Source organism: Punica granatum, unplaced genomic scaffold (assembly GCF_007655135.1).
Source record: "Punica granatum isolate Tunisia-2019 unplaced genomic scaffold, ASM765513v2 Contig00650, whole genome shotgun sequence".
Lineage (NCBI taxonomy): Eukaryota > Viridiplantae > Streptophyta > Magnoliopsida > Myrtales > Lythraceae > Punica > Punica granatum.
The window spans coordinates 22,904-93,025 of record NW_022204492.1 but is presented as its reverse complement, the minus strand read 5'-3'; the positions used below and the strand labels follow the sequence as shown (position 1 = coordinate 93,025).

The window sequence follows — 70,122 nt, the reverse complement described above, 5'->3', positions numbered from 1 at the left end:
AATAGTAATCTTTCTTTGGGCCGATCATTATCAGCATGAAATTCAAAAACACATACATCTTATATTCCAAACAGATTAATTTACATAAAAGAGCTCTCTTTGGTGATATGTTGCTTCAATTAATCCATTTTAGAACATTAGACACTCTAGAAAAATTGTAATTATTTAATTCAGACTAAAATTGGTCAAAATTAGATCTGAAATGTCCAGAATCGGGACTAGAACACCCAATAATGGGCATAAAAACAAATTTATTCCATTCAGTCAAATTTGAGAGTGAACCGTTGGAAAATTTGAATAAACCAGACTGAATTGGCCTGAACTGGCTTAAAATAACATGAACCGGATAAATTGGCCATAAACCGGACTGAACTGTCGTCGAACCGGTCAGACTGGTCAAAGATCGACTGAACCGGTCAGACCAAGTCAAACTATGACAGATTTGGTCAAAGTGTTGACAAAAGGAGCTGTTGAGCGCAATTTGTCCTGAATCGGGCTGGGCCGAGCTAACTGAATGGGCTTAGGCCCAAATGAGCCCAGATTGCTCTAAATGGGTCGGGCAGAACTGAAATCGAGTCGGGCCAAGGTCCAAACCCAAAAATGAAACGGGTCGGTCCGGGTGTCATCACTTTCACCCGACTCTTCCCTGAACCCCGAAAGCAATGCCCTTCTACTTCGCAACCCAGATCACGGCCGTCGCTTCAGTGACGGCGTCGACTGCGCCGCCACCGGCCGTGACCATGACATGCACGGGCTGGAGAGATGGCTTGAGAGAGGACGGAATCGAGTCACCGAGAGCAACTGCAAGCCACGAGATTCGGACTCAGATGAGTCAGTAATCGATGATTCCGACGACGTGACGTAACTCGACTTCGATTCCGACTCACCGGCGACCGCAATCGACGACTTACGGCAACAACCGTGCAAGCGGGCTGCTTCCTTCGATTGCCCAGAGGGCTACCGCAGCCATTGATGCCCAACCTTTCAGCCACCACAATCCGACCCGTTAAATCCAAACTTAATTAAACTTCAATCACAGCAGCGAAGGAATAGAAAAACCAAAGTGCGTCATACAAACCGAATTTGCAGAGGTTAGAGCTTCATCAACCTTAATCAACGTTTTTATGACAGTAAACCAAACCAAATTGCAGCAAACAAACTTTAATGGCAACATCTTGCATGCATCCATCACCAGTAATGGAAAAATAGATTGCCAGAACAATAAACCCAATTGAAACAATCACAATCCGATTTCGAAGCCTAAACCATAATTTCCTAATCGACCCAATCAATTGACATGTAACTGGCTCTACCAATTGTTAGCCCAATGATCTTACATGTTGATGTCATCGGATCGAGAGCATACCTGAAGTGATTGTCGGAAGTCGAAGTCGAAAATCGGGATATCGGCCTTCCGGGCCTTTTACGTTTGTTTGACGCACCTTCCCTTTTCCTCTCTTCTACCGCCTACAGAGAGAGATGAGTATATATGCGTATGCACATGCAAGGGGATGCGGCTTTTAATAATTATGATCATGCATAACGGGTCCCCGGATACCATAACTCTCTCGATTGCGTTTAAGCAATCGTGATTATTGTAATATCTAATTCTGCTATTTATAGAATAAGAAAACACTCGCGGTATCTGCACATTAGGTCCCACGCTCTAACAAGACGTCCTTAGACCTAGGGGTGATAATTCGTGTCATATCATATTTATACATGTCGTGTCTAAACGGATTCGTGTTATCCAAGTCATATAACCCATACACAACACGATTATTAAACGGATCAGGTTTTGAAAACACGAATACGACATGTTTATATCTGTGTCAACCCGTACACGACACGTTTAAACCTGTTTATTGAAACGTGTCATAATAGATATACATATACACGACACGATTATAATCGATACCCGGACATGATAACCCGACGTGTTTATCTTATTAACCCGTTTTCTCGGACGTGTTAACACGACCCGTTTATCCGATCAACCCGTTTACCTGGACACGTTAACATGACTCGTTTATCCATTTAATCCGGTTACCCGGAGGGACACAAGAAAAGGAATGAGAACAATAACCCATTTATTGAAACATCGATACAACAACCCAAAAATTGGAAAGTGACTACAACAGAAACCCTTTAAAGATTCTTGGTGCAGTGATACAACAGCGATAAAAACCCGCATCGGTCTTTTATGGACAAATGACTGGATTAACCTGTAAAAATTGGTGCATAGATACAATGAGATTCCTTTGCTAACGGTTCTCCTCCAAGTATCCTTTCTAGCTTGCTCCTGGTTTCTCTAGTAATCAGCTGAAGGGTGATTGATGATCGCTTCTACTAGTTCGCTACATCGATTGGAAGCTGCATCTCGAAAGAGCTCTAGTCTAGGTGTTTCTTCCTCTTCCTATTTTGGTAGGTACAAAGCCAACTACATGATGGTGCATGAACAACTCCTTTCATTACCGTTCTCCAACTCCTCATCTGATTCACCAGTTTCGCTGCAATCACGTAGATATGATTAGCCAGAGAAATATAGTAAGGGAGTGAAGAAAGAGCAAGGGAGAAACAGAAGAAAGTGGCAATCGAATGCAAACATGGAAAAGTACTACAACAATCTTCTACTTACCTACATTTGGGGATCCAAAGGAAAATGAAAATCGTATGATTGTGATATCGGGGGTTACCAGGACAGTTCATTCCAGTAGCAAGTGAATGCTCTCAAACACAGTTCCAATATCAATAGATAAAATAAAAAAATAAAAATTCTCCCAACAAGTAATTTTCGAGAATGCTAATAGTCTACCATATTGACACATTGCCTTTCACTTATTTCCAAAGAACGAAGGATGTCAGAAGATTTGGGAGGCCCATCATAAATTTCAGCCACCATTGCCTGAATAACTTAAAAGCCCCCCGGTTCAATCTGGTCAAACTATTGCGTTCTCATTGCACTCACCAAATAAAACGTATGAACAGATCACATGCTGCCAATTTAGCTAATGGAAAAGCAATAGCATCGGTTTTATCAAGAGCAACAAGCCACGGACACCATCTTTGAGTTGGAAGCTTTCCCAATTGACTAGAGCCGAAAGGGGGAACAATTATGACCGGGTAAATGATGATGACCATTGTATTATGGGAAGACAAGGGTGGAATTAATCAATAAAAGGACAAAGATTGTATGTTGTAAACTTTCCTAGAGAACTTCCTCAGAAATTTATTATGTTTCATAATATGCCAAAGTGGAAATGCACATTGGTGGGTTTAATAGAGTATATGCAGTCCCTGCAAATAAGTTGAATAATAAAGTTTGAATACCTGGGTTCGAACTCCCTAATCTCCATGAGCTCATTGCCACGGGCACCTGTCCATTGAACTCTTCTCCTTTCCTCATCAAGTTCATCAGCACCGCTGACACCATCATGCATTGTTTGGAGTTTGTTCGTACGCTCAATGGGGACCGGATTACTCTTAGGAGGTTTCTTCAAGCTGCTCTTAAGAGCGACCTTTGTCGAATTTAATTCATCTTCAACGTCTGTTGCAATTGCATGGTTGTTGCCTTTTATCTAAATCAAGAGGATCAGGCAAAGTCTCCCGATGCTGTGCTGGGCCTACTTTAAGTGGGAAGGTGTGTCTGCTCTCGCGAAGACGCGACCAAAGCAAATAAAGGAAGCGCGGAACACGCAACAGTCCGATTCCGTTGGCTTGGGGGGCAAACGACGAGCATTGGACGTACTAACCCTGAGTAAAACACCAAAACACGTAGAAAACAACAATAGGGATGGGATTGGGAGGTACATGTACTCACCAGAAGGCCAACAGATCGAGGATAAGCTGTTCCCGCCAGAAATGGGACCAAACGGCGAACGGAAAAAGGATTCAGGTGGAGATCTAGGTCGCGCGGTGAGGTCGCCTTTGTCTGGATGCTGTCGACCAAAAGGCGGAAGGAGACAGGTGGAGGTCGTTTGAGCGGACGGTCAAAGTCGTCTTCGACTCAGGTGGAGGCTGGATCTGGATGGATTCAACTCAAGGATCCGAATTCCGAAGGAAATAAGGTGGAAGCAGGAAGAAAATCAGATGAATCTTATATGGAAGCAGGAAGACAAAAGAGGCGCACTGGAATAGAAGAAGAAAATTTCGAAGTTTGGAATAGAAATTGCGAAGATTAACTCTGGTCTCCTACTGGAAGTCTAGAATAGCAGAATTGGAATAGAAGGAAGAAATTTCGAAATTAGGGTTAGACTAGTGTAAGGATAGTTCAGTAAATTCAGTTAGATAAACGGGTAAACGGGTTACACGATTAAATAATACAATTGAACACATCTAAATAAACAGGTTTAATCGTGTATAATCAGGTTATACGGGTTCAACCCGTTTAGACCGAATATCAAAAAATCCCAACCCATACTCGTTTAACTCCGTGTCTTGTTATCGTGTCGTGTCAAATATTGCCGGCCCTACTTAGACCCATAATTTAAAACCAATCCATCACTTAATCGGATCGGAGAAATGGGATAGCATGACCAACTAATATATATATGGATAGATGAAAATCTTTTGGAGTGAGAGAGAAGAGAGAGATGACTGTGGATTAGTTCAAGGTTCAGCATTTGCTAAATTTAAATAAAGTCTCGAATTCGAATTTTATGAATGAAGAAAATTCACGTTGAGAGAGTTTTAGCTTTTAATGGATCGACCCGACTTAACTGAATTAGTTGAAACCCACTGAATTTTCAAATATCAAAGTGCACACTTAAAAAAAAAGAAAAGAGAGAAAGAGACAAGTCAGATGAGAGGGCGGAAAGGAGAAAAAATGAATTGAATTACGATACTCAACAATAATTATTTTATTTCAGTATATAAATTTATTTATTTTAAATAACATAATATCATAAATTTGTAATCCTTGTTGATATATTTAATATTAGTTTATTTATAATATGGTAAATAATACCATATATCACAGTTTTTTTATTTTTCACCTCACTTAATAAATCCAAATATTTTCACGATATGTCACAAATTTTGGAATATTTTTCACTGTTAGTCATGCCGTCAACATTCCATCATATTTCATTATTTTACTATTTATTTCCTTCAAAATTCCACCAAACTTTGCATTTAATGAAGGCAAGTATGTTAAATATAGCACTTATCTTCCTTAAAAATTCTTTTTAACTCCAAATATTATTTAGACAAAACCATTTTGACCTTAAGTTAGTTAGCATTTACCTTTATAGTTGTGTCTATTACATGATAGTTAAATATATATTTATATAGATTGTAAACTTTTCCCAAATCTACAAGCGGTTGAGCTCATATAATATGTTGAGTGCAATCAATTTTTGTATATTCAAAAAATTTATTTCAACGCGCGCTCTCATGTGATATAGACTTTGGCACTTATCTATACGTGTCATGTGCACTTAAACATTCACACTCAATAACTGATTACGAGCTCAACTTCTACTTTCGTACTCAGACTTATAACAATGAGATAAGCTTCCTAAATATACTTGGGTTAGGGGAGATAATTGATTAGGAAATAACTAATTATACCAATATTCTAAATAATGAGTAATACACATTTGGATGTTTCTTTCTTCACTTTAAATCAAGATATTCTCAAAGTATGTATAATAGTGGGTGTCTGGTCTTTTGAGTAGAGTTATACTTTATATTACTCCATGAGATAAAGACGAAATAAATGAAAAAAATTATTATTAAAAAATTGATTGTATTCAAGCACAAAAAAGTAATGAAAAGTTAGAAAATTTAAGTTTGGAGAAAGTAATGGTCATTTTTTTTTTAATTTTCCAAAGTATAAGGAAATTGATATATAACATTTCATTTTTACCAAATTTATATATGTTTCAGTTTTTTCGTTTTTTAATGTATTGAATTTTGTTTCATTTTTACCAAATTTATATATGTTTCATTTTTTTCGTTTTATAAATTTATCAAATTTTGGTTATCTCAAATTTAATGTTGCGTTTGGTTTGTAAGTAACATTTTAAAATCAAATTTTGATTTTGAAAAAGAGTGGTATAAATAATTATGTATGGGGCTCACTCTTTGACTTTGTATAAGTTATGTAATTTTGATTTTGAAAAGGAGTTGTATAAATGGATCCACTTTTTGACTTTGTATGAGTTATTTTATTTTGTTGTGGGTAGAATTAAGTTATAGTAAGATTTTAAAATTCAATTATGAATCCAAACAGAGCAGGAACTTGCGTTCCTATTCGTTTGATTCTATGTATCCAAACCTTGGCCTCGTTTGATTCAGTAAGATTTCTTAAATCCTTATCCAATTTGGTGATTATCAGGACTGGATATTTGCAAGAATTGGATGGAATTATTCTTTAATGCCCAAATCCGGCTCAGGAGGTGATTGGGCTCGGATTAGAATATTCTGTAGACCAAAAGGACGAAAATGCCCCGTTCAAGGGTAGTATTTTCCAGATTTACCAAATTGCCATGTAAGTTCTCTGAGGTGGGTTGGTGGCTGACGACAAGTCCCAGCAGCCCTCCTCCAATGCCTACTGGATTTATTTTCAAATTTTATTTATTTAATTGCTAGTAGAAAAAAATTATTTCAAGAAACATTACGCTGCATTTGATTTCAAAATAAAATTTTAAAATCAGATTTTGATTTTAAAAAAATGTGGTATAAATGGAACTCGCCCTTTAACTTTGTATGAGTTATTTTGTTTTGTTGTGAAAAAATGAGATAAATGAGGCTCACTTTTTGACTTTATATGAGTTATTTTGTTTTATTATGGGTAGAATTAAGTTAAAGTTGTGATTTTAAAATTATATTTGCAAACCAAACAAGTCATAAAATATTATTTAAAAAAAAGAGACAAATTTGTCATTTTAATTTCATATCCAACTTATATATTTTGGCACATTGCAATCCCCAGTTTATGATATAAAAATCCCCTAGGATTTTTCAATCCGATCCCATCGCGATTGAACATCCCATCTCATCCTAGCGACCAAATATATAGCCCTCTCGTCCGTCTCTAGATATGCATATATTAATATGTATCTCAATTTCTTTTTCCTTTCCTATTCTATTTCGCTTTGCAGGTCTATTTAATTCGATCTTTAAAAAGTAACATGTACATGGCATGTATCTTACTTATTTTTTCCTTTCGATTTATACTTTGATATTCATAAACTCATTGAGTCTCAACTAATCCAATTTAAATTGAATTTGATCATTAATGGGTAAAACTCTATCCATAATGTTTTTATTTTATTTTATTTTATCATACTTAAATCCAAAACCTTATTTAAGCTAAAAGTATCGAATCACTTCAATCAATCCATATTATTTATTATTGCCTTTTCACATGAGACTAATGATTTTTATTTTCGATAATTTATAGTAAATTGCAATACCGATCTATATATTGGAGCATAAATGAGTGGATCTGAATATCGTATAAACTTCATGACACCTAGAATCTATATAATGAGGTACATAACTACCCCAATTTCAGAATACTCAGAACATATTGTTAGGAAACATAGAAAAAGAATGTAAGTCATTTATGTTCTCCCTCCCTTAAAGGCATGCGTTGTGCTTTGTCATTCCTTTTATCAAGAACAGTGTAAGGCATTTATGGTCACAGTCTCACAGACGACACCTAATTCATTAGGCATTAGCCGAGTAAGTACCAACTGTACGTATATTGATCCACAGGCGGGACATGATATTGACAATTCAATTGCAACATGTTAAACTACTACATTTTTAACGAACCAAATTGTTTTGGATAGGAGATTCGGATGATCTATCACCTGTCGGTTCAGGCATTGGGCAGCACTATCGGATGTTTCTCGTAAGAATTATCTCAAAATTTCAAATGACATCTACTAATATTCAATGAGCTTATAAGAAAAAATAAATTGTAATATCCAGTCTCTTATTATAAACCGATTGGATTTTTTTTTTCATGTGAAGCCTTTAAATTCTAAACATTCGTCCTCTCGCGGTGATGTCTGGTATATTTTCAGCTTCTAGACCTCTCTCGTTGTGATTCTTATATGTTTGATATTTGATAATTAACAATCCATCTTGGGGTGGTCCTCTTGCCTATGTAACCTGGGAACTGCTAAGTTCGATTATATGTTCCTCCCATCTAATTTTCATAATCTGTTCCCATCTTTTTAATAAAGTTTTATTGAGCTTATATATATATATTTAAAAAAAAAAGAGTTTGGGGGATGTAAGAGTGGAGGGGAGGGCGGGGGGATGCCGCCGTGGGCACCTTTTCTTTTAATCGAATATACACGTCTTGCTATGGCGTGATTTTCTTCTTCTTCTTCTTTTTGTGTGGATTTGAAACGATTTGTGCTATAGCATGAATAAAGTCGACAAACCGTGCTATACGGTGTAAGTTTCCCTATATAAATATATTAATTTTTACCAAACTTTTCTGGTGAAATATTATTTTTTTGATAAATTTCAAAATAAGTATCTGTTACAAAATTGTATGAATTATAAAATAGAAAATATATTTCTAGGTACTCAACAATATGATTATAAACTCAAAAGTTATGATTAACTGGCGAAAAATGTCACAAATATTGAATTATGAATTAGTAAAAGTTCACATAAAACACAAGTCAAAGTTCTTATTTTTCAAAATTTTATCCTCGATATCACATCAGTTTCCTCTAGAAGTAAGGTCAAGTCACAGCTATCTTAAACCTTTTTTTTTTTGGTAAAATTCATCTATAAACTCATGCGACTGGGGCTGAGGCTGAGCCAAAGGATCCTAGATCCGAACATGAATATCTTTCTGTCGAGCTAGTACTCTTCAGCTTGTCCTCTTTGTTCTTCAGCCTGCACCTGAATATCTTCCTCTTGAGCCTGCACTCTTGCTTCCTCAGCCTACATTTGTTGAAGATGAAAAAACTACAATGTTGTTGCTCTTGTGTGCGGCTTAAAATCACCAAAGCTGCGCCGATTTTTTTTTTTTTCAGCAACACCACCCAAATGGGCTCTGACACGAATTTGAGATGAGTTGATGTATTTCTGATTGAAAAAATTGCATTTGCTACGGCAGCCTCTGTGACCATCCTGGGGAGGAAGAATGGTGATGTTATTAACAAATGACTGCCACCCATCCCAATTTAAGATATAGGACAACACATTTAAGTTAAACTCAATCGCATTATTATGATCAATGTTATCAGAACTGGACCAGATGATGAACTGGAAGGGGGATGGGTTCATGGGTTTATGGGTCCAACCGGGAGTTCGATGGGTCGGACTGCACGTTTAATTAAAATAAAATAAATATTCATATTATTAAAAAAAATTATGATAATTAAGATATAAGTACGATGATTTCAAAGAAATATAAGAATAGTATAAGAAAATATATATATTTAATATTTCTTACTCCAAAATAAATATTGAATTTTAATAAATACTTAAAAGTAGAGTTTAAAAAATAAGAAAGTAGTGATGGCTTGGTTGGTAATATACTAATATGGGAAGCAAGAAGTTATGAGTTTAAATTCTTACACAATCAGACAATTTTTACACTAAATAAAAAACTCATATAACCCATAAAACCGGCCTGTTCAATGGAATTTTGCTCAAAACCGACCGGTTTAATGGATCCGATGGTTCAAATCTACAATTTGAATTTTTAAGCAAACCAGACCAGACATGGTGCCAGTTCTCGATCTGGCTAGTCGAACCGGGTCCGGTCCGATTCTGATAACAATGATTATGACACTTTAGTAAGTAGACTGCTCAACATGTCTAGGGTTTTATGATACATTATGGCATGGTCACATACCTAAGAATACAGGTAGCTCAATGAAAACACAAATTAAACAAATACATGTTGATTAACATTTAGTTCACCGCCAACACCTTCACCTTGAATTTTGATTGCTTATTAGGATGACTTTATTTATTGTTCACAATGAAATAAAAACAATAGCCATTTCTCACTTTTATTTGAAAGGGCGAAAGATCTAAAATAATGTCACGAAATTGGAACAATTTATCGACATTTGTTGGTATCAATACAAGATAATATCATTGGAACATGCGGCCGTTGATCTCTCACTTCTATCAACAATTATGTTGTAATTTTCAGTTGGACAAATTAATATGAAATAAAAATAAGTTGTGACCTCTTAAAAATATAATAAATAGAAATCTATAACAAACAAATCATCATGTAATATAATTGGATAAACATAACTAATAAAAAATCAAGTTCTTCGATTCGTAATATATACTTTGATCCGCAATATTCTCTTTTGAATTCTTGAAAATGGGATAAGTGCCCATGATCCGAAACTAAAAAATAGAAAAAAAAAATAGACCAAGCCTGAAACCCTTTCCTTTTAATTTTGTGAGGAAGAGCTCTGTCACACTAGCACGAGGCCTCACCACAACACACACCCACCCACCCGGGCTCCCGGCAAATGTTATATGATATGTCACGTAGAAAAGCAGAGTTTTGGGCTTCCGCCATCTTGAAAGCTTGCACATTGAGCTCGACAAGGAAAATGCAAGAGCGAGTTTGATTCTCGTTAATAGAACTATCAATTACTCTCTATTTAATTAGATTTCTATTTTTATGTATTAGTCCCTTGAACCTCTTTTGTGACAAAATATGTAATTTCAGCACTAGAAAATCTTAAGGGATTTTATCCCGTCATGCCGCGTGTGAAAGTTACCAAATTTAAATTGCAACAAATGGGTATATAAATATTAATTTTGTAAAAGATGTATCATAGTTCTCGCTAATTGTAGCAATTTTATTTATTACATATCATCATGAGATCACATTCTTCAAAATTATCTCAGAGCAGCACTGGGTTCAGCAATCTGAATTATCAAGTCACTAGCCCAAAGTTTTATCCCTTCGTTTCTTCCTATCTTCATGATATCACTAGATATCCTCAGTCAATTAGTTAAAATTAATTCTTATTCGGATTTTGTTATGTAGCTGCTTTTGATAGGTTTCAAGTTCTTATAATATAGATAAGTTTCACCCATATATAATAAAATTTGTCAACTAAACCACATCTCTCGTGATCAAATTGATGAGATTTTACATTTGCAAAATTATCATATTTTACCGAGAGCTATCAACTATACTGCCTTCACTAATAATTCATTCATTTGCACAGTAGTTTTACTGGAACCAACCCAGTCAGCAGCTTCATCACTGGAGTCTCCAGATTCCACTCCCTCGGCGAGTATTCTCTCGAGCTCGCTCAGCCTGCACGGGATAGCCAGTGCTCCCCCGTGGTCGAACCCATACTCCTCGGCAGCCTGCTCCAAAAGCCTAACAAATCTGGGGTGAGTCAGGCAGCTGAGTGGGACCACAAACCTCTTTAGCTGCTCCCCGTCCACTGCAATTACTGCAAAATGCCCTTCCTTGACATCCTCCGGGACATTCTGGGAGTCTCCAAACCTGTCCTCGAAGTCGTCGTAGGACTCCTGCTTCCTGCCGAGTAACAGGCTGATCTTATTCAGCTTCCCGACAGCGGTCTTGAGCTTCACAATGCCAGCTGGCTTGTTCTTCATGCCGTCGATTCTGAGCTTAGCCGTGGGTGTATATGCAACTAGGGTTTTTGCTGGAAGGTGTTTCCGGAGTACTTTTTCTCGTTAGGGCTTTCAGTTTTTTTTTTTTTGAGTGAATGCGTATTGGGTGGCTTTGGGGATTGAGTAAGAAGAGGCTTATATAGAGTGTTGAAGAGGAAAAGATAAGATCGGAAGGGTCAATAAGCATAATTGACGAACGGATGATAAATAGAGGAAAATGTGGTGAACAGGACGGCATTGTCGTCATACTATTCATATAGAGATTATCGCACGGACACCAGTTAATTTCATGCACACGTCACACCTTTTTCGTTACACAAGAAATACATATATATCACTTACAAGTTGTGTGTATATATACACACAAAATACTGATTATACTGATATAATACCATATTTATAAAAGGATGTAATATATTATGCAGGTATGTAAAATGTAGGTCATCAAGAGGTTGGGGACTCTTAAACGATGAGACCCAAACTCCACATAAACCATTTATTTATTTTTTTGTTTGGCCAGTGTGGGATAAATATATCTTTTCACTCTCAATGTCGGTTGTCACATGGCAACGTGTTATCTATTTCGCTTACCTACATATACCACGTGTGCTTAATCACCCGTTCTCAATAACATTACCTCAAGACAAACTTCTTTTTCCGCTTTCTCGGATTTTTGCAAGACCACGATTTGGGTATCGCCTTCCGCAGTTTGAACTTTTTTGTAGGTAGATGCAGTTTGAACTTGTAACCACGAGTTCTATTTTCTCTTCTACACTCAGACTTACTGATAACAAGGCGGGCTTCTAAACTATGTCAAATCTTCTGTTTACGGGTTATTGGGCTCCTATCTATTACAAAAGTTTGTATTGTGCTAGGTAGTAAGACTCAAATTCCATATTAACTTTTTTATTTCATTTTGTTTGATTGGCACGGAATCGATATCTCTTTTCACTCTCGATAAGATCCTTGACTGCGATTATATTTATCTATCATAAACTTTTAGACGTGATCCCAAATCATCTAATAATGAAATCATCTAATAGTTTCTTGTCCGGCTGTACTATGCGGGAGGATTTAATTGTTGGGGGAGACCGTTGCATGTGGGAGAATGCTCCCGCAACTCTCATCTAACTATGATACGTCCCTTTGGTGCTAGTCACTTCTTGCCTTCCAAGCCTTCAAAGCAAATAAAAGAAAAAAAAAAGAAATAATGAATATAATATTTTTCCGTATTATGAATTTCAATTTTCACACCTCTTGCAATCTGGAAGCTTCCTTTAACTTTTGATGTCTCAATTCATTTGGATTTTTTTTTTCAATTATAAGGGAGGCCCATATCCGGGGAAAAGAGTGTTGTTAAATTTATACCGTCCCCTATTTCATATGTCACTACAAGTCGAACTTAAACAAAATATTTTTTCCTAGTAGATGTGATCCTTTGGACATAGATCCAATTAGAGGCTAGTACAATGAAATTGAAATACTAATAATTAATAAAGGAATATAGATAATCTCACTGGGTATCAAACCTGAAACATTTTAATTATAAGACGAGAGCATGCGTGGCAACTCTACGCCTCATTCATTTGGATTTTACTCTGCAGGTCTGAACATACAATTAATGTCTTGCAACTGATAGAAGAGACTGATGAATTTATATGTATACACCTCAGATGGTAAATTAAGACTGATACTGTGGAATGTATGTTGGGAGAAGGCACCAAATCTCATAACAAACATAACCAAATTGTTCTGTCCAATTTTACGGAGGAGGACATCCTTTGGTACCCTTTCATTTGTTTCTATCTGTATCGTATGTAACCAAAGCTATGAGCATATGCGTTATTCTTTCGACTAAACTTGCATATGTTGCCTGGCGTTAGTCGGCACATCTGATTCTGATTTCCAACAATAACGTTTGATTTGGTGAAAGCTACCCATCGTTTCCAATATTAAACATAGTTTTCTGATATGTTAGGAAATATATACATGCAGGCAAATTTATCTCTGTTTATGTAAATATAAGCAACTATTTATATATATATATATATATTCACATTGATTAATTGAAGCCATATCTATATAAATCTACAGAAATCGACATAAATAAATACTATGAACTTGCATCCTTTTGAACATTCTAAGGGAGAGTATGGAAATTGTTCATATTCTTACAATCTTTCTTAGTGTTATGTTATTTTTTTGGGTACGACATTGTTGTCGTTTTTTAATAACTTGATTTATTATATTATATATATAAGTAAATTTTTAATGAGTCAAAAAGTAAAAGAAAGAAATTTATCCATATACGCATATCGGTTTTTTAGGCAATTTCAAGTGAAAAAACTAATGAATTATTTAATTTATAAAAAAGGAAAAAAATTGCCCCATCACTTTTTTTTTCTCTTTTTTATGCTCGAAACCCCTCGTCACCTTCCTCAGTAGACTTGTATTCTTTTGATTGTTGTGAGGCAGAGCATGGAAGCTTTTCATACTCTAGCAATCTGTCTTAGTTTTATGTTATTTTAATAATTTAATTTATCATATCATTTATTTCATATAATTTTTAAGGAATAAAAGAAAGAAATTTCATCCGCCTATCTATTTGATTTATTAGGTAATATAAAATTAAAACTTAAATGGATTATTTAATTTATGAAATTGGAAAGTAAATCTATGCATTACCTTTTTTCCTGGTCGAACCCCTCTTCACCTTCCTTATCAAAATACACAAGCGCAAATACCTGTGAATACGTCGATTTTTTTTCTCCTGTGTTCTTCTTTTTATTCGTTTTGTGTTTTTGTAATTTTTTTTTCATTTTTGCTTTGTTCATGAAAGTTTTCCGTCCCAACTTAGTAAACACATCAAGATCGTGGCTACTATCCTTTATGTATATTATTTTCCAATCTTAAAAGTATCTTCCTTTTATTTCTAATAGTATTTTCCATCATTAATTTAGTTGTTCCTATTCTAAAATGACTTTATGTTTTATTTTTGTTGATATTATTCTTCTTTTTCCATATTCTATAGCAAGATGCGAAGATATCAAGGACGAGGAGTAAACACAATTTTGTAGTAGCAACAAATATAATTTATGTAAAAAAGATTTTGCTCATTTTGCAACTTTGCATTTATATAATTTTATTTTATAGTTTATATTGAAATATTAAATTGATGAACAGGTCTTGTAAGAATCATTTTTTTGGCCAAAGGTCTTAGAAGAATCGGTGTGTCTAGAAAGAAAGACCTCCGGCTAAATGAATAATCTTACTTGGTTAAAAAGTAGAGGTAACATTTATAAGGGCAATATATCAATGGCTCCTAAGGTTCCCAAAAATGTCAGTAAAAACATCCAACCAAGCACATATTGTTTATAATTAAATGTAATCGGTCAACAAAAATACTTTCAAGCAAAAATATCTAACTTTATCATTTTTTTGGCAATTTTTTGTTTTGTTACATTTGAAATATTAAAACATGTTATTTTTAACAGCACATAAAAATGATATATACTTAAAATTGTGTTGTGCTTTTGTTTTAAAAAATAGAAAGTAAGAAGGGATATCTTGGGTCTTTGCGAAGGCATCGTTGGACCTTTGACCATATGGGGAGTAACAATTCCATTTGCAATAGTTCAGATAGTGAGATTTTACTCTTGAAAGTTTGAGGAGTGACAATTAGCAAGAAGGAAAAGTTTAGGGAGTAGGATTGATATTTACCCGAATTTTTCAATCACATAATGCTTTCTCTTAAAATCTAAATCTGTATCGACGAGTCATACGTAGACCTTAGAGTAGTTAACATTCCTATTTTGCAGATGGTGTTGATTTGGCATAGTATTCAGTAATTCAATGGGTTATGAATAATTCAAATTGATCTACTAATGTATCAAATTCTTTCAATCATGGACTTTTGTCAAAGTTTGATTTTTATTCTTTCACTTTTCTCGTGAAGATGTCCTACCCCATTATGTGGGCGTAATTCCATGTACCTCTTATATAAGTAATTCCAGTAAATACATATTTAGGCAGAATGACATTCACACAACACATTAAATAGATAGAATACTCTAATGATAAAAAACGTAAGGTTCACTTTGAATTAGAAAAATATGTATATAAAACACAACAAAATAATTAACAAATATATATTCCTTAGATCTTTATAAATAAAATATGCGTACGTATATTTTTTGACATTTTTCACGTACTTACAACATAGAAACTTAGAAAATTCTTACACCTCGAAGCATATTCGCCGGGCTCATTTCATTCTTATAGCTGTTTGACACACTGACCATTTACTACTAAGTGGTTCCTCTTTATTTTATATATATATATATATATATATATATATATATATATTGGGTGATTCTTCTCTATCATATTTTGATTGAAACTATACAATGTTTATTTCGACAACGAATTAATTGCCAAAACAGTACATGTTCTTGACTGAGTTGACCAGTTTAAAGAGCCTATTGCCAATGATAGATTAGATATTTAAGGTGATAAAGAAGTACTTTTAAGAGGTCCATTTCCATGCCAGAGAATAAGATTGAATACTACGCATCTGAAATTTGTTATGGTCAGCGATTCAGCGCTGATCTTTCCATTCCCAGGATTGTGAGATCGACCAAGAGATAGTCCATGCCCCGGCATTGCCTGAACACCATCCTCGAGTTAAACTTGTTACAAATCCGAGTGACAGTAAATTCGTGAGAATCAAACGTATCTAATTATATCAGTAAATTTGTACGAAACATTGTTCATCATGAATGGACAACACTTGATCCGAGGTGGGCGACGTGGACGTCCACGCAACGCCAACTTTTTTTGATCGGACGACTGATGTCAGATGCAATGAGAGGCGCAGATGGAAGCTGTAGATCGTGTGGTGGAGATATTAGAAGCATGTATGGCATAGACATCATATGAAGCACGCCTCCTTACAAAATCTAAAAATATGAAATTCAAAGAGTGATATACCTTTTTTTATCAAATAGAAAATAGAAAATAGATAATAAACAGGTGTAGATAATTTCACTATGAAAATTGAATCCGAAACCTCCTAATCACAAGACGAGACAGTGTGCCATGATGTTGCACCCTCTTTTTCCAGCAAATGTTACTTATATATCATAGATGAGTAACATTCAATCAAGATGTCTATAAGTGCAATCTTTTAAGACTATTATGAGCTCGGGTTTTTACTATATTTGATTGCGCGCTACTCTTTCAAGCATGCAAGTAATATTCACACAGTATTTATTGTCTGTTCCACTTTGAAAATATATAAAATTTAATTGATAAAATATTAATCGAATGGTAAGCAGTTTCAAATCCCATAAGGAAGATATTATAAATTTGAGTCTTTGAAAGCGCTTTTATTTGGAATGAAATAACTTTTAATATATCATCTTCCAAAATTGCAAGATTAACTTCTCCTATAATTTTACACGAAGAGGTGTAAAAAGTGTGGCAACATGTGAGAGTCTACATGCATCTCGTCCCATGCTGCCAAGCGGATTGATCCAGATTAGTTTCCATTTCAAGTTATTTTAATTTCTTCCCTTATCAGGTAATTTTCGTTTGTAGAGCTTGATGCATTTAGTATGAGATTCGGGGACGGAAATAAAGAGGTACGGATTATCCGATCAAGGACGAATAGTGTTATTGCATTAAGCTTTCTTAATTCGATCTATGAGAATTGAGCGCAAAATATTTTGGTTCTGCAGCACCTGCATGCACTAAACGAACACATCTTCTCCTTTCTAGCTATTAGTCATTTCCAGTAATATATGGTCAGTAGCTGATCGTTTTTCGCGTTATATATGTATATGTATATGCATATGTATATGTGTGTATATATATATAGTTTCACATCTAATTCTAAAGCTGCTTAAAGGTGGTCCATTCACGAGTTCCCTTCTAGGGGGAGCAAACTACTGGTATTAGTGCCTACCACTATACCCTCATCGCCGGTGGCCGTATCACTGATTGTGATATCTCATATGATGGCGTGCCAACAATATATACATATACATATATATTTATGTATACATATATATATATATGCTGGCATTGCTGATTTTTCTATCAGTTTTGCGCTATCACTCAAACTCATCTACCTAGCCGGAAAGAACCCATTTCTCTGGGTAATTAAACATTGATGAGTACGGAATCTTCAAATAGATCACATGAAAATTATATGTTATTTATTACGAAATTATAAAGATCGACAACTAGCGGCATTGTTATGTGTGTGAAAAATATATTCACTAGTTAGTCCATGAGTTTATGGGTTTTTTTTTTCTGTGTGTACCATGATTTTCGAAAGTTTAATAGGTCCCGACTAATTCAGTTCAAGCCCGGTTGACGAGTTTATGAGTTTATTATTAGGTGATGTAAGCAAGAATGCAAATCTTGCCAATCTTGCCAGTTGTTTAATGCTTAGATCAGCCAACTATAGAGTCCTGAAGGGCTTCATACGTTGAAAATGTTACGTAACCTGACTGTTTTGATGCTTTTAAACGGGTCTAATTTCTCAATCCTAGTGAATACCATACAGTCAATCTTAGTAAACTCCAACGTTTGTTCGAGTCTTTATTTAATCTAACACCATTTTTCTTTTCTTTTTTTTTTGGAATAATCTAAAACTTTTTAATAATGCACTCTGGTTGCGTTCAATAGCATTATTGAGGACTGTTGCATTGATGTATAGCTCTTGTTTAATGGAGACGACACTTCTCATGAAGACATGGATTAGGCTTGCCATAAAGACATGCATGCATGCATGTGCATGAAGTAGCAAATTACCTAACAAAAGATATTTGTTGCTTCCAATTCTTCCCTTATTTATTTTCTTTTTCCCACCTAGAAATTAGTGAAGCTATGGAAGTCATTTTTATTTTCAACAAGTTTCCCTTCCATTTTTTATCTAATAGGAATATTCATTTCCCAGTGTCACTTACGTTGGAAGCTGAGAATATACTTTGAATTAACAGATCATAATATTTTTCATATATAACTTTCACTAGGGAGCTTGTAGCATTATATAGTGGGAGGTTCAAATTAAACACTAGCTTTCACTGTGGGTTGATTTGAAAGGTTCACCATTTCTTCCTTTCAAATAAAGTTTCGAGTTCGAATTCTGTGAATGACTCTTTAGTAAGTTCACTTGACTATTGAATTTTTAAATATTAGGTAGTGCACATTAAATAACGAAAAATTAAGCTATCATGTAAATATTTATATGTTTTTCAGTTTGTTTTTTCTGTTGTAGTTTACTTTAAAGAATCCTTTCTATGTTTTCTTTGTAATTTATTGTTGAGTATCCTCTACCTTTTTTTTTCCCCCCTAAATAACGATAAAATCCTCGTTACTTGCATGGGGAAATAAAAAGAGTTGATGATTGGAGACCCCCAATCATACTGTTCTTTACCTCCTACTTCGTTTTTAGACCCATAAATGGACACTACCATAATTACTAACCTATTAGTATTATTTGTGTATGTTCAATCTCGGTGCGTGACTGTTATTTAAAAAAAAATGTACTTATACGTAGTAAAGAATAATGTTAAAGCTAACAGCTTAAGCAATTCACTTGTTTGAATTATAATATTTTTATTAATCATATTCTTAGTTCAATTGATTTTGTTATGGAATCTTAACATTGTATATGATGTGTGCATATCACCAAATACCAAAGTTATTTAAAGAACATACCGGACGCCATTCCAATATAGCCCAATTTTAATTTTCTTTACTGATGATTAATTAATTAATCAATTAATTCAACCGATGCTACTCTTCTTACTATTCGAACTACTCAGTGGAGCAGCAAAGTCTCCAATAGGACGAAAGAAATAGACCCAACAGAAGATCCAATTGCTCTCATTTAAGAGAGAACATGCCGGGGCCAAATATCGTCTGAACAATCATTTCTTATTGATCTCTCTACCTAAAAATAATGCTACAAAGTTTTAAACTGCTTTATATATATTTATGCCTTAGTAGACACCTCATTCAAATTATACACTTAAGGCTTAGCATCTGTTTTTTTATTCCAGAGAAGTGCTAAAATTAATTTTTTAGTTATACTGAAAATATAATTTTTCAGCATTTAGTTGGATTTAATTTATTTTTGTAGCACAAAAGATTGACTTAATTTAATAAGTTAAGTAAAAATGCACTTAGTGATTCAATAAAACAAAACTCTTTTTTTTTAATGACTTAACCGATCATCAAATCATGCATTTTCAATAACTTGCGGGGGAGATGGGCGTGCAGAGAGACGGGAACAAATGACTGGGTTGAGAGGGCGGTGGAGGCTCAGATTTTGGCCGCCATCGCCTTAGACGAGGCCTCTAATAGTCTCAAGGGTCATTGGGAGCCTCGTCTGGGCAGTTGTGGATGTCAAATTGAATGCTTAAAATTTAAATATATACTTATGTGGTATTTGACAAGTTAAGAGCTTAATTAGTTAAGAAAAGAAATGTACAGAAGAGAGAATAAATGATAATGATGAAAATATATTTTATGAGGAATAGAGCGCCAATAAGTAAAAATTAGATGAAAACCCACGCATTGCTCATGAATAATTAATAACTTTTGATAGAAATTAATATTTTAAATTAAATATGTTATGAATTTTTCAAAAAAATTATGGATTTAGAAATTATTTCACTTGAAAATTAAATGAGTTTATTGGAGGACTACTGATCTTTCATCCAAAGATAGAAAGTTTATTTTATAAATATTCATTAACAGACACATAGAAAAACATTTAAGTCATATATACATGAAATATCTTTCCTCGATATTAAAGGAATACATACTATTTAAGATAATTATATGACGAGAGCAGAACGATCAGAAAGTGTACATTTCTCATAGATGGAATTACCATATAATTTCCATGTATAACCAACCGGTAGTGAAAATAAAATATATCTTGCAAGATAATAATTTGAAGATTTATCTAATAAATAGTACCTAGTATAAGATTAAAAAAAAAAGAAAATCTATAGAAAATGGGAAGAATAATATTAAAAATTAATTATGTTAGGTTAGATTAATACAAAGTTTATACTGTACATCATTTTTGAATATAAACTTTATAGCAAAAGAATTATTGACCACTAAAATAGTTCAAAAACATAAAATTTATAACAGGGAGTGATGGAAGTGACTTAAATTGTATCACAAATTTCTTCATTCTAAGAATTTTCTAGAGAAATCACTGCATTTAAATATAAATCTTGCGGTCACAACTAAAAGAAATCATAAAACTGTATAAATTGGAAAAAAAAGTTAATGTCGAGAAAAATATTCTTAAAAATCAAAGAATTTTAAAAAGATAATGCTAACTCCGTCAATCTTCCCAGAGTATAGGTCTGACTGTAGTTTGTTTATCAAACAGTATAAAGCCAATCATAGAAATTTTAATTGAACAAAATATATTATCAATAAGAAATTTAAATTTACTTAAAACTTGGAATGCAGAGAAGAACCTTCGCATAGAGTTTGATAAAACTTGTTGGGAAAGGATCACCGAATAACTACATACGCGAGTTTTCCCACATTGTGTGATCAAAATATGATCTTAGGAAGATAGACAAACACCGAGATTTTTAATGTGAAAAACGCAACGTGGGAAAAACCAACAGGACGAACTCTAAATCAACTTCGCTAAAACAATAGCGGTTACGCATAGCTTTTCATCGACAAACCCTTGGATCCAAACTCAAGAGACACATTCTCTTCTATCACAAAAATCGAAATTCATCACCCGAAAAAAGCGGTTACAAACTCAGCCAAAACAACATTTACAAAATTCAAATCAAAATTGTGACTGCTCAGAACCTTGTCCTAGAAGTCATGATGACGCTACCAAAATTTCATCTCAATCGAAATTCATTTGACATCTTGATCGAGGCTTTATCTCGTGTTGGTCGAAGCTCTTTAACAGACGATTTTCTCCTATATTCTTTCTGTCTACTGCTGCTCTGTTCTGCTTGGCTTGTTTATTTGTGCATATTAGCTTATGCCGCTTGCACACATAATACTCCTCCAAATTCTCAACATTGATAATGAGAATGCAAATATATATTGATATAGCGTAAATGGTATAACCAGTAAACTTTGGAAGGCATATATGCATATGGCCAAGTAAATTATTTTAATGTTCTTAGTGGGCTATATACCACTATATATAATTTATATCTATATATTCTACTACATATTTTCTTCCCTTTTGTATGCAATCTATATATTCTGCTATATAATTAAATAATAAAATTTTAAACAATCTGTATTTATTTCCATACTGTATTATAATGACATGGCTAAGTGAGAGAGGTCCATTTTTTTATTTTTTATGATGTGACGACGTGAAAATTCGGCTTGAACTTTGTTTTCATATATATATATATATATATATATATATATATATATTGACTTATTTCATTAAATTAAATCTTTTTCTTACTCATTAAGTGGTTTTTGACTCAATGATTAAGTATATTAAATCATTATCTTTCATTTTTCTCTTTTTTCGATTACATGGGAGACCCAGAGACCTAGTGCAAGAAATGAAAATTCTAAGGCTTTGTTTGGGAATGGAGTGGAGTTAAGAATCCACTTCGTTCTAACTCCAAATAATTATATTTATTTGGGGTTGTAATGATTGTGTTATTGAATTATGAAAAAAAGTGGAAAAAAGTAATGAATAGTTGAGAGAAAGTAATGATTATATTGTTAAATTGTAAAAAATGTATGAATAGTTGAAAGAATTTAGTATTAAAAATTAAATTGAATGGTAGTTAAGATAAAAAAATAAGAAAAAGGAAAAAAATAATTATTATGTTGTTGAATTGAAGATAAGTGTAGTTAATGTGGAGTAGAGTTAAAAAAAATTATTTGCCAAACAAGACCATATCTAATAAAAAAGCACATGCAACCAATATGAGGATTGAACTTGTGACTTCTTGGTCGTCATACGAGAGCGTGCGGCACTGCTCTATACTGCTTTCATTTCTTTCATTTTTCTATTTATTTCCTATACATTTTTCCATAGAACTAACTTGTAACTAACTTTTAAGTATTTATTTAATTAAGTTGCAATCAGGGGCGGAGCCAATGAAAGAGCGGGGGGGCAATTGTCCCCCCTGAACTTTGAAATTTTAAAATTTTACCCCAAAAGTATGAGTTTTTTTATGTAAAAATAGTATTTTGCCCTCCTGAACTTTGAAATTTTTAAATTTTGTCCCAAAAGTATAAGTTTGCCCCTCTGGATAAAAATCTTGGCTCCGCCCCTGGTTGCAATCAAATGCAACCTTAGTTCTAATTTCAAACAAACATGCATGTTTAGTGTGGATAGATACTTCATATCATTGTGTTGGTATGGTACAACAAATATTGCTAATGATAAGATTAGAACTGTACCATTCAAGAACACGGTCAAAGTCTGATTGATGTGATTCGTGAGATTAAGAAGACTAGCTGTAACGTTCCGTTGGGAAGGTTGGTTGTCTCCTCAATCCTGTCAACTTCACCGGGTTTACCCCTCTATTCAATTTTCAGTGATATTTTCTTCACGTTAGAGGATGTCTTCATGCCGAAAAAAAAAAAAAAAAAAAAAAAAGAGGTTGTCTTGAGCGGGACCCGCCCCATAATTCAATTTTGTCACATGAAATCGCTTCCTTATAGTTGGGCAGGAAAAAGTAGGCAAAACATGTACTACTGTTTTATGTCCACGTTAGGCTTGAGCTGAGCTGGAAAAGAAAAAAGTGAAAAAGGTCAATGACATGGGCATCTTTAAGTTGCTGTGGGTCCCTTTAACATTTGCCTAGCTAGAACGAGATATTTCGGGCCCTTGAGGAAGTCGCCTGCCATAATGTACGACCAATCTCTCGATTTTATGTCCACGTTAGGCTTGAGCTGAGCTGGAAAAGAAAAAAGTGAAAAAGGTCAATGACATGGGCATCTTTAAGTTGTTGTGGGTCCCTTTAACATTTGCCTAGCTAGAACGAGATATTTCGGGCCCTTGAGGAAGTCTGCCATAATGTACGACCAATCTCTCGATTTTATGTCCACGTTAGGCTTGAGCTGAGCTGGAAAAAGAAAAAAGTGAAAAAGGTCAATGACATGGGCATCTTTAAGTTGCTGTGGGTCCCTTTAACATTTGCCTAGCTAGAACGAGATATTTCGGGCCCTTGAGGAAGTCACATGCCATAATTTACGACCAATCTCTCGATTAAAACTGGTTGAACGACTTTATGAAATTTTCACGTTACCGATATAAGGCTCAACTCTCACGTTACCGATGCGTGCATCATGCGCCGCATGATGCACGCATGCATGTGCCGCATATTTAAGTGGGAACCGGAGAAAGTAGCAATGATATAGGGCAACGTCATTTGATGGCTATATTTCAGATTGGAGAAATGGTCACACACACAGCGGGGTAGCATGTTCTGCCGGCACCAAGTAGCATCAATTTGGAGCCGCAAAAGGTTAGATGTTGTTTCAATAGAAAAGTCCCATCTTCCAGCTGATGTATATGTCATTTTTTTCTCGGCAAATGGTAAGATTCAAAAAAGTATTCTGAAATTGTTACTGATAATTTATTTCGAATCAATGTGATTATTTATGAATCATATTTTTTAAAAGGATATCGCGTTCTCTTTAAAATATCTTTTACAAGTTGTAATAATAAGATCTAATTTTCCTTTGACATGTCAAATAACATATTTTATATATATTTGGGGGGCAGGAAATGTGGCCTAGTCTATGTTTGGATTGGTTCAAGGAGATCTTTTTGCTTACCCTCTCTCATGTTGAACAGATAAGAATGACTATTCGATCATTCATACATACGTACATATACGTACATCGCATGCCAATCGATGTCTCAAGACAAAGTCGGGATATCTGAAGATATCAAGCTCGAGGAGAATATACCAGTAATGACAAGAGGACTTGGCGATGAATTGATAATTGCACACATTCGATGATCATATAATCTTGACTTTCATTGCACCAATCTGTTGCCAACTCCAGCAACAGCACAAGTAGGGATGGATTTATAAGGCGGAGGCAGTCGCGCACCCTAGGAAGTTAGAAAAATCTATACATTACGTCGAGTTTGTCCCTTTATTATTTCACGAAATTATCTTACTCGTTAACACTCGACTTTATGATTTCGCTTTCATCCTCCAACTCTTCTCGGTTTCCATGCTTCTGAACTAAATTCCTGAATCGGTCCCCGAGCACAATAAATTAGAAAAAGCTAGGTGAAAATACGAAAAAGAGATGAAAAGAAAATGAAAGGGAATACTATAGAAATTTCAGATGCGGGCAAGGACTGCGAAGGTATGCTGGAAAGGACAGACAGGGTATGGGCGGGGATTAAGTAGTGGGTTAAGTCGTTACGTGACAAGACAGTGGAGTCTTGATTCTGTACTTTCCGAACCTTGTCGGCTCCCTCCACGGGCTCCACCCCGCTCTTCCACCCGATTAAGACGCATCCCTTGCACTTCGTTTATTTTCTAAATAATAATCTTATTTAACTTAATTTTATTTTATTTTTTTATCGATTCAATAATATAATCATTACTTTTTTTAATTTAATAATAACTTTTTTTATATATTTTTCTAATTATTTTTTTAATAATAAATTATCCACCTACTTTCATATCTATATATACATACATACATATATCATCACACATCAATATATTTATCAACACTTATAATCATTGTATAAAATCAAGTTGAGTTAAATCATTATCTAACTTGAAAACTAAACGCAAGCTTAATAATTTCTCATATCTCTGTTGGTATATATTAATATGGAAGATTCGGATTAGTGAAAAGTCATATCCCCTTTAGCCCCGAAAGGCGAAAGATTTGTTGATATAACAATCTAAATTCATAGGGAGCCGCCCGTCATCAAGGCATTAGAAAGCTCTCCTAAATCGAGTAGATCCTCATACTGTATGTCTGACTATGCGTAAAACTCTTTGGCTTAAGAACTCTGATTCCGAAAAGGGAAATTCGAATCTGGGATCTTGAGGCAGCTGATTCGAGCCTTTTCAAATCTCTATTTGTTAATCTCCAGCAGACGATTTTCCTTCTGAAAGTACTTGCTTCCCGATCTTCTGGTATTTTGGAACATGCAAAATGAAAATAGCTTTTCTTCTCTAATTAGATGTGCCAGTGTGGCAAGGAAAGCACCGGCTTAATATAACTATAGGCGGACCGAGCAGATTGAAGTGTCCGTACCCTTTAAAAGGACGATTCACGAGAAGTTCAAACCATGCATGCAGGATCATCGTTTCAACACGATAACCATCTTTTATGCTGCGTTTAGGAGTACGTAAATAACGAGAAATAGCAGGACAACCAACGTGAGAAGGTAAGAATGAGAAGTTGATCAGACGAGTATGTCGGGGGGAATATATTATTTCCAGGATAGGACATGAAAATCGACTGCGACATGAATGGCAAGGAAAAGGATAGCAAAATTAAGGATGTACTGTGAAGGAAAGGATATCACTATTAAAGATGTACTGTGGATGGTACTACCCATTATCAATTTATTAATATACTATTATGTTTTTTCTTTTTCTTTTTTTTGGACATGTGAGAGGGCCCCTGGTCTTTACCCCAGTGATTTGTTTTGGCCTGTTCGTTCAGTCACCGTTGCCCCAGGTCATTGTTTAGATCCCACTGCACTATTTTGTATTCGCCATATGAAACATCGGCATCGATACGGGCTGAAGTTTCCTAAGCCGAATGGCCGGTTATCTTTTCATATTTGTACTCTATCATTCTGTTTCATTTTACAGTCTTGCGACTGATAAGAAATTCAGACTGATTTCTAACCCTTAGCAATCTCCTGCGAAAAAGCTTTTATATTTGTTAAGGTTAACATGGCTTTAAGAGTTTATGTGACGAGATGGAAGCACTTTGGACCAGTCATGAGAGTGAAATCTGTTTTGCTTTCAACATTATATAGAGTCATTGTACCCGCATGTTGTGCGGGATTATTATTTGCAGAAACCTATTGGATCTTCAAAAACATTAGTTACTATATAATTGCATGATTACATTTACAAAAGTATTAAGTTATATATTTCACATTAAAAATAATTTATTTTTATATAAAATTATATTTTCACTTAAAAGAATTAATTTATATATTATATAAATAAGATTAGCAAAATCACATGAATAAAATTATTTTAATTAAAATTAAGGTAATTAATTAAATATTTTAATTTCTAAAACAGATCTTAATTTTTAATATCGAAATTGTTGAATATATTTGGATTTATATATTTTATACGAAAATAAACGAATCATAGAATTTAAATCTTCAAATTTTAATAGAAATGAAAACTAAATTTACTCAATTTATTTTTGAACCTTTCAATAAATAATATGTTTTTAGCATTCTTTTTAAATTTTTCAAGTGTATTTAATACTAACATAGAACTTGTAATAGTTCTTCAATATTTCAAAACCTCCTTACAATTTCAATTATATAAGAATTACTTGAGTGGAGAATTTCACAAAAATATTTCAATATCTTTTTAAATTGAAAAACCTAATTACAGTTTCAAGAATATAATTAAGAATTTATAGAATTGAAAGCAAAAAAATAAAATATTCTAATTAATTGGATTCTAAAATTATATTTATTCATAAATTGTGGTGAAGCCAAAAATGACAAGGGTGAAACCAAGTTCTTCTTTACTTTACGTCTTGGCATTACAAATTATAGATTGATATATATATATGTGTGTGTGTGTATATTTGATGACGACGACGACGATGATGATAATAATAATAATAATAATCTCTAGTAATTATCCCATTAGGCTTAACCATAATTATATATATCCCATTTGACTTAATACTAATAATAATAATATTATTATTATTAATGAAGATGATGATGATAATGATAACAACAACAATTTTCCCAGCAATTATCCTATTTAGGTTAATAATAACGATATAGATATATAGTTTTAATGATGATGACCACGATAACAATAAAAATATTTCAACTATTCCATTTGGCTTAAATAATAATAATAATAATAATAATCTCCATAGCAATTATCCCATTTGGCTCAATTAGCTTAACCATAACTAAATATTTTCAATTTGGCTTAATAATGATGATGATGATGATAGAAATATTAATTATTTTTTAGTGAAAGTTATTGAAAGATTAGGCAAACGAATAGTCGGTGAATGGGAAGTCTCTATATTGAATTTTTGGACAAATATCGTGATTTGATGATTGTCCCAGCAATTATATATTATATATAGTATTGTAAAGACAGCAATACGGGATATGCAAACTGCACAATCCTGACAGAACAATTTGAGGACGTGTAAATTCGTCCTTGGTCGGGGCATTGTCCCACTTGCGGTTTTAGGCCGAGATATCTACTGAGCTCCGAGTTAATTATCACGCGTGTCGGTAGCTAACTGTTACGAAAATAATCTTGGGAACAGAATACTTGAAAAGGGAAGTGCAGCAACAGATGGGAAACGTGGGATAATAATTCCTCTGATAAAAAAGAAGAGGACCAATGGACGAATCACGTGTTTCACTGATAAATCATGGTACATTTATTCACATTGGCATCTTCGTGGCCATTCTGCTGCTGCCCACGCCCAAATCACCGCATCCTTTGATCCGTCTCTTCAACGACATGATGGTACAAAACCCACGTCGTCTATGTGCCCATCATACTGTTTATAATACTGTTACCAAGAGCATAATCCGAGACTTTTCGTGCCGCGTGTGCTGAAAACATTGACATTTACACTTGATCGTGATCGATATGGAATCTATTAGATGGCCATCCTGTCACCCCCCACTTGTTAGTCGAGGTGTTCGAGCTTGGCACCAATATAAAGTATTTCCTGTCCAAGTAACTATCTTAGTAGATGAGTTTTGAGAGCGTGATCGATAGACATTATTAACAGATGATATGTCCCACTGCACAGTAATATACATAGCCAAAAGCCCAGGAAGCGAACCGAGAACTCTCCGTATTGCGAATAATTAGGTTGGTGCCCATGCGTAAATCACCCTGCCCTTTGATTCGTCTCTTCGTCAACATGCCGTATTAACCCCACGTCCATGTGCCCATAATGCTGTTACAACGAGCGTATTTTGATATCGGGCATGCGCTGAAAAACATTAGTACATTATGAATCAGTAAAGTTGCCATGTCCGATATTGTCGAGACCGGTTAAAGTTGTCCTGTCCAATATCGAGTCAGTACATCATGTGCGTAGGTTGGAGCTGCTTTTGAACCAAATTGAACGTCATTAATTCAGAAGTCGAATTCATCAAAACGCAGACACAGCACAATGTTACTTGCATAACCAAGTGATTTCAATAGATAATTCACCGAGGGAGTATTATTACACTAATGTTACTCGCAGAAACAGAATACAACAGTTGGAACCTTGGCAACTGGATGCTGCCGACTCTACAATCTCCCGGAAAACATCATCACTCGTATGCGTTGATATATAAGAGGACTAAACTCGATATTACCAGTGCTAAGAGCTATGCTTTCTCTACTTGTGAATCTATACAGCAGGGTTCGATATCTCTGAGTGATATATCTACAAAAAAGTGTGCTCCAAGAGAAGCACAAGAATCATTAATATACAAAACATGTGAAAACATCTCCATCTGTTTCGTATGAAAGAATTGAGCAGTTTACGAGCTTCTTGATCAGTAATCTATGGTTAGGAGGTGGAAGGAAGCTGCTGCATCTACAGGCAGAGAAGGCTGTAAAATACGAGGGGTATGAAAGCATTGTCGAGTTGTGCAGTATAAGCCTCGAGCAAACCACTCGCTACTACGGCCAAAACCAACGAGGACCAGTGCTGCATATTATAAGTTACAAGTATTAAAACATGAAAACATCCAGGGCTTATGAAAACTTCAAATGACGAAAGAAATCCTCAATAAAATGGAAGTTCGCCAATATTAAGTAAAAGAATTCAAAGTTATCAGACCGAGAGAGAGAGAGAGAGAGAGAGAGAGAGAGAGAGAGATGGACCTGTGACAATATATATCCGCTTGAGGTCAAAACTGGGAGGAGAACAGAGCAAGCAACTAAAACAGATGTTATACCAGCTGCAGTGCCTTCAATAGTCTTCTCTGAAAAAGTCGTTCGATGTACAAAACCGTCAGCAAAGTATATGAAGAAATATAACACTAACATGGAAGATTAATAAATTAATACTTACTCCCCGTTTTGCTCCACCTAAGGACACCATACTTGTGGCCGACCATCGATGCCTGGAATAAAACAGCAAAGGGATCTCCAGCGATCAGAACGAGGCTTTTCAAGAAGGAGATGTATCTGCTTTTGTCTGCTTTATGCTCAGCAGACAAACAAGATGTAGGAACTCTAATGAACTCGATAAAGAAGTGAATACAATAACAATGATTATATCTTACACATCAAAATGAATGACCTAACTCACCATGGTGTCTCCGATCCCAAGGCTCAAAATTCCAGCGAAGGGTGCAAGAGGACGATCATTGTACCCAGAAGACATCCATATAGGAAGAGCACACCCCAATAAGAGAGAAAAGTGGCTAAACAATACAAAAATATGAGGAAAAAGTGAGCCAGGACACCAAAAATGCAACTAAGAATTACAGTTTCCTGCTTATAGGAGGCGGCTTAAATACCTTATAATTAGCAAATCAGAGTCACGATGGTCTGTGAATGCATTCATAAATTGGTGGACAGGTTGCCCCAAAGGCCAAATCTTCCAGACCTAGATAATAAAAGTGGTAGAGAACATTACAAGATATGAGAAAGCCATACTGATTTACTACCCTCTAAGCTTGGTATTATGAATCATAAGCAAAAAAATTGGAACGTAAGCTGATGGGACCTACTCGTATAATTTCCAATACCAAGAAAACTGCCACTGCTCCACCAAACGCAAGATCCAGGAACTCTGGCTGGAAAACAAGAACATTGCCATCGGATCATATTAAAACAATAGCTGAAGGAAGAGGAAACAAAATTTGGCAATGAGGATGCATTCTCCAGAAGTAAATTCACCTGCAATATCAGAGCAGGTGAAAACATTGAAACAGCCATCAGATGGTAATACTTTCGAAGAAGAATCCTTTCAACTGTACTGTCCTTTGAGATGTGGTAAAACCTTGAAACTGATGCATATATCAAAGCCGCCCAATACATACATAAGGATAACCTCTTTAGGGGATCTTGAAAAACAAAAGAAATGACCCTGCAAAGCAAAACGTTATTATGCATAACAAAGTATTATGATTGCATAAGAATCCAAATAAAGTGCAATAGTTTGCAAGGGAAGACATACCACAAAAGTGGATGCAGATTAAAATCTTGAACAAATTGCATCCAGGACGGAATGATGATGGTCAAGATAAACCCAAGGGATGTAAAGAATAAAATGGATTTGCTGAACTCGTTGCGTGCCCTGTCAAACTATGACAGATTTGGTCAAAGTGTTGACAAAAGGAGCTGTTGAGCGCAATTTGTCCTGAATCGGGCTGGGCCGAGCTAACTGAATGGGCTTAGGCCCAAATGAGCCCAGATTGCTCTAAATGGGTCGGGCAGAACTGAAATCGAGTCGGGCCAAGGTCCAAACCCAAAAATGAAACGGGTCGGTCCGGGTGTCATCACTTTCACCCGACTCTTCCCTGAACCCCGAAAGCAATGCCCTTCTACTTCGCAACCCAGATCACGGCCGTCGCTTCAGTGACGGCGTCGACTGCGCCGCCACCGGCCGTGACCATGACATGCACGGGCTGGAGAGATGGCTTGAGAGAGGACGGAATCGAGTCACCGAGAGCAACTGCAAGCCACGAGATTCGGACTCAGATGAGTCAGTAATCGATGATTCCGACGACGTGACGTAACTCGACTTCGATTCCGACTCACCGGCGACCGCAATCGACGACTTACGGCAACAACCGTGCAAGCGGGCTGCTTCCTTCGATTGCCCAGAGGGCTACCGCAGCCATTGATGCCCAACCTTTCAGCCACCACAATCCGACCCGTTAAATCCAAACTTAATTAAACTTCAATCACAGCAGCGAAGGAATAGAAAAACCAAAGTGCGTCATACAAACCGAATTTGCAGAGGTTAGAGCTTCATCAACCTTAATCAACGTTTTTATGACAGTAAACCAAACCAAATTGCAGCAAACAAACTTTAATGGCAACATCTTGCATGCATCCATCACCAGTAATGGAAAAATAGATTGCCAGAACAATAAACCCAATTGAAACAATCACAATCCGATTTCGAAGCCTAAACCATAATTTCCTAATCGACCCAATCAATTGACATGTAACTGGCTCTACCAATTGTTAGCCCAATGATCTTACATGTTGATGTCATCGGATCGAGAGCATACCTGAAGTGATTGTCGGAAGTCGAAGTCGAAAATCGGGATATCGGCCTTCCGGGCCTTTTACGTTTGACGCACCTTCCCTTTTCCTCTCTTCTACCGCCTACAGAGAGAGATGAGTATATATGCGTATGCACATGCAAGGGGATGCGGCTTTTAATAATTATGATCATGCATAACGGGTCCCCGGATACCATAACTCTCTCGATTGCGTTTAAGCAATCGTGATTATTGTAATATCTAATTCTGCTATTTATAGAATAAGAAAACACTCGCGGTATCTGCACATTAGGTCCCACGCTCTAACAAGACGTCCTTAGACCTAGGGGTGATAATTCGTGTCATATCATATTTATACATGTCGTGTCTAAACGGATTCGTGTTATCCAAGTCATATAACCCATACACAACACGATTATTAAACGGATCAGGTTTTGAAAACACGAATACGACATGTTTATATCTGTGTCAACCCGTACACGACACGTTTAAACCTGTTTATTGAAACGTGTCATAATAGATATACATATACACGACACGATTATAATCGATACCCGGACATGATAACCCGACGTGTTTATCTTATTAACCCGTTTTCTCGGACGTGTTAACACGACCCGTTTATCCGATCAACCCGTTTACCTGGACACGTTAACATGACTCGTTTATCCATTTAATCCGGTTACCCGGAGGGACACAAGAAAAGGAATGAGAACAATAACCCATTTATTGAAACATCGATACAACAACCCAAAAATTGGAAAGTGACTACAACAGAAACCCTTTAAAGATTCTTGGTGCAGTGATACAACAGCGATAAAAACCCGCATCGGTCTTTTATGGACAAATGACTGGATTAACCTGTAAAAATTGGTGCATAGATACAATGAGATTCCTTTGCTAACGGTTCTCCTCCAAGTATCCTTTCTAGCTTGCTCCTGGTTTCTCTAGTAATCAGCTGAAGGGTGATTGATGATCGCTTCTACTAGTTCGCTACATCGATTGGAAGCTGCATCTCGAAAGAGCTCTAGTCTAGGTGTTTCTTCCTCTTCCTATTTTGGTAGGTACAAAGCCAACTACATGATGGTGCATGAACAACTCCTTTCATTACCGTTCTCCAACTCCTCATCTGATTCACCAGTTTCGCTGCAATCACGTAGATATGATTAGCCAGAGAAATATAGTAAGGGAGTGAAGAAAGAGCAAGGGAGAAACAGAAGAAAGTGGCAATCGAATGCAAACATGGAAAAGTACTACAACAATCTTCTACTTACCTACATTTGGGGATCCAAAGGAAAATGAAAATCGTATGATTGTGATATCGGGGGTTACCAGGACAGTTCATTCCAGTAGCAAGTGAATGCTCTCAAACACAGTTCCAATATCAATAGATAAAATAAAAAAATAAAAATTCTCCCAACAAGTAATTTTCGAGAATGCTAATAGTCTACCATATTGACACATTGCCTTTCACTTATTTCCAAAGAACGAAGGATGTCAGAAGATTTGGGAGGCCCATCATAAATTTCAGCCACCATTGCCTGAATAACTTAAAAGCCCCCCGGTTCAATCTGGTCAAACTATTGCGTTCTCATTGCACTCACCAAATAAAACGTATGAACAGATCACATGCTGCCAATTTAGCTAATGGAAAAGCAATAGCATCGGTTTTATCAAGAGCAACAAGCCACGGACACCATCTTTGAGTTGGAAGCTTTCCCAATTGACTAGAGCCGAAAGGGGGAACAATTATGACCGGGTAAATGATGATGACCATTGTATTATGGGAAGACAAGGGTGGAATTAATCAATAAAAGGACAAAGATTGTATGTTGTAAACTTTCCTAGAGAACTTCCTCAGAAATTTATTATGTTTCATAATATGCCAAAGTGGAAATGCACATTGGTGGGTTTAATAGAGTATATGCAGTCCCTGCAAATAAGTTGAATAATAAAGTTTGAATACCTGGGTTCGAACTCCCTAATCTCCATGAGCTCATTGCCACGGGCACCTGTCCATTGAACTCTTCTCCTTTCCTCATCAAGTTCATCAGCACCGCTGACACCATCATGCATTGTTTGGAGTTTGTTCGTACGCTCAATGGGGACCGGATTACTCTTAGGAGGTTTCTTCAAGCTGCTCTTAAGAGCGACCTTTGTCGAATTTAATTCATCTTCAACGTCTGTTGCAATTGCATGGTTGTTGCCTTTTATCTAAATCAAGAGGATCAGGCAAAGTCTCCCGATGCTGTGCTGGGCCTACTTTAAGTGGGAAGGTGTGTCTGCTCTCGCGAAGACGCGACCAAAGCAAATAAAGGAAGCGCGGAACACGCAACAGTCCGATTCCGTTGGCTTGGGGGGCAAACGACGAGCATTGGACGTACTAACCCTGAGTAAAACACCAAAACACGTAGAAAACAACAATAGGGATGGGATTGGGAGGTACATGTACTCACCAGAAGGCCAACAGATCGAGGATAAGCTGTTCCCGCCAGAAATGGGACCAAACGGCGAACGGAAAAAGGATTCAGGTGGAGATCTAGGTCGCGCGGTGAGGTCGCCTTTGTCTGGATGCTGTCGACCAAAAGGCGGAAGGAGACAGGTGGAGGTCGTTTGAGCGGACGGTCAAAGTCGTCTTCGACTCAGGTGGAGGCTGGATCTGGATGGATTCAACTCAAGGATCCGAATTCCGAAGGAAATAAGGTGGAAGCAGGAAGAAAATCAGATGAATCTTATATGGAAGCAGGAAGACAAAAGAGGCGCACTGGAATAGAAGGAAGAAATTTCGAAGTTTGGAATAGAAATTGCGAAGATTAACTCTGGTCTCCTACTGGAAGTCTAGAATAGCAGAATTGGAATAGAAGGAAGAAATTTCGAAATTAGGGTTAGACTAGTGTAAGGATAGTTCAGTAAATTCAGTTAGATAAACGGGTAAACGGGTTACACGATTAAATAATACAATTGAACACATCTAAATAAACAGGTTTAATCGTGTATAATCAGGTTATACGGGTTCAACCCGTTTAGACCGAATATCAAAAAATCCCAACCCATACTCGTTTAACTCCGTGTCTTGTTATCGTGTCGTGTCAAATATTGCCGGCCCTACTTAGACCCATAATTTAAAACCAATCCATCACTTAATCGGATCGGAGAAATGGGATAGCATGACCAACTAATATATATATGGATAGATGAAAATCTTTTGGAGTGAGAGAGAAGAGAGAGATGACTGTGGATTAGTTCAAGAGGTTCAGCATTTGCTAAATTTAAATAAAGTCTCGAATTCGAATTTTATGAATGAAGAAAATTCACGTTGAGAGAGTTTTAGCTTTTAATGGATCGACCCGACTTAACTGAATTAGTTGAAACCCACTGAATTTTCAAATATCAAAGTGCACACTTAAAAAAAAAGAAAAGAGAGAAAGAGACAAGTCAGATGAGAGGGCGGAAAGGAGAAAAAATGAATTGAATTACGATACTCAACAATAATTATTTTATTTCAGTATATAAATTTATTTATTTTAAATAACATAATATCATAAATTTGTAATCCTTGTTGATATATTTAATATTAGTTTATTTATAATATGGTAAATAATACCATATATCACAGTTTTTTTATTTTTCACCTCACTTAATAAATCCAAATATTTTCACGATATGTCACAAATTTTGGAATATTTTTCACTGTTAGTCATGCCGTCAACATTCCATCATATTTCATTATTTTACTATTTATTTCCTTCAAAATTCCACCAAACTTTGCATTTAATGAAGGCAAGTATGTTAAATATAGCACTTATCTTCCTTAAAAATTCTTTTTAACTCCAAATATTATTTAGACAAAACCATTTTGACCTTAAGTTAGTTAGCATTTACCTTTATAGTTGTGTCTATTACATGATAGTTAAATATATATTTATATAGATTGTAAACTTTTCCCAAATCTACAAGCGGTTGAGCTCATATAATATGTTGAGTGCAATCAATTTTTGTATATTCAAAAAATTTATTTCAACGCGCGCTCTCATGTGATATAGACTTTGGCACTTATCTATACGTGTCATGTGCACTTAAACATTCACACTCAATAACTGATTACGAGCTCAACTTCTACTTTCGTACTCAGACTTATAACAATGAGATAAGCTTCCTAAATATACTTGGGTTAGGGGAGATAATTGATTAGGAAATAACTAATTATACCAATATTCTAAATAATGAGTAATACACATTTGGATGTTTCTTTCTTCACTTTAAATCAAGATATTCTCAAAGTATGTATAATAGTGGGTGTCTGGTCTTTTGAGTAGAGTTATACTTTATATTACTCCATGAGATAAAGACGAAATAAATGAAAAAAATTATTATTAAAAAATTGATTGTATTCAAGCACAAAAAAGTAATGAAAAGTTAGAAAATTTAAGTTTGGAGAAAGTAATGGTCATTTTTTTTTAATTTTCCAAAGTATAAGGAAATTGATATATAACATTTCATTTTTACCAAATTTATATATGTTTCAGTTTTTTCGTTTTTTAATGTATTGAATTTTGTTTCATTTTTACCAAATTTATATATGTTTCATTTTTTTCGTTTTATAAATTTATCAAATTTTGGTTATCTCAAATTTAATGTTGCGTTTGGTTTGTAAGTAACATTTTAAAATCAAATTTTGATTTTGAAAAAGAGTGGTATAAATAATTATGTATGGGGCTCACTCTTTGACTTTGTATAAGTTATGTAATTTTGATTTTGAAAAGGAGTTGTATAAATGGATCCACTTTTTGACTTTGTATGAGTTATTTTATTTTGTTGTGGGTAGAATTAAGTTATAGTAAGATTTTAAAATTCAATTATGAATCCAAACAGAGCAGGAACTTGCGTTCCTATTCGTTTGATTCTATGTATCCAAACCTTGGCCTCGTTTGATTCAGTAAGATTTCTTAAATCCTTATCCAATTTGGTGATTATCAGGACTGGATATTTGCAAGAATTGGATGGAATTATTCTTTAATGCCCAAATCCGGCTCAGGAGGTGATTGGGCTCGGATTAGAATATTCTGTAGACCAAAAGGACGAAAATGCCCCGTTCAAGGGTAGTATTTTCCAGATTTACCAAATTGCCATGTAAGTTCTCTGAGGTGGGTTGGTGGCTGACGACAAGTCCCAGCAGCCCTCCTCCAATGCCTACTGGATTTATTTTCAAATTTTATTTATTTAATTGCTAGTAGAAAAAAATTATTTCAAGAAACATTACGCTGCATTTGATTTCAAAATAAAATTTTAAAATCAGATTTTGATTTTAAAAAAATGTGGTATAAATGGAACTCGCCCTTTAACTTTGTATGAGTTATTTTGTTTTGTTGTGAAAAAATGAGATAAATGAGGCTCACTTTTTGACTTTATATGAGTTATTTTGTTTTATTATGGGTAGAATTAAGTTAAAGTTGTGATTTTAAAATTATATTTGCAAACCAAACAAGTCATAAAATATTATTTAAAAAAAAGAGACAAATTTGTCATTTTAATTTCATATCCAACTTATATATTTTGGCACATTGCAATCCCCAGTTTATGATATAAAAATCCCCTAGGATTTTTCAATCCGATCCCATCGCGATTGAACATCCCATCTCATCCTAGCGACCAAATATATAGCCCTCTCGTCCGTCTCTAGATATGCATATATTAATATGTATCTCAATTTCTTTTTCCTTTCCTATTCTATTTCGCTTTGCAGGTCTATTTAATTCGATCTTTAAAAAGTAACATGTACATGGCATGTATCTTACTTATTTTTTCCTTTCGATTTATACTTTGATATTCATAAACTCATTGAGTCTCAACTAATCCAATTTAAATTGAATTTGATCATTAATGGGTAAAACTCTATCCATAATGTTTTTATTTTATTTTATTTTATCATACTTAAATCCAAAACCTTATTTAAGCTAAAAGTATCGAATCACTTCAATCAATCCATATTATTTATTATTGCCTTTTCACATGAGACTAATGATTTTTTATTTTCGATAATTTATAGTAAATTGCAATACCGATCTATATATTGGAGCATAAATGAGTGGATCTGAATATCGTATAAACTTCATGACACCTAGAATCTATATAATGAGGTACATAACTACCCCAATTTCAGAATACTCAGAACATATTGTTAGGAAACATAGAAAAAGAATGTAAGTCATTTATGTTCTCCCTCCCTTAAAGGCATGCGTTGTGCTTTGTCATTCCTTTTATCAAGAACAGTGTAAGGCATTTATGGTCACAGTCTCACAGACGACACCTAATTCATTAGGCATTAGCCGAGTAAGTACCAACTGTACGTATATTGATCCACAGGCGGGACATGATATTGACAATTCAATTGCAACATGTTAAACTACTACATTTTTAACGAACCAAATTGTTTTGGATAGGAGATTCGGATGATCTATCACCTGTCGGTTCAGGCATTGGGCAGCACTATCGGATGTTTCTCGTAAGAATTATCTCAAAATTTCAAATGACATCTACTAATATTCAATGAGCTTATAAGAAAAAATAAATTGTAATATCCAGTCTCTTATTATAAACCGATTGGATTTTTTTTTTCATGTGAAGCCTTTAAATTCTAAACATTCGTCCTCTCGCGGTGATGTCTGGTATATTTTCAGCTTCTAGACCTCTCTCGTTGTGATTCTTATATGTTTGATATTTGATAATTAACAATCCATCTTGGGGTGGTCCTCTTGCCTATGTAACCTGGGAACTGCTAAGTTCGATTATATGTTCCTCCCATCTAATTTTCATAATCTGTTCCCATCTTTTTAATAAAGTTTTATTGAGCTTATATATATATATTTAAAAAAAAAAGAGTTTGGGGGATGTAAGAGTGGAGGGGAGGGCGGGGGGATGCCGCCGTGGGCACCTTTTCTTTTAATCGAATATACACGTCTTGCTATGGCGTGATTTTCTTCTTCTTCTTCTTTTTGTGTGGATTTGAAACGATTTGTGCTATAGCATGAATAAAGTCGACAAACCGTGCTATACGGTGTAAGTTTCCCTATATAAATATATTAATTTTTACCAAACTTTTCTGGTGAAATATTATTTTTTTGATAAATTTCAAAATAAGTATCTGTTACAAAATTGTATGAATTATAAAATAGAAAATATATTTCTAGGTACTCAACAATATGATTATAAACTCAAAAGTTATGATTAACTGGCGAAAAATGTCACAAATATTGAATTATGAATTAGTAAAAGTTCACATAAAACACAAGTCAAAGTTCTTATTTTTCAAAATTTTATCCTCGATATCACATCAGTTTCCTCTAGAAGTAAGGTCAAGTCACAGCTATCTTAAACCTTTTTTTTTTTGGTAAAATTCATCTATAAACTCATGCGACTGGGGCTGAGGCTGAGCCAAAGGATCCTAGATCCGAACATGAATATCTTTCTGTCGAGCTAGTACTCTTCAGCTTGTCCTCTTTGTTCTTCAGCCTGCACCTGAATATCTTCCTCTTGAGCCTGCACTCTTGCTTCCTCAGCCTACATTTGTTGAAGATGAAAAAACTACAATGTTGTTGCTCTTGTGTGCGGCTTAAAATCACCAAAGCTGCGCCGATTTTTTTTTTTTTCAGCAACACCACCCAAATGGGCTCTGACACGAATTTGAGATGAGTTGATGTATTTCTGATTGAAAAAATTGCATTTGCTACGGCAGCCTCTGTGACCATCCTGGGGAGGAAGAATGGTGATGTTATTAACAAATGACTGCCACCCATCCCAATTTAAGATATAGGACAACACATTTAAGTTAAACTCAATCGCATTATTATGATCAATGTTATCAGAACTGGACCAGATGATGAACTGGAAGGGGGATGGGTTCATGGGTTTATGGGTCCAACCGGGAGTTCGATGGGTCGGACTGCACGTTTAATTAAAATAAAATAAATATTCATATTATTAAAAAAAATTATGATAATTAAGATATAAGTACGATGATTTCAAAGAAATATAAGAATAGTATAAGAAAATATATATATTTAATATTTCTTACTCCAAAATAAATATTGAATTTTAATAAATACTTAAAAGTAGAGTTTAAAAAATAAGAAAGTAGTGATGGCTTGGTTGGTAATATACTAATATGGGAAGCAAGAAGTTATGAGTTTAAATTCTTACACAATCAGACAATTTTTACACTAAATAAAAAACTCATATAACCCATAAAACCGGCCTGTTCAATGGAATTTTGCTCAAAACCGACCGGTTTAATGGATCCGATGGTTCAAATCTACAATTTGAATTTTTAAGCAAACCAGACCAGACATGGTGCCAGTTCTCGATCTGGCTAGTCGAACCGGGTCCGGTCCGATTCTGATAACAATGATTATGACACTTTAGTAAGTAGACTGCTCAACATGTCTAGGGTTTTATGATACATTATGGCATGGTCACATACCTAAGAATACAGGTAGCTCAATGAAAACACAAATTAAACAAATACATGTTGATTAACATTTAGTTCACCGCCAACACCTTCACCTTGAATTTTGATTGCTTATTAGGATGACTTTATTTATTGTTCACAATGAAATAAAAACAATAGCCATTTCTCACTTTTATTTGAAAGGGCGAAAGATCTAAAATAATGTCACGAAATTGGAACAATTTATCGACATTTGTTGGTATCAATACAAGATAATATCATTGGAACATGCGGCCGTTGATCTCTCACTTCTATCAACAATTATGTTGTAATTTTCAGTTGGACAAATTAATATGAAATAAAAATAAGTTGTGACCTCTTAAAAATATAATAAATAGAAATCTATAACAAACAAATCATCATGTAATATAATTGGATAAACATAACTAATAAAAAATCAAGTTCTTCGATTCGTAATATATACTTTGATCCGCAATATTCTCTTTTGAATTCTTGAAAATGGGATAAGTGCCCATGATCCGAAACTAAAAAATAGAAAAAAAAATAGACCAAGCCTGAAACCCTTTCCTTTTAATTTTGTGAGGAAGAGCTCTGTCACACTAGCACGAGGCCTCACCACAAACACACCCACCCACCCGGGCTCCCGGCAAATGTTATATGATATGTCACGTAGAAAAGCAGAGTTTTGGGCTTCCGCCATCTTGAAAGCTTGCACATTGAGCTCGACAAGGAAAATGCAAGAGCGAGTTTGATTCTCGTTAATAGAACTATCAATTACTCTCTATTTAATTAGATTTCTATTTTTATGTATTAGTCCCTTGAACCTCTTTTGTGACAAAATATGTAATTTCAGCACTAGAAAATCTTAAGGGATTTTATCCCGTCATGCCGCGTGTGAAAGTTACCAAATTTAAATTGCAACAAATGGGTATATAAATATTAATTTTGTAAAAGATGTATCATAGTTCTCGCTAATTGTAGCAATTTTATTTATTACATATCATCATGAGATCACATTCTTCAAAATTATCTCAGAGCAGCACTGGGTTCAGCAATCTGAATTATCAAGTCACTAGCCCAAAGTTTTATCCCTTCGTTTCTTCCTATCTTCATGATATCACTAGATATCCTCAGTCAATTAGTTAAAATTAATTCTTATTCGGATTTTGTTATGTAGCTGCTTTTGATAGGTTTCAAGTTCTTATAATATAGATAAGTTTCACCCATATATAATAAAATTTGTCAACTAAACCACATCTCTCGTGATCAAATTGATGAGATTTTACATTTGCAAAATTATCATATTTTACCGAGAGCTATCAACTATACTGCCTTCACTAATAATTCATTCATTTGCACAGTAGTTTTACTGGAACCAACCCAGTCAGCAGCTTCATCACTGGAGTCTCCAGATTCCACTCCCTCGGCGAGTATTCTCTCGAGCTCGCTCAGCCTGCACGGGATAGCCAGTGCTCCCCCGTGGTCGAACCCATACTCCTCGGCAGCCTGCTCCAAAAGCCTAACAAATCTGGGGTGAGTCAGGCAGCTGAGTGGGACCACAAACCTCTTTAGCTGCTCCCCGTCCACTGCAATTACTGCAAAATGCCCTTCCTTGACATCCTCCGGGACATTCTGGGAGTCTCCAAACCTGTCCTCGAAGTCGTCGTAGGACTCCTGCTTCCTGCCGAGTAACAGGCTGATCTTATTCAGCTTCCCGACAGCGGTCTTGAGCTTCACAATGCCAGCTGGCTTGTTCTTCATGCCGTCGATTCTGAGCTTAGCCGTGGGTGTATATGCAACTAGGGTTTTTGCTGGAAGGTGTTTCCGGAGTACTTTTTCTCGTTAGGGCTTTCAGTTTTTTTTTTTTGAGTGAATGCGTATTGGGTGGCTTTGGGGATTGAGTAAGAAGAGGCTTATATAGAGTGTTGAAGAGGAAAAGATAAGATCGGAAGGGTCAATAAGCATAATTGACGAACGGATGATAAATAGAGGAAAATGTGGTGAACAGGACGGCATTGTCGTCATACTATTCATATAGAGATTATCGCACGGACACCAGTTAATTTCATGCACACGTCACACCTTTTTCGTTACACAAGAAATACATATATATCACTTACAAGTTGTGTGTATATATACACACAAAATACTGATTATACTGATATAATACCATATTTATAAAAGGATGTAATATATTATGCAGGTATGTAAAATGTAGGTCATCAAGAGGTTGGGGACTCTTAAACGATGAGACCCAAACTCCACATAAACCATTTATTTATTTTTTTGTTTGGCCAGTGTGGGATAAATATATCTTTTCACTCTCAATGTCGGTTGTCACATGGCAACGTGTTATCTATTTCGCTTACCTACATATACCACGTGTGCTTAATCACCCGTTCTCAATAACATTACCTCAAGACAAACTTCTTTTTCCGCTTTCTCGGATTTTTGCAAGACCACGATTTGGGTATCGCCTTCCGCAGTTTGAACTTTTTTGTAGGTAGATGCAGTTTGAACTTGTAACCACGAGTTCTATTTTCTCTTCTACACTCAGACTTACTGATAACAAGGCGGGCTTCTAAACTATGTCAAATCTTCTGTTTACGGGTTATTGGGCTCCTATCTATTACAAAAGTTTGTATTGTGCTAGGTAGTAAGACTCAAATTCCATATTAACTTTTTTATTTCATTTTGTTTGATTGGCACGGAATCGATATCTCTTTTCACTCTCGATAAGATCCTTGACTGCGATTATATTTATCTATCATAAACTTTTAGACGTGATCCCAAATCATCTAATAATGAAATCATCTAATAGTTTCTTGTCCGGCTGTACTATGCGGGAGGATTTAATTGTTGGGGGAGACCGTTGCATGTGGGAGAATGCTCCCGCAACTCTCATCTAACTATGATACGTCCCTTTGGTGCTAGTCACTTCTTGCCTTCCAAGCCTTCAAAGCAAATAAAAGAAAAAAAAAAGAAATAATGAATATAATATTTTTCCGTATTATGAATTTCAATTTTCACACCTCTTGCAATCTGGAAGCTTCCTTTAACTTTTGATGTCTCAATTCATTTGGATTTTTTTTTTCAATTATAAGGGAGGCCCATATCCGGGGAAAAGAGTGTTGTTAAATTTATACCGTCCCCTATTTCATATGTCACTACAAGTCGAACTTAAACAAAATATTTTTTCCTAGTAGATGTGATCCTTTGGACATAGATCCAATTAGAGGCTAGTACAATGAAATTGAAATACTAATAATTAATAAAGGAATATAGATAATCTCACTGGGTATCAAACCTGAAACATTTTAATTATAAGACGAGAGCATGCGTGGCAACTCTACGCCTCATTCATTTGGATTTTACTCTGCAGGTCTGAACATACAATTAATGTCTTGCAACTGATAGAAGAGACTGATGAATTTATATGTATACACCTCAGATGGTAAATTAAGACTGATACTGTGGAATGTATGTTGGGAGAAGGCACCAAATCTCATAACAAACATAACCAAATTGTTCTGTCCAATTTTACGGAGGAGGACATCCTTTGGTACCCTTTCATTTGTTTCTATCTGTATCGTATGTAACCAAAGCTATGAGCATATGCGTTATTCTTTCGACTAAACTTGCATATGTTGCCTGGCGTTAGTCGGCACATCTGATTCTGATTTCCAACAATAACGTTTGATTTGGTGAAAGCTACCCATCGTTTCCAATATTAAACATAGTTTTCTGATATGTTAGGAAATATATACATGCAGGCAAATTTATCTCTGTTTATGTAAATATAAGCAACTATTTATATATATATATATATATTCACATTGATTAATTGAAGCCATATCTATATAAATCTACAGAAATCGACATAAATAAATACTATGAACTTGCATCCTTTTGAACATTCTAAGGGAGAGTATGGAAATTGTTCATATTCTTACAATCTTTCTTAGTGTTATGTTATTTTTTTGGGTACGACATTGTTGTCGTTTTTTAATAACTTGATTTATTATATTATATATATAAGTAAATTTTTAATGAGTCAAAAAGTAAAAGAAAGAAATTTATCCATATACGCATATCGGTTTTTTAGGCAATTTCAAGTGAAAAAACTAATGAATTATTTAATTTATAAAAAAGGAAAAAAATTGCCCCATCACTTTTTTTTTTCTCTTTTTTATGCTCGAAACCCCTCGTCACCTTCCTCAGTAGACTTGTATTCTTTTGATTGTTGTGAGGCAGAGCATGGAAGCTTTTCATACTCTAGCAATCTGTCTTAGTTTTATGTTATTTTAATAATTTAATTTATCATATCATTTATTTCATATAATTTTTAAGGAATAAAAGAAAGAAATTTCATCCGCCTATCTATTTGATTTATTAGGTAATATAAAATTAAAACTTAAATGGATTATTTAATTTATGAAATTGGAAAGTAAATCTATGCATTACCTTTTTTCCTGGTCGAACCCCTCTTCACCTTCCTTATCAAAATACACAAGCGCAAATACCTGTGAATACGTCGATTTTTTTTCTCCTGTGTTCTTCTTTTTATTCGTTTTTGTGTTTTTGTAATTTTTTTTTCATTTTTGCTTTGTTCATGAAAGTTTTCCGTCCCAACTTAGTAAACACATCAAGATCGTGGCTACTATCCTTTATGTATATTATTTTCCAATCTTAAAAGTATCTTCCTTTTATTTCTAATAGTATTTTCCATCATTAATTTAGTTGTTCCTATTCTAAAATGACTTTATGTTTTATTTTTGTTGATATTATTCTTCTTTTTCCATATTCTATAGCAAGATGCGAAGATATCAAGGACGAGGAGTAAACACAATTTTGTAGTAGCAACAAATATAATTTATGTAAAAAAAGATTTTGCTCATTTTGCAACTTTGCATTTATATAATTTTATTTTATAGTTTATATTGAAATATTAAATTGATGAACAGGTCTTGTAAGAATCATTTTTTTGGCCAAAGGTCTTAGAAGAATCGGTGTGTCTAGAAAGAAAGACCTCCGGCTAAATGAATAATCTTACTTGGTTAAAAAGTAGAGGTAACATTTATAAGGGCAATATATCAATGGCTCCTAAGGTTCCCAAAAATGTCAGTAAAAACATCCAACCAAGCACATATTGTTTATAATTAAATGTAATCGGTCAACAAAAATACTTTCAAGCAAAAATATCTAACTTTATCATTTTTTTGGCAATTTTTTGTTTTGTTACATTTGAAATATTAAAACATGTTATTTTTAACAGCACATAAAAATGATATATACTTAAAATTGTGTTGTGCTTTTGTTTTAAAAAATAGAAAGTAAGAAGGGATATCTTGGGTCTTTGCGAAGGCATCGTTGGACCTTTGACCATATGGGGAGTAACAATTCCATTTGCAATAGTTCAGATAGTGAGATTTTACTCTTGAAAGTTTGAGGAGTGACAATTAGCAAGAAGGAAAAGTTTAGGGAGTAGGATTGATATTTACCCGAATTTTTCAATCACATAATGCTTTCTCTTAAAATCTAAATCTGTATCGACGAGTCATACGTAGACCTTAGAGTAGTTAACATTCCTATTTTGCAGATGGTGTTGATTTGGCATAGTATTCAGTAATTCAATGGGTTATGAATAATTCAAATTGATCTACTAATGTATCAAATTCTTTCAATCATGGACTTTTGTCAAAGTTTGATTTTTATTCTTTCACTTTTCTCGTGAAGATGTCCTACCCCATTATGTGGGCGTAATTCCATGTACCTCTTATATAAGTAATTCCAGTAAATACATATTTAGGCAGAATGACATTCACACAACCATTAAATAGATAGAATACTCTAATGATAAAAAACGTAAGGTTCACTTTGAATTAGAAAAATATGTATATAAAACACAACAAAATAATTAACAAATATATATTCCTTAGATCTTTATAAATAAAATATGCGTACGTATATTTTTTGACATTTTTCACGTACTTACAACATAGAAACTTAGAAAATTCTTACACCTCGAAGCATATTCGCCGGGCTCATTTCATTCTTATAGCTGTTTGACACACTGACCATTTACTACTAAGTGGTTCCTCTTTATTTTATATATATATATATATATATATATATATATATATATTGGGTGATTCTTCTCTATCATATTTTGATTGAAACTATACAATGTTTATTTCGACAACGAATTAATTGCCAAAACAGTACATGTTCTTGACTGAGTTGACCAGTTTAAAGAGCCTATTGCCAATGATAGATTAGATATTTAAGGTGATAAAGAAGTACTTTTAAGAGGTCCATTTCCATGCCAGAGAATAAGATTGAATACTACGCATCTGAAATTTGTTATGGTCAGCGATTCAGCGCTGATCTTTCCATTCCCAGGATTGTGAGATCGACCAAGAGATAGTCCATGCCCCGGCATTGCCTGAACACCATCCTCGAGTTAAACTTGTTACAAATCCGAGTGACAGTAAATTCGTGAGAATCAAACGTATCTAATTATATCAGTAAATTTGTACGAAACATTGTTCATCATGAATGGACAACACTTGATCCGAGGTGGGCGACGTGGACGTCCACGCAACGCCAACTTTTTTTGATCGGACGACTGATGTCAGATGCAATGAGAGGCGCAGATGGAAGCTGTAGATCGTGTGGTGGAGATATTAGAAGCATGTATGGCATAGACATCATATGAAGCACGCCTCCTTACAAAATCTAAAAATATGAAATTCAAAGAGTGATATACCTTTTTTTATCAAATAGAAAATAGAAAATAGATAATAAACAGGTGTAGATAATTTCACTATGAAAATTGAATCCGAAACCTCCTAATCACAAGACGAGACAGTGTGCCATGATGTTGCACCCTCTTTTTCCAGCAAATGTTACTTATATATCATAGATGAGTAACATTCAATCAAGATGTCTATAAGTGCAATCTTTTAAGACTATTATGAGCTCGGGTTTTTACTATATTTGATTGCGCGCTACTCTTTCAAGCATGCAAGTAATATTCACACAGTATTTATTGTCTGTTCCACTTTGAAAATATATAAAATTTAATTGATAAAATATTAATCGAATGGTAAGCAGTTTCAAATCCCATAAGGAAGATATTATAAATTTGAGTCTTTGAAAGCGCTTTTATTTGGAATGAAATAACTTTTAATATATCATCTTCCAAAATTGCAAGATTAACTTCTCCTATAATTTTACACGAAGAGGTGTAAAAAGTGTGGCAACATGTGAGAGTCTACATGCATCTCGTCCCATGCTGCCAAGCGGATTGATCCAGATTAGTTTCCATTTCAAGTTATTTTAATTTCTTCCCTTATCAGGTAATTTTCGTTTGTAGAGCTTGATGCATTTAGTATGAGATTCGGGGACGGAAATAAAGAGGTACGGATTATCCGATCAAGGACGAATAGTGTTATTGCATTAAGCTTTCTTAATTCGATCTATGAGAATTGAGCGCAAAATATTTTGGTTCTGCAGCACCTGCATGCACTAAACGAACACATCTTCTCCTTTCTAGCTATTAGTCATTTCCAGTAATATATGGTCAGTAGCTGATCGTTTTTCGCGTTATATATGTATATGTATATGCATATGTATATGTGTGTATATATATATAGTTTCACATCTAATTCTAAAGCTGCTTAAAGGTGGTCCATTCACGAGTTCCCTTCTAGGGGGAGCAAACTACTGGTATTAGTGCCTACCACTATACCCTCATCGCCGGTGGCCGTATCACTGATTGTGATATCTCATATGATGGCGTGCCAACAATATATACATATACATATATATTTATGTATACATATATATATATATGCTGGCATTGCTGATTTTTCTATCAGTTTTGCGCTATCACTCAAACTCATCTACCTAGCCGGAAAGAACCCATTTCTCTGGGTAATTAAACATTGATGAGTACGGAATCTTCAAATAGATCACATGAAAATTATATGTTATTTATTACGAAATTATAAAGATCGACAACTAGCGGCATTGTTATGTGTGTGAAAAATATATTCACTAGTTAGTCCATGAGTTTATGGGTTTTTTTTTCTGTGTGTACCATGATTTTCGAAAGTTTAATAGGTCCCGACTAATTCAGTTCAAGCCCGGTTGACGAGTTTATGAGTTTATTATTAGGTGATGTAAGCAAGAATGCAAATCTTGCCAATCTTGCCAGTTGTTTAATGCTTAGATCAGCCAACTATAGAGTCCTGAAGGGCTTCATACGTTGAAAATGTTACGTAACCTGACTGTTTTGATGCTTTTAAACGGGTCTAATTTCTCAATCCTAGTGAATACCATACAGTCAATCTTAGTAAACTCCAACGTTTGTTCGAGTCTTTATTTAATCTAACACCATTTTTCTTTTCTTTTTTTTTTGGAATAATCTAAAACTTTTTAATAATGCACTCTGGTTGCGTTCAATAGCATTATTGAGGACTGTTGCATTGATGTATAGCTCTTGTTTAATGGAGACGACACTTCTCATGAAGACATGGATTAGGCTTGCCATAAAGACATGCATGCATGCATGTGCATGAAGTAGCAAATTACCTAACAAAAGATATTTTGTTGCTTCCAATTCTTCCCTTATTTATTTTCTTTTTTCCCACCTAGAAATTAGTGAAGCTATGGAAGTCATTTTTATTTTCAACAAGTTTCCCTTCCATTTTTTATCTAATAGGAATATTCATTTCCCAGTGTCACTTACGTTGGAAGCTGAGAATATACTTTGAATTAACAGATCATAATATTTTTCATATATAACTTTCACTAGGGAGCTTGTAGCATTATATAGTGGGAGGTTCAAATTAAACACTAGCTTTCACTGTGGGTTGATTTGAAAGGTTCACCATTTCTTCCTTTCAAATAAAGTTTCGAGTTCGAATTCTGTGAATGACTCTTTAGTAAGTTCACTTGACTATTGAATTTTTAAATATTAGGTAGTGCACATTAAATAACGAAAAATTAAGCTATCATGTAAATATTTATATGTTTTTCAGTTTGTTTTTTCTGTTGTAGTTTACTTTAAAGAATCCTTTCTATGTTTTCTTTGTAATTTATTGTTGAGTATCCTCTACCTTTTTTTTTCCCCTAAATAACGATAAAATCCTCGTTACTTGCATGGGGAAATAAAAAGAGTTGATGATTGGAGACCCCCAATCATACTGTTCTTTACCTCCTACTTCGTTTTTAGACCCATAAATGGACACTACCATAATTACTAACCTATTAGTATTATTTGTGTATGTTCAATCTCGGTGCGTGACTGTTATTTAAAAAAAAATGTACTTATACGTAGTAAAGAATAATGTTAAAGCTAACAGCTTAAGCAATTCACTTGTTTGAATTATAATATTTTTTATTAATCATATTCTTAGTTCAATTGATTTTGTTATGGAATCTTAACATTGTATATGATGTGTGCATATCACCAAATACCAAAGTTATTTAAAGAACATACCGGACGCCATTCCAATATAGCCCAATTTTAATTTTCTTTACTGATGATTAATTAATTAATCAATTAATTCAACCGATGCTACTCTTCTTACTATTCGAACTACTCAGTGGAGCAGCAAAGTCTCCAATAGGACGAAAGAAATAGACCCAACAGAAGATCCAATTGCTCTCATTTAAGAGAGAACATGCCGGGGCCAAATATCGTCTGAACAATCATTTCTTATTGATCTCTCTACCTAAAAATAATGCTACAAAGTTTTAAACTGCTTTATATATATTTATGCCTTAGTAGACACCTCATTCAAATTATACACTTAAGGCTTAGCATCTGTTTTTTTATTCCAGAGAAGTGCTAAAATTAATTTTTTAGTTATACTGAAAATATAATTTTTCAGCATTTAGTTGGATTTAATTTATTTTTGTAGCACAAAAGATTGACTTAATTTAATAAGTTAAGTAAAAATGCACTTAGTGATTCAATAAAACAAAACTCTTTTTTTTTAATGACTTAACCGATCATCAAATCATGCATTTTCAATAACTTGCGGGGGAGATGGGCGTGCAGAGAGACGGGAACAAATGACTGGGTTGAGAGGGCGGTGGAGGCTCAGATTTTGGCCGCCATCGCCTTAGACGAGGCCTCTAATAGTCTCAAGGGTCATTGGGAGCCTCGTCTGGGCAGTTGTGGATGTCAAATTGAATGCTTAAAATTTAAATATATACTTATGTGGTATTTGACAAGTTAAGAGCTTAATTAGTTAAGAAAAGAAATGTACAGAAGAGAGAATAAATGATAATGATGAAAATATATTTTATGAGGAATAGAGCGCCAATAAGTAAAAATTAGATGAAAACCCACGCATTGCTCATGAATAATTAATAACTTTTGATAGAAATTAATATTTTAAATTAAATATGTTATGAATTTTTCAAAAAAATTATGGATTTAGAAATTATTTCACTTGAAAATTAAATGAGTTTATTGGAGGACTACTGATCTTTCATCCAAAGATAGAAAGTTTATTTTATAAATATTCATTAACAGACACATAGAAAAACATTTAAGTCATATATACATGAAATATCTTTCCTCGATATTAAAGGAATACATACTATTTAAGATAATTATATGACGAGAGCAGAACGATCAGAAAGTGTACATTTCTCATAGATGGAATTACCATATAATTTCCATGTATAACCAACCGGTAGTGAAAATAAAATATATCTTGCAAGATAATAATTTGAAGATTTATCTAATAAATAGTACCTAGTATAAGATTAAAAAAAAAAGAAAATCTATAGAAAATGGGAAGAATAATATTAAAAATTAATTATGTTAGGTTAGATTAATACAAAGTTTATACTGTACATCATTTTTGAATATAAACTTTATAGCAAAAGAATTATTGACCACTAAAATAGTTCAAAAACATAAAATTTATAACAGGGAGTGATGGAAGTGACTTAAATTGTATCACAAATTTCTTCATTCTAAGAATTTTCTAGAGAAATCACTGCATTTAAATATAAATCTTGCGGTCACAACTAAAAGAAATCATAAAACTGTATAAATTGGAAAAAAAAGTTAATGTCGAGAAAAATATTCTTAAAAATCAAAGAATTTTAAAAAGATAATGCTAACTCCGTCAATCTTCCCAGAGTATAGGTCTGACTGTAGTTTGTTTATCAAACAGTATAAAGCCAATCATAGAAATTTTAATTGAACAAAATATATTATCAATAAGAAATTTAAATTTACTTAAAACTTGGAATGCAGAGAAGAACCTTCGCATAGAGTTTGATAAAACTTGTTGGGAAAGGATCACCGAATAACTACATACGCGAGTTTTCCCACATTGTGTGATCAAAATATGATCTTAGGAAGATAGACAAACACCGAGATTTTTAATGTGAAAAACGCAACGTGGGAAAAACCAACAGGACGAACTCTAAATCAACTTCGCTAAAACAATAGCGGTTACGCATAGCTTTTCATCGACAAACCCTTGGATCCAAACTCAAGAGACACATTCTCTTCTATCACAAAAATCGAAATTCATCACCCGAAAAAAGCGGTTACAAACTCAGCCAAAACAACATTTACAAAATTCAAATCAAAATTGTGACTGCTCAGAACCTTGTCCTAGAAGTCATGATGACGCTACCAAAATTTCATCTCAATCGAAATTCATTTGACATCTTGATCGAGGCTTTATCTCGTGTTGGTCGAAGCTCTTTAACAGACGATTTTCTCCTATATTCTTTCTGTCTACTGCTGCTCTGTTCTGCTTGGCTTGTTTATTTGTGCATATTAGCTTATGCCGCTTGCACACATAATACTCCTCCAAATTCTCAACATTGATAATGAGAATGCAAATATATATTGATATAGCGTAAATGGTATAACCAGTAAACTTTGGAAGGCATATATGCATATGGCCAAGTAAATTATTTTAATGTTCTTAGTGGGCTATATACCACTATATATAATTTATATCTATATATTCTACTACATATTTTCTTCCCTTTTGTATGCAATCTATATATTCTGCTATATAATTAAATAATAAAATTTTAAACAATCTGTATTTATTTCCATACTGTATTATAATGACATGGCTAAGTGAGAGAGGTCCATTTTTTTATTTTTTATGATGTGACGACGTGAAAATTCGGCTTGAACTTTGTTTTCATATATATATATATATATATATATATATATATATTGACTTATTTCATTAAATTAAATCTTTTTCTTACTCATTAAGTGGTTTTTGACTCAATGATTAAGTATATTAAATCATTATCTTTCATTTTTCTCTTTTTTCGATTACATGGGAGACCCAGAGACCTAGTGCAAGAAATGAAAATTCTAAGGCTTTGTTTGGGAATGGAGTGGAGTTAAGAATCCACTTCGTTCTAACTCCAAATAATTATATTTATTTGGGGTTGTAATGATTGTGTTATTGAATTATGAAAAAAAGTGGAAAAAAGTAATGAATAGTTGAGAGAAAGTAATGATTATATTGTTAAATTGTAAAAAATGTATGAATAGTTGAAAGAATTTAGTATTAAAAATTAAATTGAATGGTAGTTAAGATAAAAAAATAAGAAAAAGGAAAAAAATAATTATTATGTTGTTGAATTGAAGATAAGTGTAGTTAATGTGGAGTAGAGTTAAAAAAAATTATTTGCCAAACAAGACCATATCTAATAAAAAAGCACATGCAACCAATATGAGGATTGAACTTGTGACTTCTTGGTCGTCATACGAGAGCGTGCGGCACTGCTCTATACTGCTTTCATTTCTTTCATTTTTCTATTTATTTCCTATACATTTTTCCATAGAACTAACTTGTAACTAACTTTTAAGTATTTATTTAATTAAGTTGCAATCAGGGGCGGAGCCAATGAAAGAGCGGGGGGGCAATTGTCCCCCCTGAACTTTGAAATTTTAAAATTTTACCCCAAAAGTATGAGTTTTTTTTATGTAAAAATAGTATTTTGCCCTCCTGAACTTTGAAATTTTTAAATTTTGTCCCAAAAGTATAAGTTTGCCCCTCTGGATAAAAATCTTGGCTCCGCCCCTGGTTGCAATCAAATGCAACCTTAGTTCTAATTTCAAACAAACATGCATGTTTAGTGTGGATAGATACTTCATATCATTGTGTTGGTATGGTACAACAAATATTGCTAATGATAAGATTAGAACTGTACCATTCAAGAACACGGTCAAAGTCTGATTGATGTGATTCGTGAGATTAAGAAGACTAGCTGTAACGTTCCGTTGGAAGGTTGGTTGTCTCCTCAATCCTGTCAACTTCACCGGGTTTACCCCTCTATTCAATTTTCAGTGATATTTTCTTCACGTTAGAGGATGTCTTCATGCCGAAAAAAAAAAAAAAAAAAAAAAAGAGGTTGTCTTGAGCGGGACCCGCCCCATAATTCAATTTTGTCACATGAAATCGCTTCCTTATAGTTGGGCAGGAAAAAGTAGGCAAAACATGTACTACTGTTTTATGTCCACGTTAGGCTTGAGCTGAGCTGGAAAAGAAAAAAGTGAAAAAGGTCAATGACATGGGCATCTTTAAGTTGCTGTGGGTCCCTTTAACATTTGCCTAGCTAGAACGAGATATTTCGGGCCCTTGAGGAAGTCGCCTGCCATAATGTACGACCAATCTCTCGATTTTATGTCCACGTTAGGCTTGAGCTGAGCTGGAAAAGAAAAAAGTGAAAAAGGTCAATGACATGGGCATCTTTAAGTTGTTGTGGGTCCCTTTAACATTTGCCTAGCTAGAACGAGATATTTCGGGCCCTTGAGGAAGTCTGCCATAATGTACGACCAATCTCTCGATTTTATGTCCACGTTAGGCTTGAGCTGAGCTGGAAAAGAAAAAAGTGAAAAAGGTCAATGACATGGGCATCTTTAAGTTGCTGTGGGTCCCTTTAACATTTGCCTAGCTAGAACGAGATATTTCGGGCCCTTGAGGAAGTCACATGCCATAATTTACGACCAATCTCTCGATTAAAACTGGTTGAACGACTTTATGAAATTTTCACGTTACCGATATAAGGCTCAACTCTCACGTTACCGATGCGTGCATCATGCGCCGCATGATGCACGCATGCATGTGCCGCATATTTAAGTGGGAACCGGAGAAAGTAGCAATGATATAGGGCAACGTCATTTGATGGCTATATTTCAGATTGGAGAAATGGTCCACACACAGCGGGGTAGCATGTTCTGCCGGCACCAAGTAGCATCAATTTGGAGCCGCAAAAGGTTAGATGTTGTTTCAATAGAAAAGTCCCATCTTCCAGCTGATGTATATGTCATTTTTTTCTCGGCAAATGGTAAGATTCAAAAAAGTATTCTGAAATTGTTACTGATAATTTATTTCGAATCAATGTGATTATTTATGAATCATATTTTTTAAAAGGATATCGCGTTCTCTTTAAAATATCTTTTACAAGTTGTAATAATAAGATCTAATTTTCCTTTGACATGTCAAATAACATATTTTATATATATTTGGTGGGGCAGGAAATGTGGCCTAGTCTATGTTTGGATTGGTTCAAGGAGATCTTTTTGCTTACCCTCTCTCATGTTGAACAGATAAGAATGACTATTCGATCATTCATACATACGTACATATACGTACATCGCATGCCAATCGATGTCTCAAGACAAAGTCGGGATATCTGAAGATATCAAGCTCGAGGAGAATATACCAGTAATGACAAGAGGACTTGGCGATGAATTGATAATTGCACACATTCGATGATCATATAATCTTGACTTTCATTGCACCAATCTGTTGCCAACTCCAGCAACAGCACAAGTAGGGATGGATTTATAAGGCGGAGGCAGTCGCGCACCCTAGGAAGTTAGAAAAATCTATACATTACGTCGAGTTTGTCCCTTTATTATTTCACGAAATTATCTTACTCGTTAACACTCGACTTTATGATTTCGCTTTCATCCTCCAACTCTTCTCGGTTTCCATGCTTCTGAACTAAATTCCTGAATCGGTCCCCGAGCACAATAAATTAGAAAAAGCTAGGTGAAAATACGAAAAAGAGATGAAAAGAAAATGAAAGGGAATACTATAGAAATTTCAGATGCGGGCAAGGACTGCGAAGGTATGCTGGAAAGGACAGACAGGGTATGGGCGGGGATTAAGTAGTGGGTTAAGTCGTTACGTGACAAGACAGTGGAGTCTTGATTCTGTACTTTCCGAACCTTGTCGGCTCCCTCCACGGGCTCCACCCCGCTCTTCCACCCGATTAAGACGCATCCCTTGCACTTCGTTTATTTTCTAAATAATAATCTTATTTAACTTAATTTTATTTTATTTTTTTATCGATTCAATAATATAATCATTACTTTTTTTAATTTAATAATAACTTTTTTTATATATTTTTCTAATTATTTTTTTAATAATAAATTATCCACCTACTTTCATATCTATATATACATACATACATATATCATCACACATCAATATATTTATCAACACTTATAATCATTGTATAAAATCAAGTTGAGTTAAATCATTATCTAACTTGAAAACTAAACGCAAGCTTAATAATTTCTCATATCTCTGTTGGTATATATTAATATGGAAGATTCGGATTAGTGAAAAGTCATATCCCCTTTAGCCCCGAAAGGCGAAAGATTTGTTGATATAACAATCTAAATTCATAGGGAGCCGCCCGTCATCAAGGCATTAGAAAGCTCTCCTAAATCGAGTAGATCCTCATACTGTATGTCTGACTATGCGTAAAACTCTTTGGCTTAAGAACTCTGATTCCGAAAAGGGAAATTCGAATCTGGGATCTTGAGGCAGCTGATTCGAGCCTTTTCAAATCTCTATTTGTTAATCTCCAGCAGACGATTTTCCTTCTGAAAGTACTTGCTTCCCGATCTTCTGGTATTTTGGAACATGCAAAATGAAAATAGCTTTTCTTCTCTAATTAGATGTGCCAGTGTGGCAAGGAAAGCACCGGCTTAATATAACTATAGGCGGACCGAGCAGATTGAAGTGTCCGTACCCTTTAAAAGGACGATTCACGAGAAGTTCAAACCATGCATGCAGGATCATCGTTTCAACACGATAACCATCTTTTATGCTGCGTTTAGGAGTACGTAAATAACGAGAAATAGCAGGACAACCAACGTGAGAAGGTAAGAATGAGAAGTTGATCAGACGAGTATGTCGGGGGGAATATATTATTTCCAGGATAGGACATGAAAATCGACTGCGACATGAATGGCAAGGAAAAGGATAGCAAAATTAAGGATGTACTGTGAAGGAAAGGATATCACTATTAAAGATGTACTGTGGATGGTACTACCCATTATCAATTTATTAATATACTATTATGTTTTTTCTTTTTCTTTTTTTTGGACATGTGAGAGGGCCCCTGGTCTTTACCCCAGTGATTTGTTTTGGCCTGTTCGTTCAGTCACCGTTGCCCCAGGTCATTGTTTAGATCCCACTGCACTATTTTGTATTCGCCATATGAAACATCGGCATCGATACGGGCTGAAGTTTCCTAAGCCGAATGGCCGGTTATCTTTTCATATTTGTACTCTATCATTCTGTTTCATTTTACAGTCTTGCGACTGATAAGAAATTCAGACTGATTTCTAACCCTTAGCAATCTCCTGCGAAAAAGCTTTTATATTTGTTAAGGTTAACATGGCTTTAAGAGTTTATGTGACGAGATGGAAGCACTTTGGACCAGTCATGAGAGTGAAATCTGTTTTGCTTTCAACATTATATAGAGTCATTGTACCCGCATGTTGTGCGGGATTATTATTTGCAGAAACCTATTGGATCTTCAAAAACATTAGTTACTATATAATTGCATGATTACATTTACAAAAGTATTAAGTTATATATTTCACATTAAAAATAATTTATTTTTATATAAAATTATATTTTCACTTAAAAGAATTAATTTATATATTATATAAATAAGATTAGCAAAATCACATGAATAAAATTATTTTAATTAAAATTAAGGTAATTAATTAAAATATTTTAATTTCTAAAACAGATCTTAATTTTTAATATCGAAATTGTTGAATATATTTGGATTTATATATTTTATACGAAAATAAACGAATCATAGAATTTAAATCTTCAAATTTTAATAGAAATGAAAACTAAATTTACTCAATTTATTTTTGAACCTTTCAATAAATAATATGTTTTTAGCATTCTTTTTAAATTTTTCAAGTGTATTTAATACTAACATAGAACTTGTAATAGTTCTTCAATATTTCAAAACCTCCTTACAATTTCAATTATATAAGAATTACTTGAGTGGAGAATTTCACAAAAATATTTCAATATCTTTTTAAATTGAAAAACCTAATTACAGTTTCAAGAATATAATTAAGAATTTATAGAATTGAAAGCAAAAAAATAAAATATTCTAATTAATTGGATTCTAAAATTATATTTATTCATAAATTGTGGTGAAGCCAAAAATGACAAGGGTGAAACCAAGTTCTTCTTTACTTTACGTCTTGGCATTACAAATTATAGATTGATATATATATATGTGTGTGTGTGTATATTTGATGACGACGACGACGATGATGATAATAATAATAATAATAATCTCTAGTAATTATCCCATTAGGCTTAACCATAATTATATATATCCCATTTGACTTAATACTAATAATAATAATATTATTATTATTAATGAAGATGATGATGATAATGATAACAACAACAATTTTCCCAGCAATTATCCTATTTAGGTTAATAATAACGATATAGATATATAGTTTTAATGATGATGACCACGATAACAATAAAAATATTTCAACTATTCCATTTGGCTTAAATAATAATAATAATAATAATAATCTCCATAGCAATTATCCCATTTGGCTCAATTAGCTTAACCATAACTAAATATTTTCAATTTGGCTTAATAATGATGATGATGATGATAGAAATATTAATTATTTTTTAGTGAAAGTTATTGAAAGATTAGGCAAACGAATAGTCGGTGAATGGGAAGTCTCTATATTGAATTTTTGGACAAATATCGTGATTTGATGATTGTCCCAGCAATTATATATTATATATAGTATTGTAAAGACAGCAATACGGGATATGCAAACTGCACAATCCTGACAGAACAATTTGAGGACGTGTAAATTCGTCCTTGGTCGGGGCATTGTCCCACTTGCGGTTTTAGGCCGAGATATCTACTGAGCTCCGAGTTAATTATCACGCGTGTCGGTAGCTAACTGTTACGAAAATAATCTTGGGAACAGAATACTTGAAAAGGGAAGTGCAGCAACAGATGGGAAACGTGGGATAATAATTCCTCTGATAAAAAAGAAGAGGACCAATGGACGAATCACGTGTTTCACTGATAAATCATGGTACATTTATTCACATTGGCATCTTCGTGGCCATTCTGCTGCTGCCCACGCCCAAATCACCGCATCCTTTGATCCGTCTCTTCAACGACATGATGGTACAAAACCCACGTCGTCTATGTGCCCATCATACTGTTTATAATACTGTTACCAAGAGCATAATCCGAGACTTTTCGTGCCGCGTGTGCTGAAAACATTGACATTTACACTTGATCGTGATCGATATGGAATCTATTAGATGGCCATCCTGTCACCCCCCACTTGTTAGTCGAGGTGTTCGAGCTTGGCACCAATATAAAGTATTTCCTGTCCAAGTAACTATCTTAGTAGATGAGTTTTGAGAGCGTGATCGATAGACATTATTAACAGATGATATGTCCCACTGCACAGTAATATACATAGCCAAAAGCCCAGGAAGCGAACCGAGAACTCTCCGTATTGCGAATAATTAGGTTGGTGCCCATGCGTAAATCACCCTGCCCTTTGATTCGTCTCTTCGTCAACATGCCGTATTAACCCCACGTCCATGTGCCCATAATGCTGTTACAACGAGCGTATTTTGATATCGGGCATGCGCTGAAAAACATTAGTACATTATGAATCAGTAAAGTTGCCATGTCCGATATTGTCGAGACCGGTTAAAGTTGTCCTGTCCAATATCGAGTCAGTACATCATGTGCGTAGGTTGGAGCTGCTTTTGAACCAAATTGAACGTCATTAATTCAGAAGTCGAATTCATCAAAACGCAGACACAGCACAATGTTACTTGCATAACCAAGTGATTTCAATAGATAATTCACCGAGGGAGTATTATTACACTAATGTTACTCGCAGAAACAGAATACAACAGTTGGAACCTTGGCAACTGGATGCTGCCGACTCTACAATCTCCCGGAAAACATCATCACTCGTATGCGTTGATATATAAGAGGACTAAACTCGATATTACCAGTGCTAAGAGCTATGCTTTCTCTACTTGTGAATCTATACAGCAGGGTTCGATATCTCTGAGTGATATATCTACAAAAAAGTGTGCTCCAAGAGAAGCACAAGAATCATTAATATACAAAACATGTGAAAACATCTCCATCTGTTTCGTATGAAAGAATTGAGCAGTTTACGAGCTTCTTGATCAGTAATCTATGGTTAGGAGGTGGAAGGAAGCTGCTGCATCTACAGGCAGAGAAGGCTGTAAAATACGAGGGGTATGAAAGCATTGTCGAGTTGTGCAGTATAAGCCTCGAGCAAACCACTCGCTACTACGGCCAAAACCAACGAGGACCAGTGCTGCATATTATAAGTTACAAGTATTAAAACATGAAAACATCCAGGGCTTATGAAAACTTCAAATGACGAAAGAAATCCTCAATAAAATGGAAGTTCGCCAATATTAAGTAAAAGAATTCAAAGTTATCAGACCGAGAGAGAGAGAGAGAGAGAGAGAGAGAGAGAGAGATGGACCTGTGACAATATATATCCGCTTGAGGTCAAAACTGGGAGGAGAACAGAGCAAGCAACTAAAACAGATGTTATACCAGCTGCAGTGCCTTCAATAGTCTTCTCTGAAAAAGTCGTTCGATGTACAAAACCGTCAGCAAAGTATATGAAGAAATATAACACTAACATGGAAGATTAATAAATTAATACTTACTCCCCGTTTTGCTCCACCTAAGGACACCATACTTGTGGCCGACCATCGATGCCTGGAATAAAACAGCAAAGGGATCTCCAGCGATCAGAACGAGGCTTTTCAAGAAGGAGATGTATCTGCTTTTGTCTGCTTTATGCTCAGCAGACAAACAAGATGTAGGAACTCTAATGAACTCGATAAAGAAGTGAATACAATAACAATGATTATATCTTACACATCAAAATGAATGACCTAACTCACCATGGTGTCTCCGATCCCAAGGCTCAAAATTCCAGCGAAGGGTGCAAGAGGACGATCATTGTACCCAGAAGACATCCATATAGGAAGAGCACACCCCAATAAGAGAGAAAAGTGGCTAAACAATACAAAAATATGAGGAAAAAGTGAGCCAGGACACCAAAAATGCAACTAAGAATTACAGTTTCCTGCTTATAGGAGGCGGCTTAAATACCTTATAATTAGCAAATCAGAGTCACGATGGTCTGTGAATGCATTCATAAATTGGTGGACAGGTTGCCCCAAAGGCCAAATCTTCCAGACCTAGATAATAAAAGTGGTAGAGAACATTACAAGATATGAGAAAGCCATACTGATTTACTACCCTCTAAGCTTGGTATTATGAATCATAAGCAAAAAAATTGGAACGTAAGCTGATGGGACCTACTCGTATAATTTCCAATACCAAGAAAACTGCCACTGCTCCACCAAACGCAAGATCCAGGAACTCTGGCTGGAAAACAAGAACATTGCCATCGGATCATATTAAAACAATAGCTGAAGGAAGAGGAAACAAAATTTGGCAATGAGGATGCATTCTCCAGAAGTAAATTCACCTGCAATATCAGAGCAGGTGAAAACATTGAAACAGCCATCAGATGGTAATACTTTCGAAGAAGAATCCTTTCAACTGTACTGTCCTTTGAGATGTGGTAAAACCTTGAAACTGATGCATATATCAAAGCCGCCCAATACATACATAAGGATAACCTCTTTAGGGGATCTTGAAAAACAAAAGAAATGACCCTGCAAAGCAAAACGTTATTATGCATAACAAAGTATTATGATTGCATAAGAATCCAAATAAAGTGCAATAGTTTGCAAGGGAAGACATACCACAAAAGTGGATGCAGATTAAAATCTTGAACAAATTGCATCCAGGACGGAATGATGATGGTCAAGATAAACCCAAGGGATGTAAAGAATAAAATGGATTTGCTGAACTCGTTGCGTGCCCTTGTCAAACTATGACAGATTTGGTCAAAGTGTTGACAAAAGGAGCTGTTGAGCGCAATTTGTCCTGAATCGGGCTGGGCCGAGCTAACTGAATGGGCTTAGGCCCAAATGAGCCCAGATTGCTCTAAATGGGTCGGGCAGAACTGAAATCGAGTCGGGCCAAGGTCCAAACCCAAAAATGAAACGGGTCGGTCCGGGTGTCATCACTTTCACCCGACTCTTCCCTGAACCCCGAAAGCAATGCCCTTCTACTTCGCAACCCAGATCACGGCCGTCGCTTCAGTGACGGCGTCGACTGCGCCGCCACCGGCCGTGACCATGACATGCACGGGCTGGAGAGATGGCTTGAGAGAGGACGGAATCGAGTCACCGAGAGCAACTGCAAGCCACGAGATTCGGACTCAGATGAGTCAGTAATCGATGATTCCGACGACGTGACGTAACTCGACTTCGATTCCGACTCACCGGCGACCGCAATCGACGACTTACGGCAACAACCGTGCAAGCGGGCTGCTTCCTTCGATTGCCCAGAGGGCTACCGCAGCCATTGATGCCCAACCTTTCAGCCACCACAATCCGACCCGTTAAATCCAAACTTAATTAAACTTCAATCACAGCAGCGAAGGAATAGAAAAACCAAAGTGCGTCATACAAACCGAATTTGCAGAGGTTAGAGCTTCATCAACCTTAATCAACGTTTTTATGACAGTAAACCAAACCAAATTGCAGCAAACAAACTTTAATGGCAACATCTTGCATGCATCCATCACCAGTAATGGAAAAATAGATTGCCAGAACAATAAACCCAATTGAAACAATCACAATCCGATTTCGAAGCCTAAACCATAATTTCCTAATCGACCCAATCAATTGACATGTAACTGGCTCTACCAATTGTTAGCCCAATGATCTTACATGTTGATGTCATCGGATCGAGAGCATACCTGAAGTGATTGTCGGAAGTCGAAGTCGAAAATCGGGATATCGGCCTTCCGGGCCTTTTACGTTTGACGCACCTTCCCTTTTCCTCTCTTCTACCGCCTACAGAGAGAGATGAGTATATATGCGTATGCACATGCAAGGGGATGCGGCTTTTAATAATTATGATCATGCATAACGGGTCCCCGGATACCATAACTCTCTCGATTGCGTTTAAGCAATCGTGATTATTGTAATATCTAATTCTGCTATTTATAGAATAAGAAAACACTCGCGGTATCTGCACATTAGGTCCCACGCTCTAACAAGACGTCCTTAGACCTAGGGGTGATAATTCGTGTCATATCATATTTATACATGTCGTGTCTAAACGGATTCGTGTTATCCAAGTCATATAACCCATACACAACACGATTATTAAACGGATCAGGTTTTGAAAACACGAATACGACATGTTTATATCTGTGTCAACCCGTACACGACACGTTTAAACCTGTTTATTGAAACGTGTCATAATAGATATACATATACACGACACGATTATAATCGATACCCGGACATGATAACCCGACGTGTTTATCTTATTAACCCGTTTTCTCGGACGTGTTAACACGACCCGTTTATCCGATCAACCCGTTTACCTGGACACGTTAACATGACTCGTTTATCCATTTAATCCGGTTACCCGGAGGGACACAAGAAAAGGAATGAGAACAATAACCCATTTATTGAAACATCGATACAACAACCCAAAAATTGGAAAGTGACTACAACAGAAACCCTTTAAAGATTCTTGGTGCAGTGATACAACAGCGATAAAAACCCGCATCGGTCTTTTATGGACAAATGACTGGATTAACCTGTAAAAATTGGTGCATAGATACAATGAGATTCCTTTGCTAACGGTTCTCCTCCAAGTATCCTTTCTAGCTTGCTCCTGGTTTCTCTAGTAATCAGCTGAAGGGTGATTGATGATCGCTTCTACTAGTTCGCTACATCGATTGGAAGCTGCATCTCGAAAGAGCTCTAGTCTAGGTGTTTCTTCCTCTTCCTATTTTGGTAGGTACAAAGCCAACTACATGATGGTGCATGAACAACTCCTTTCATTACCGTTCTCCAACTCCTCATCTGATTCACCAGTTTCGCTGCAATCACGTAGATATGATTAGCCAGAGAAATATAGTAAGGGAGTGAAGAAAGAGCAAGGGAGAAACAGAAGAAAGTGGCAATCGAATGCAAACATGGAAAAGTACTACAACAATCTTCTACTTACCTACATTTGGGGATCCAAAGGAAAATGAAAATCGTATGATTGTGATATCGGGGGTTACCAGGACAGTTCATTCCAGTAGCAAGTGAATGCTCTCAAACACAGTTCCAATATCAATAGATAAAATAAAAAAATAAAAATTCTCCCAACAAGTAATTTTCGAGAATGCTAATAGTCTACCATATTGACACATTGCCTTTCACTTATTTCCAAAGAACGAAGGATGTCAGAAGATTTGGGAGGCCCATCATAAATTTCAGCCACCATTGCCTGAATAACTTAAAAGCCCCCCGGTTCAATCTGGTCAAACTATTGCGTTCTCATTGCACTCACCAAATAAAACGTATGAACAGATCACATGCTGCCAATTTAGCTAATGGAAAAGCAATAGCATCGGTTTTATCAAGAGCAACAAGCCACGGACACCATCTTTGAGTTGGAAGCTTTCCCAATTGACTAGAGCCGAAAGGGGGAACAATTATGACCGGGTAAATGATGATGACCATTGTATTATGGGAAGACAAGGGTGGAATTAATCAATAAAAGGACAAAGATTGTATGTTGTAAACTTTCCTAGAGAACTTCCTCAGAAATTTATTATGTTTCATAATATGCCAAAGTGGAAATGCACATTGGTGGGTTTAATAGAGTATATGCAGTCCCTGCAAATAAGTTGAATAATAAAGTTTGAATACCTGGGTTCGAACTCCCTAATCTCCATGAGCTCATTGCCACGGGCACCTGTCCATTGAACTCTTCTCCTTTCCTCATCAAGTTCATCAGCACCGCTGACACCATCATGCATTGTTTGGAGTTTGTTCGTACGCTCAATGGGGACCGGATTACTCTTAGGAGGTTTCTTCAAGCTGCTCTTAAGAGCGACCTTTGTCGAATTTAATTCATCTTCAACGTCTGTTGCAATTGCATGGTTGTTGCCTTTTATCTAAATCAAGAGGATCAGGCAAAGTCTCCCGATGCTGTGCTGGGCCTACTTTAAGTGGGAAGGTGTGTCTGCTCTCGCGAAGACGCGACCAAAGCAAATAAAGGAAGCGCGGAACACGCAACAGTCCGATTCCGTTGGCTTGGGGGGCAAACGACGAGCATTGGACGTACTAACCCTGAGTAAAACACCAAAACACGTAGAAAACAACAATAGGGATGGGATTGGGAGGTACATGTACTCACCAGAAGGCCAACAGATCGAGGATAAGCTGTTCCCGCCAGAAATGGGACCAAACGGCGAACGGCAAAAGGATTCAGGTGGAGATCTAGGTCGCGCGGTGAGGTCGCCTTTGTCTGGATGCTGTCGACCAAAAGGCGGAAGGAGACAGGTGGAGGTCGTTTGAGCGGACGGTCAAAGTCGTCTTCGACTCAGGTGGAGGCTGGATCTGGATGGATTCAACTCAAGGATCCGAATTCCGAAGGAAATAAGGTGGAAGCAGGAAGAAAATCAGATGAATCTTATATGGAAGCAGGAAGACAAAAGAGGCGCACTGGAATAGAAGGAAGAAATTTCGAAGTTTGGAATAGAAATTGCGAAGATTAACTCTGGTCTCCTACTGGAAGTCTAGAATAGCAGAATTGGAATAGAAGGAAGAAATTTCGAAATTAGGGTTAGACTAGTGTAAGGATAGTTCAGTAAATTCAGTTAGATAAACGGGTAAACGGGTTACACGATTAAATAATACAATTGAACACATCTAAATAAACAGGTTTAATCGTGTATAATCAGGTTATACGGGTTCAACCCGTTTAGACCGAATATCAAAAAATCCCAACCCATACTCGTTTAACTCCGTGTCTTGTTATCGTGTCGTGTCAAATATTGCCGGCCCTACTTAGACCCATAATTTAAAACCAATCCATCACTTAATCGGATCGGAGAAATGGGATAGCATGACCAACTAATATATATATGGATAGATGAAAATCTTTTGGAGTGAGAGAGAAGAGAGAGATGACTGTGGATTAGTTCAAGCGGTTCAGCATTTGCTAAATTTAAATAAAGTCTCGAATTCGAATTTTATGAATGAAGAAAATTCACGTTGAGAGAGTTTTAGCTTTTAATGGATCGACCCGACTTAACTGAATTAGTTGAAACCCACTGAATTTTCAAATATCAAAGTGCACACTTAAAAAAAAGAAAAGAGAGAAAGAGACAAGTCAGATGAGAGGGCGGAAAGGAGAAAAAATGAATTGAATTACGATACTCAACAATAATTATTTTATTTCAGTATATAAATTTATTTATTTTAAATAACATAATATCATAAATTTGTAATCCTTGTTGATATATTTAATATTAGTTTATTTATAATATGGTAAATAATACCATATATCACAGTTTTTTTATTTTTCACCTCACTTAATAAATCCAAATATTTTCACGATATGTCACAAATTTTGGAATATTTTTCACTGTTAGTCATGCCGTCAACATTCCATCATATTTCATTATTTTACTATTTATTTCCTTCAAAATTCCACCAAACTTTGCATTTAATGAAGGCAAGTATGTTAAATATAGCACTTATCTTCCTTAAAAATTCTTTTTAACTCCAAATATTATTTAGACAAAACCATTTTGACCTTAAGTTAGTTAGCATTTACCTTTATAGTTGTGTCTATTACATGATAGTTAAATATATATTTATATAGATTGTAAACTTTTCCCAAATCTACAAGCGGTTGAGCTCATATAATATGTTGAGTGCAATCAATTTTTGTATATTCAAAAAATTTATTTCAACGCGCGCTCTCATGTGATATAGACTTTGGCACTTATCTATACGTGTCATGTGCACTTAAACATTCACACTCAATAACTGATTACGAGCTCAACTTCTACTTTCGTACTCAGACTTATAACAATGAGATAAGCTTCCTAAATATACTTGGGTTAGGGGAGATAATTGATTAGGAAATAACTAATTATACCAATATTCTAAATAATGAGTAATACACATTTGGATGTTTCTTTCTTCACTTTAAATCAAGATATTCTCAAAGTATGTATAATAGTGGGTGTCTGGTCTTTTGAGTAGAGTTATACTTTATATTACTCCATGAGATAAAGACGAAATAAATGAAAAAAATTATTATTAAAAAATTGATTGTATTCAAGCACAAAAAAGTAATGAAAAGTTAGAAAATTTAAGTTTGGAGAAAGTAATGGTCATTTTTTTTTAATTTTCCAAAGTATAAGGAAATTGATATATAACATTTCATTTTTACCAAATTTATATATGTTTCAGTTTTTTCGTTTTTTAATGTATTGAATTTTGTTTCATTTTTACCAAATTTATATATGTTTCATTTTTTTCGTTTTATAAATTTATCAAATTTTGGTTATCTCAAATTTAATGTTGCGTTTGGTTTGTAAGTAACATTTTAAAATCAAATTTTGATTTTGAAAAAGAGTGGTATAAATAATTATGTATGGGGCTCACTCTTTGACTTTGTATAAGTTATGTAATTTTGATTTTGAAAAGGAGTTGTATAAATGGATCCACTTTTTGACTTTGTATGAGTTATTTTATTTTGTTGTGGGTAGAATTAAGTTATAGTAAGATTTTAAAATTCAATTATGAATCCAAACAGAGCAGGAACTTGCGTTCCTATTCGTTTGATTCTATGTATCCAAACCTTGGCCTCGTTTGATTCAGTAAGATTTCTTAAATCCTTATCCAATTTGGTGATTATCAGGACTGGATATTTGCAAGAATTGGATGGAATTATTCTTTAATGCCCAAATCCGGCTCAGGAGGTGATTGGGCTCGGATTAGAATATTCTGTAGACCAAAAGGACGAAAATGCCCCGTTCAAGGGTAGTATTTTCCAGATTTACCAAATTGCCATGTAAGTTCTCTGAGGTGGGTTGGTGGCTGACGACAAGTCCCAGCAGCCCTCCTCCAATGCCTACTGGATTTATTTTCAAATTTTATTTATTTAATTGCTAGTAGAAAAAAATTATTTCAAGAAACATTACGCTGCATTTGATTTCAAAATAAAATTTTAAAATCAGATTTTGATTTTAAAAAAATGTGGTATAAATGGAACTCGCCCTTTAACTTTGTATGAGTTATTTTGTTTTGTTGTGAAAAAATGAGATAAATGAGGCTCACTTTTTGACTTTATATGAGTTATTTTGTTTTATTATGGGTAGAATTAAGTTAAAGTTGTGATTTTAAAATTATATTTGCAAACCAAACAAGTCATAAAATATTATTTAAAAAAAGAGACAAATTTGTCATTTTAATTTCATATCCAACTTATATATTTTGGCACATTGCAATCCCCAGTTTATGATATAAAAATCCCCTAGGATTTTTCAATCCGATCCCATCGCGATTGAACATCCCATCTCATCCTAGCGACCAAATATATAGCCCTCTCGTCCGTCTCTAGATATGCATATATTAATATGTATCTCAATTTCTTTTTCCTTTCCTATTCTATTTCGCTTTGCAGGTCTATTTAATTCGATCTTTAAAAAGTAACATGTACATGGCATGTATCTTACTTATTTTTTCCTTTCGATTTATACTTTGATATTCATAAACTCATTGAGTCTCAACTAATCCAATTTAAATTGAATTTGATCATTAATGGGTAAAACTCTATCCATAATGTTTTTATTTTATTTTATTTTATCATACTTAAATCCAAAACCTTATTTAAGCTAAAAGTATCGAATCACTTCAATCAATCCATATTATTTATTATTGCCTTTTCACATGAGACTAATGATTTTTTATTTTCGATAATTTATAGTAAATTGCAATACCGATCTATATATTGGAGCATAAATGAGTGGATCTGAATATCGTATAAACTTCATGACACCTAGAATCTATATAATGAGGTACATAACTACCCCAATTTCAGAATACTCAGAACATATTGTTAGGAAACATAGAAAAAGAATGTAAGTCATTTATGTTCTCCCTCCCTTAAAGGCATGCGTTGTGCTTTGTCATTCCTTTTATCAAGAACAGTGTAAGGCATTTATGGTCACAGTCTCACAGACGACACCTAATTCATTAGGCATTAGCCGAGTAAGTACCAACTGTACGTATATTGATCCACAGGCGGGACATGATATTGACAATTCAATTGCAACATGTTAAACTACTACATTTTTAACGAACCAAATTGTTTTGGATAGGAGATTCGGATGATCTATCACCTGTCGGTTCAGGCATTGGGCAGCACTATCGGATGTTTCTCGTAAGAATTATCTCAAAATTTCAAATGACATCTACTAATATTCAATGAGCTTATAAGAAAAAATAAATTGTAATATCCAGTCTCTTATTATAAACCGATTGGATTTTTTTTTTCATGTGAAGCCTTTAAATTCTAAACATTCGTCCTCTCGCGGTGATGTCTGGTATATTTTCAGCTTCTAGACCTCTCTCGTTGTGATTCTTATATGTTTGATATTTGATAATTAACAATCCATCTTGGGGTGGTCCTCTTGCCTATGTAACCTGGGAACTGCTAAGTTCGATTATATGTTCCTCCCATCTAATTTTCATAATCTGTTCCCATCTTTTTAATAAAGTTTTATTGAGCTTATATATATATATTTAAAAAAAAAGAGTTTGGGGGATGTAAGAGTGGAGGGGAGGGCGGGGGGATGCCGCCGTGGGCACCTTTTCTTTTAATCGAATATACACGTCTTGCTATGGCGTGATTTTCTTCTTCTTCTTCTTTTGTGTGGATTTGAAACGATTTGTGCTATAGCATGAATAAAGTCGACAAACCGTGCTATACGGTGTAAGTTTCCCTATATAAATATATTAATTTTTACCAAACTTTTCTGGTGAAATATTATTTTTTTGATAAATTTCAAAATAAGTATCTGTTACAAAATTGTATGAATTATAAAATAGAAAATATATTTCTAGGTACTCAACAATATGATTATAAACTCAAAAGTTATGATTAACTGGCGAAAAATGTCACAAATATTGAATTATGAATTAGTAAAAGTTCACATAAAACACAAGTCAAAGTTCTTATTTTTCAAAATTTTATCCTCGATATCACATCAGTTTCC

The 70,122-nt window shown here is 34.9% G+C and overlaps 4 protein-coding genes across 7 annotated transcripts; all 4 read right to left on the bottom strand.

The window, feature by feature from the left end:
• Window positions 1–11,061: 11,061 nt before the first annotated feature.
• LOC116191994 (auxin-responsive protein SAUR40-like) lies at window positions 11,062–11,882 on the bottom strand. Its single transcript, XM_031520372.1, has one exon. It carries the CDS (start codon window positions 11,587–11,589, stop codon window positions 11,152–11,154), a length of 438 nt encoding a protein of 145 aa, XP_031376232.1. The 5' UTR covers window positions 11,590–11,882; the 3' UTR covers window positions 11,062–11,151.
• Window positions 11,883–29,014: 17,132 nt separating this feature from the next.
• Window positions 29,015–32,290, bottom strand: LOC116191998 (dolichol kinase EVAN-like). 2 transcript variants are annotated; one of them, XM_031520378.1, is made up of 8 exons: window positions 32,084–32,290; window positions 30,741–30,930; window positions 30,572–30,637; window positions 30,359–30,447; window positions 30,148–30,262; window positions 29,908–29,959; window positions 29,718–29,818; window positions 29,015–29,541 (listed from the first exon to the last, which is right to left on the bottom strand). In XM_031520378.1, exons 1-8 carry the CDS (start codon window positions 32,272–32,274, stop codon window positions 29,428–29,430), a joined length of 918 nt encoding a protein of 305 aa, XP_031376238.1. In that variant the 5' UTR covers window positions 32,275–32,290; the 3' UTR covers window positions 29,015–29,427. The 2 variants fall into 2 exon arrangements, with proteins under 2 accessions (XP_031376238.1, XP_031376239.1); XM_031520379.1 differs by lacking the exon at window positions 32,084–32,290 and adding an exon at window positions 31,021–31,142 and having other exon boundaries at window positions 30,741–30,850.
• Window positions 32,291–41,774: 9,484 nt separating this feature from the next.
• Window positions 41,775–42,594, bottom strand: LOC116191995 (auxin-responsive protein SAUR40-like). Its single transcript, XM_031520373.1, has one exon. It carries the CDS (start codon window positions 42,300–42,302, stop codon window positions 41,865–41,867), a length of 438 nt encoding a protein of 145 aa, XP_031376233.1. The 5' UTR covers window positions 42,303–42,594; the 3' UTR covers window positions 41,775–41,864.
• A 17,131-nt stretch (window positions 42,595–59,725) lies between these two features.
• On the bottom strand, window positions 59,726–63,000 carry LOC116191997 (dolichol kinase EVAN-like). 3 transcript variants are annotated; one of them, XM_031520375.1, is made up of 9 exons: window positions 62,794–62,932; window positions 61,730–62,408; window positions 61,450–61,639; window positions 61,281–61,346; window positions 61,068–61,156; window positions 60,857–60,971; window positions 60,617–60,668; window positions 60,427–60,527; window positions 59,726–60,252 (listed from the first exon to the last, which is right to left on the bottom strand). In XM_031520375.1, exons 2-9 carry the CDS (start codon window positions 61,768–61,770, stop codon window positions 60,139–60,141), a joined length of 768 nt encoding a protein of 255 aa, XP_031376235.1. In that variant the 5' UTR covers window positions 61,771–62,408; window positions 62,794–62,932; the 3' UTR covers window positions 59,726–60,138. The 3 variants fall into 3 exon arrangements, with proteins under 3 accessions (XP_031376235.1, XP_031376236.1, XP_031376234.1); XM_031520376.1 differs by having other exon boundaries at window positions 61,450–61,559; XM_031520374.1 differs by lacking the exon at window positions 61,730–62,408 and having other exon boundaries at window positions 62,794–63,000.
• Window positions 63,001–70,122: the final 7,122 nt, after the last annotated feature.

Coding starts and splice junctions, on each gene's coding strand:
- LOC116191994 (XM_031520372.1), bottom strand. CDS start 11,589: ATGAAGAACAAGCCAGCTGGCATTGTGAAGCTCAAGACCGCTGTCGGG.
- LOC116191995 (XM_031520373.1), bottom strand. CDS start 42,302: ATGAAGAACAAGCCAGCTGGCATTGTGAAGCTCAAGACCGCTGTCGGG.
- LOC116191997 (XM_031520374.1), bottom strand. CDS start 62,984: ATGGTATCCGGGGACCCGTTATGCATGATCATAATTATTAAAAGCCGC. Junction 61,347..61,449: donor CACCTGCTCTGATATTGCAG/GTGAATTTACTT, acceptor CTTGTTTTCCAG/CCAGAGTTCCTGGATCTTGC. Junction 60,972..61,067: donor TCTGATTTGCTAATTATAAG/GTATTTAAGCCG, acceptor TGTATTGTTTAG/CCACTTTTCTCTCTTATTGG.
- LOC116191998 (XM_031520378.1), bottom strand. CDS start 32,274: ATGGTATCCGGGGACCCGTTATGCATGATCATAATTATTAAAAGCCGC. Junction 30,931..32,083: donor ACTTCCGACAATCACTTCAG/GTATGCTCTCGA, acceptor TTTGCTTTGCAG/GGTCATTTCTTTTGTTTTTC. Junction 30,263..30,358: donor TCTGATTTGCTAATTATAAG/GTATTTAAGCCG, acceptor TGTATTGTTTAG/CCACTTTTCTCTCTTATTGG.